Raw genomic sequence first — 72,089 nt, 5'->3', positions numbered from 1 at the left:
TCAACATTTTCATCCCTCTATCAATCAAGGTCAAGTTTCAAAGTCATGATCCTAGCCTTAAAGACCTCTTATTCAACTTCATGACTGTCTTATGCAGCTTCTAGTTCAGATTTTTTTTTTAAATAAGTCTTAGCCCTCCTTATTGAAACGGTTAGAGCAACATGATTCATCTGTTCAAGAACATCTCTTTTTTTATAAGTCAAACCTGATTTATGACTGAGAAGCCCAAAAAAAATTACCATTTAGGAACTAAAAGGGAAAGCATGGCCCTTTTCATTCTTCAGAAACATATGCTGCATGTGATTGATGATCAAGCTTGGCAAATCCATGGTACACAACTGATATTTTGGTTGAGAAAGAAGAAGAAATTTCTAGTATAGGATTAACACATTTTTGCACACCCATTTGGAGAGAATCAAAGAAAGTTTGGTCAACAATTCATTAGCTTTATTAGACAATGAGAAGATAAAGTGTGTGGAATTGAACAGGTGTGCTCAACTGTTTCAACTTAGACAGCCTATGCTTATGTCAGTGTAGAACATACCTGATAAGAAGAACTTTATGGCCACAATTTCTTGCTTGTACCTATTTTTCTGCATAATTTAATACAAAATTAGGTTAAAAAGGTCAAAAATCTAGAATTGGGACACACAACTAAATGTGCAAGAATGAATAGAATAACTTTTTAGCTAATAAGATTAAAAAGAAAAATGATTATTCTAGTCAATCATTGAGGGGATTTCATGCAATTTTAATCATCCCCAAGTCTAACCTATTCCTTTCAAAATGCTCTCTACTTAGTGCATTTGGTGTTTCTCCAGTCAATTAAGTAACCCACATAGTCAACATTTTTATAGCCCTCAAGAGTGAAATTACTTTCATTTGAATACCATAGTCTCAAGCCATTGATTCCCATGAGATATCTCAAGATTCTTGTGACAACACCAATTCTTATGAATTACCAACAAAATTATCATCAGCTTGTGTTGGTGTTATTGATGCATCAATTTCTTGATTTGTTGTTCCCCCTGTCAATATGCCCTCAGTCTGTACAACAGTTGAACCAGGTGGTATAATATGTTCCCCTGTCAATATGCCTTCAGTTTGTACAACAGTTAAACTAGGTGGTACAACATGTTCCTGTGCATGCACATCAGTTTCACAGTCATCCTATTTTTTTCATTTTTTTAAACCTCCCTTGCTTTCCCCTTACATGAGCACTACAAATCTGGCCATCTTTCAAATGATCCATTCCCCCTTTAAATGTGGTGAGTGAAAGAAACTTTATTTTCTTCTAGTCTTATACCTTGAGCAACCCTTATCCATGTATAAATTTTGCTTGCCTCCTTTCACTCTCACCTGCAAAACAAATTAGGGGTTAAATTTAGGCACCCAGACAATCTTAGGTCCTTTTTTATGAGTAAATGGATGAATCAGATTTCTTCTAGCCCATGCAGGCAACAGGTTACATGACTTGTTTCTCTGACCAAGTTTACTTATCCTTTTCTTGGTCTGAGATAGTTTATTTGCCAGATTTAGACTGCTAGATCTGCTTTTGGAAGCAACTAAACATTCAGTGGTTGGATGTCCAAGGTTACCACAAATATAACATAAATCTTTAGGAAGATCAAAATTTTTGTGGAATCCTAATCCTGCCTTTTCACTGTAATTTCTTTTTCCCAATTTATGAACAATTCTTGAGGAGTTTGTCCACCTATTTGCCCTTTCAAGATCAGTTTTAGTTTAGAAACTTCTTGACTCAACTTATTCATTTTTTCAGTTAGATCATGACATTCTTGTTTGTATCTAACTAGCTCAAGTTCAGCATTTTCTTGATCTTTACTCATGGCCTTTTTTCCCTTTTCAGAGAGTGTCAATTTTAGAACTTCAGACTTAAGATCATTGTTTGAAGAATTAAGTTGCTCAACCTGTTTCTTGAAAGTGCAGTTTTCCTGTTCGACAATGTTCTTGCAAGCTTCTAAATTACTAAAATCAAATTTGATGCTTGCAAGACTGTTGAACAGCTCATTCCTATCAGAAGTTGATTTTTGGAAGTCATCAATTAGTGCACTCTTTAATGAAATAAGTTTTGTTTTAGAAAACAAATGCAACTTTTCTTTAAGTTCAAGTATACTTACCTCAGAAGCATCATCTTCTTTCTCCAAGTCTGAATCTCCAAGAGCCATGAGTGCTGCTTCATCAACTTCATCATCATCTGAGTCAAATCTCCAAGCTGCTACCATTGCATATTCTTCTTTCTTTTTGATTTTTTCTTTTAATTCCTTTTCAGCCCTTTCTTTTCTCCATTCTATTTCCTAGACAGGACAATCCTTAATATGATGATCAGTCTTACCACACTTGTAGCATTCATTTAGATTGTCATTTGACAATTTCTTACTACCTGTTCTCTTCTTCTTTTTGAAGAATTTGCTGAAGTTCTTAGCTATAAAGGCAACTTGTTCTTTATCAAGTTCAATTTCTTCATCACTGTAAGATGCCTTCAGAGCTAAGGTATCCTCTGGGGCTTCTAGCACTTTAGTTCCATCAATTTCCATTTCATAAGTTCTTAAATTCCCCACTAATTCATCTAGGGTCATGCCTACAAGATCCTTATTTACTTTCCTGATCGCAGTCACCTTAACAGTCCACTTTGATTTTGGTAATACCCTCAGTACCTTCTCGACTTGTTCTTCTTCAGATATAGCTTTTCCTAAGGAGGTTAGCTCATTTGTTAAGGGAGTAAGCCTTGTCATCATCTCATGCAAGGTTTCATTCTCTTTCATCTTAAATGCCTCATACTCAGTGAAGAGAAGAGAAATTCTAAATTTTCTTACTTGAGATGTGCCTTCATGAGCATTTACTAGAGCATCCCAAATTTGCTTAGCAGTGGTGCATGTTGATACCCTGTTGTATTCAGCAGGTCCTAATCCACAGACCAAAAATTTTTTGGCCTTAGCATTTTTCTTTAATGCCAATAAGTCATGAGGAGTGAATTCACTTCTTACTTTCTTGACCTGTTTCCTATCTTCTTACTTTATTAGAATAGTAGGACCATCAGTGATCCGATCCCATAACTCGTAGTCTTCCCTTTGAATGAATATTTCCATCCTGAATTTCCACCAAATGAAGTGAGAACGATCAAAGAGTGGAGGTCTAATAGTGGATTGACCTTCACTGTGACCAGTAGGTGGTGCGGAATTCATCATATTGATCTTTGCCTTAGGTGCTTGTCCTTTTTAAGACAACCTCGCTCTGATACCACTTGTTAAGAATTCGTGCCCTACTAATTTTCTTATTTTCGCCTAATTTTTGCTTATCGATGGAACGTATTGCCTGACGTGTTTCAAGGAAGCAGTAAATAGAAAGTAAATAACACAATGATTTTTACGTGGAAAACAACCGGCTCAAAAGGTGTAAAAAAACATGACCTGCACCTCTGCAGGATTTAACCCCAACTTCACTAAAAAAACTCTGAGCCTCAACAACGACTGATTACAAAACTCTTGTAACCAACAAATAGGAATATAAACTCTAATTCCTATAACTCAACAACTAGGAATCATAAACTCTAATCCCTATAACTCAATAACTAGGAATTATAAACTCTAATTCCTAACTACACACACCTCCCAAGGCATGTGTTCCCAAAGTCTTTGAGTTTTCCCAAACTCAAAGATTAGCTCCTAATTCAGTTTATAACACACTGAAACTAATATTACATGAATAGCTCAAACACAATGAACAACTCTAAAAATCAACACTAAAACTCTCAGCTGGATTTTGTACTGAGGATCAGGTTCTTCAACGTGTTTCTTCAGTAATTGAGTAGCACTTCGTGAAGTCAATCTATTGATTGAGCTTTTCTGTTTTTTTAAATGCGTGAATTATTCTGGCTGCTGCATCTTCTATTTAAGCACAACTCTCCAAAGAGTCATTCTTTATTTCAAACTCCTACTTTAATTAGAACTCTCATTGCATAGAGTTCTACTTCAAGTGAGACTCCTTCTTCAATTCCAACTCTTGTTTCCTTAGTGTTGTAGTAAAACTCCAACTCTTTTGAATTCTTCAATTTTTAGAATCTTTCTCCTTCCACACATTGGACTCTTAAGGATATGCTTAGAAGTGAAACTCCTTCTTCACATAGGACTCCTTTTTCAACTCAACTTGTTTTCCCTTATCATCAAGTGTTTGAATCAAATTCAACTTATTTCATTCATATTGTCATTCATTAAAACTTCAAGGTTCCAACAGTAAGGACGAAAAGTTCCTTTTATGCAACGACTGATTAGGTGTTAGTTGGTTATGGTTGTTGCTCCCCTTTGGTATGCTATGTTATAATTTCTTATTATTTTCTGTCCTTTTTACTTTTATATTGTTTTGTTAGCCTCGTTGATGTTTGTTGGTCTGAGTCGAGTGTCTTTCCGAAACAGTCCCTCCACCTCCTCAAAGTAGGATAAGATCCGCGTTTACTCTACCCCAAATCCCGTCTTTGGGACTATAATGAGTTTTTTTTTGTTCATGTCATTACATTTTTTCTCATTTTGTCTTTGCTTATTATGTAATAATATTATTTTAATAAATTCAATAATGCCCCTTCTGGACATTCTGTATTGGATTTTGTCAACAGTGTTTCACCTTCTTTGCTTTCAATTTTTGTCTTAAGAGTTCACCATAGCACAATAATACTTTCAAAGAATGGGAGCCTTGATCTTGGTGGATAGAGTTATCTGGTACCTGGTGACTAATATTCCGTGAAATTAGCTAGTCGAGGTGCGTGCAAGCTGGTCCAGACACCACAGTTATAAACAGAAAAAAGGGAGGCAACCTTGATGTAGCTGATAAAGTTGTTGTTATGTGACCATGAGGTCGCGGGGTCGAGCTGAGCTGCATACAATAGACCCTTGTTATTTGACCCCGTGCATAGCAAAAAGTTTAATGCACCGAACAACAGAAATTTTTGGATTACATGAAGAAATTCTTGATCTCTGATAGAATGTGTGTAATTAGCTTTATGGATTTTACATTGTAGGATGAATTTAGTTTTGAGGCATATGGAGAAATATTGCAACTATGGGAAAATAATTTCACTTTAAATATTTCAATGGACCGTAAGTTAAAAAACTTGATATAAGTATCAACAAATTAACTGAAAATTTGGCTCCAAACATGTGTACCAAACAACAATTTGCAGACATTGATCACTCTCAAAATTAATAACTTGTACATTATGTCAAGTTGTCAATAATTATAAAATATATAAAAAAAAATAACTTATTAAAAAAATAGCAATTAACTTCAAACACCATATAATATGCAGAAACTAACTTGAAAGAGATTTTAAGCCAATAGAAATAATCAGGAGAAGTACTCCTACATCTAAGTTACTATCCGAAAAATAGAATCTAATACTAATATCACACTTTACCTAAAATATAGTATGAATCATTGTGATAACTAACATGATGACCTTCATTAATTACCATCTAAACCTTGTCCACTAAACTCTATGAATTAATTGACATCAAAGAAGAATCTATTTAACCAAATGTATTTTTAATTCTAACATCTTATAAATAAATAAAGACTTAATAGCTATAACTTTCCCATTATTCACTTTTAGTTAATTTTCCTTTGTAACTAAATGAATAAAATTATAAAAGATAAATGGTTACAACAATTAATATAAACAATAACAAACCTCTAATCTTCATGAGTTCTTTCTCCACATAAAATTTTTAAAATAATAGGAGGATTATAACAAATAAGAAAAGATTTTCAAATTGAGTTCTTTCTCCACGTAAAATTTCTAAAATAATAGGAGGATTGTGACACATAAAAATTTATACGCACTCTGTGCATATGCCAAATCAATGTTCCTTACCATAGTTAAATAATGAAACTAAGTAAAATACATGTTAATTAATCATGGTTAAGTAACATGAACTCTAAATTCAAACTCACGACATGCGTATATTGACTTGATGTACGCACCAAATATGTGTAAGTTTTTGTTGTTCTGCATGAAATTGTTTTATTTTTCTTGTATTATTTTCATTTATAAATTTATTATGTTACATAATTTAAATAAGAATGAATTTACATAACAAATATCACAATTATATTTATAAGGACAAAATCAAAACAATGAGTTTAAGCTAAAGGTAAAAAAGGATCGGATAAAAATACTTGTGTTGGTATCATATGCAATAAGAGCATTAATACAAATCAGCATTTTGAAGAAATACATATGTTTAACAAATATATCAACATTCACCAACATGCATACAATTATAAAAGGAATATATGCCTACTAAAAGAGATTCTCACCTCTAAAAAGATTGAGAATTGGGTGTTTTTTTTGTTTCTCATCCGGTGTTCGATACTCGCATTGGAGCCCCGACTAATTTGGATCGTGCGTTGCAGGGCCCATTAAGGTGGCAGCGCTCTCAACAGAGTTTTTTCCATACTCAAGGTCGAACCCTCGACCTCTGATTAAGGATGGAACAGCCCCGTCTACTGCACCACAACCCATGTTGGTGAGAATTGGGTGTTTTGTGTTGCTTTGGCATGACCGCATGAGTACAATGGAACTTTTTATAATAGGCTATGATATTTACATATAGTTTAGAATTTTTAATTTCTTTTCATGTATTTTAAGACTCATATATGTACTTTAGGATTCTTTCCATATATTTTAGGACTCATATATTTTATGTATTTTAGGATTTTTTCAAATATTTAAGGAATCCTTCATTAAATAAAATAATAATTGGAGAAATAAAGTAAAAAGATGATCTTTGTCTATTGTTGAGTCTTTTAATGAATGACAAAAAAGTTAAAATCACTTTTCTAAGGGTCTTCGTATTAGATTATAGATAGATTATAGATAGATATAGAATTATAGATTATAGATTAAAAATCTCCGCTATAGGAAAAATCATTTAATTTTAAATAATCAAACATTACACGTACGAGGCACGTACAATTAAATTAGTATTCTAATAAACACATACAGAAGTTGTACAAAAATTAGCGTTGGACCTACGAGCCCATAATTATTGTCGCAAATATTTTAAAGGTTTAATATACTTGGTCACTTCTATAATTGGAAGCTTGGATTAAAAAATTTATTACTATAACTTTTATTTGATTTATTTGTAAGTTTTCTCTGTTAAAAAAAAAAAGTTTACAATATGACTCCATAACTTATCAATTGAGAAAGTAATCATTTATTATCAATTATAATTTGAGCAAAAGAAAATGACTAACCATTAAAGGATATGGTGCAGCAAATATGGTTACTCCATTCCTAACTAAAATCTCAAGTTCGAGTCTCGCTTACGAAAAAATCCTTAATTAGTAGAGAGCTTGTCCTTCGAATAAATCCTACGAGGCTCGAATTCGAATTATTCAGATTTTAATTTAAATACGGTTCATTGAATGAAAAAAAAAAAATAGAATGACTCATGCCAAATTATAATTATCTAGAAATTTAGAATTTCATATTTTGTCTGCACTTATCCATTGCATAACCTATGAAGTTGCACTATTTGTAAATGTTGGGATCAGATAATAAGGTATCATGTGAAAATTAACTCATTTTTTTAACGAACTAGTTATACTTCGTACTCGTGCAACGCACGAATAATCATTTATATTAAATATATGTTTAAATTAAGAGTTATTATTTTTTTTGTATTGTTTTAATTTTTATTTTATTAAAATATATCATTAGCAATTCAAATTTTGTATTAAATAACTTGGGATAGACGTGAGAAGGGTTACCAGGAGGGAGGGATATAGTTAAAAATGAGATTATCCGGGAGAAGATGAGAGTGGCTTCGGTGGAGGACAAGATACAGAAAGTGAGGTTGCGATGGTCGGACATATGATATGGAGGGGCACGGATGCTCCTGTACAAAAGGTGCGAGAGGCTAGCTAGGGATGGTTTGAGACGGGGTAGAGGTAGGCCTAAGAAGTATTGGAGGGAGGTGATTAGACATGTCATTGAGCAGTTACAGCTTACAGAGTACATGACTCTTGATAGGAAGGTGCGGAGGACGCGGATTAAGATAGAGGGTTAGTGGGTAGGAGTACGTCTGTGGTGTATTGGTGATATCTATGTTTTTCGAATAAATATTTTGTAGTATTACCTTGTGCATTTTTTGTTTCTGTTATTAGCCTTTAGTATTTGTTATTATAGTATTACCTTATGGTTGAATGCTTTTATGTGTTTTGTTTGTTATATTGGTATATGTCCTGAGTCGATGGTTTATCGGAAACAACTTCTCAATGATGTTGTTGTTGATATATCAACAAAAGGTTTCAAAGTGAAATGAAGTACACTAGTTATACAAAGCCAATAGGCAAGGCAGTATAAGGAGGTGAAGTAAGGTTATTACAAAATTTAGGATCACATGAACTATGATTTTTCTTTAATTAAATTGGTGGATGATTTTTATTAACTTGATCATTAAATTGATTCGTTGTTAAAAAAATTATCTTACTCTAGGAACTCAAAATCATGTATGTAATCAAAATAGAAGTATGATAGCAAAATCAAATACCTTGCATTCTGCTCCATGCGAGGAATACGAGTTTAAAAATTGATTTCCTAACGATGAAATAACTATTAATGTGAGGAATACGAGTTTAAAAATTGTCTTCCTGACGATGAAATAACTATCACATAATATAAGGAGCTTTAACTGTTTAATAACAATTACAAATAGACTTAACTTGAGATATCAAATCTAAATCAATTGTCTTCTTTTTGCCACTATCTTTTTTCATACAAAAATTAAACACTATCATTTATAGACATATGAGATTCGATATCGAATCAATCCTTAATTTTATTCGATCACTTCAACAATTGACCCAGATTTAGATGCTTACGTCGAATTTGGAGCATTTCAAGACTTGGAGATCCAACTATAAAAAGATTAATATTCGATATAATATTCTTTTAAATATTTCTTATCACAACCCTTTTCTGTAGTAGAAGTATTTATTGGTTTTCCATGAAAATACGTTGTTCTAGCACAAAGAATCTTTAAACAATCTAATTTTATTGGTCTGATTCTATCTTATTCTTGACTTCTTTCATATTTAGCAACTCTCAAATTTTAACCTTTCGGTGACACTCTAGTATCCGTTTCCTTTATTGAGCCGAAACAAATCTTAACTGATTTCATCTAATTTAATCGAATTACAATACTGATCAATCCGATTTAATAAAGGTATTCAAATTTGGAAGGTAAAAAAAAAAGTGTCATATTCAATAAATTTGGACAAAACTTAAATAGTGCGCCAAAGTATGCTATTTGTTCAAATCTCCCACTCTTTTGGGCCCAACAAGGTTTTAGTGTAAGAAAGCGTATAAAAACGCTGTCGTATACTCTGCTCTGCCGAAATTCAGAGAGAGAGAGATAGAGAGAGAGAGAGATGGATGAAGAAGAGCATGAAGTTTATGGTGGTGAAATCCCCATTGAAGGTGACATGGAACCTCATGGTGCTGACGTGGACATGTCCACAGCTGATGATGATGCTGTTAAGGTTGTCCCCTTGATTCTTTTCTGTATATTTTCTTGTTTTATTAAGTGTTATATAAGCATTTAATCTGAATCTTGAGCTGTTATTGATGATGGGTTTTTTGGTGGGGTGGGGGATTGGAGATCCCCTAACCCAATTCTGGTTTCTGCATATTTTGTATATTTTCTTGTTCTTATTAAGTGTTATATAAGCATTTAATCTGAATCTTGAGTTGTTATTGATGATGGGTTTTTTGGTGTGTGGGGTGGGGGAGGTGTTGGAAATCCCCCAACCCAATTCTTGTTTTTGTATATTTTCTTGTTTTATTGATATATTAAAAGATGTGGGGATACAAGGATTTAATTTGAATCTTGAGATGTTATTGATGATGGGTTTTGGGGGTTGGGGTGATGGGTTTGAAGGAATTGGTTGAGACCCTTTTTGTTTCTGTATTTTTCTTGTTTTAGTGATATGAAGAAAGTGTAAAAATAAAGGCATTTATTTTGAATCTTGCTGTGTTATTGATGATGAGTTTTTTTTTTTTTTTTTTAATTATTTATTTATTTTGGGATTGAAGGAATTGAATGAGATCCTTTTTGTTTCTGTATTTTCTTGTTTTATTGATATGGAACAGTTGCCTCTAACAGAGGACATGTGTGGAGGACTTGGATTATGATAGAAGGTTAGTGGGTAGGAGTTCAGTAGTTATAGTAGGGAGGGTGCTTTGTTTGTCTCTGCACCTGGAGTTTCTTGTTCATGGTGTTTCGGTGATGTTTATGATTTTGGATAGATAGCTTATAGTAGTATCTTGAGGGTGTCTTATTTCCTTTATTATATGTGTTATCCCATCTTGTTATGTGCTTTTGTGTTTTTTGTTTGTTATACTGTTATATGTCCTGAGTCGGGCTGTCTATTGAAAACAGCCTCTGTACTTCATCTGAGGTAGTTGTATGGTGTACACTTTACGCTCCCCGGACCCCACTTTGTGGGAATACATTGGGTATGTTGTTGATTGATATAACAAAAAGTGTAGATATAAGTATTTGATCTATCTTAGTATGTTATTGATGATGGGTTTTTTTGGGTGGGGTGGTGGGGATTGAAGGAATTGGATAAGACCCTTTTTTATTCTCTAATTTCTTGATTTCTTGATATGAAAAAGAAGTGTGGATATAAGTATTTAATTTGAATCTTGGGATGTTATTGATAATGTTTTTTTCTGGGATTGAAGGAATTGGATGAGATGAAGAAGAGATTGAAGGAGATGGAAGATGAAGCTGCAGCTCTACGTGAGATGCAGGCTAAGGTTGAGAAGGAGATGGGTGCTGTCCAAGGTATGTCATTGTTTGTTTTCTATTAGATTAGTATTTGATCATTTGTCTTTTTGGGTTTTTTTCCTCAAGTACTTATGTTCATGTTTGTTATTTGAAAGTGTTGGATTTTGTTTTGCTATCCTTGATAAAAGTTGTGATCTTTGAGATATTAGCATTGTAATTGATCAATTATATCTCCTCTTTGAGGAGTATTTGTGTTTCTAGTATAATAGTATTTGAACTTCTATTGAGTTTTTCATCAATTGTATATTGCTTTCCTCTTTTTGACTTAATTGATCGTAAATCTTTTGTCTTTGTTGGTTTGACTGGAGTACTTGTGTTACTGGTTTATTGAACTTTTATTGGTTTTTTAATAGTTGGATATTCAATACTTTTTTCCTGATTTTGGCAAAGTTGTTATCTTTGGGTTATTTCGATCTTAATTGATCAAAGAACTTTTGTTTTTCTTGTTTTGGAAGGAATAGTCGTTTTCTCTAATCAGAATGTTCATTGGATTCTTAAGCTATGGGTGTTGTTTTGCTCCTGTAGACAGTAGACGGAAGTTTTGACCTTGATACAAGATCAAGTTCACAACACAAGAAACAAGCAACAACAAGATGTCAACAACAATGCTAGTGAATCGAAATAGGCCATACACGGCTTCACTAAACTTCAAGATGAACAACAACAAGAAGATAACAACAATAGTGAATCGAAAGAGCCCCACACGGCTTCACTATGTCAACATACAAACTACAAGATTACAAAATGAGAGATAGTAACTTGACATACAATATTCAAGAATCTAAGAATCCTAACAACATAAAAGGACCCTAAGACTAAAGAATATCAACACCAAGTTCTTACTTGGACCAAGAGGAACTCAATGACCCTCAAGATCCTAGTTTCTAGCCAAGATACAACCCAAGTGTCACTCCACTTGTGAGTTTCGGTTTTGGACCTCTCAATGGAAGAGAGAAGTTCAAAAATATTACAAGTCTTGTTTCTCAAATATCATGAATGAACTAAGTTCCCAAATAACCCTAATATTAGCTCTTTATACTACAACACAAAATGAAAGAGAAATGACCACCCTACCCTTGCCATGGGGCGACCTTGGAGTGTAGGTTTATTACACTTCAAGGCCCCTCTTCACACTTAAAAACATTTAAGCCATTAGATGGTTCAAGTACCAACTCACACACAGCCATTTGCATGAACATGGCTCGGAGTTTTTGCAACTCCCGAGCTTGGCTACATGTGAATGGTCGTGATCTTGTTGGACAGCTTGCTATACCCGTATCAGACCTTTAGAGGACAAACTAATTGATCGATGTTCTTTCGTCTTGTTTCGGGGAGTTCTTTTATTTTTGCTATCTGAAAGTTCATTGAGTTTTCAGAAATTGAATATTGTTTTGCTCTTGTAGACAGTAGATGAGTTTTCAGAAATTGAATATTGTTTTGCTCTTGTAGACAGTAGACGGAAGTTTTGACCTTTAGAGGACATATTAATTGATCAGTGTTCTTTCGTCTTGTTTCGGGGAGTTCTGTTAATTCTGTTATCTAAAAGTTCATTGAGTTTTCAGAAGCTGAATATTGTTGTGCTCTTTTGACCAAAGTTGTGATCTTTTAGGTATTTTTATCTTATTAATTGGGAGCTTTTGTCTTTCTCGGCTTGAGAGGAGAACTTATGTTTCTGCTGTTTGAACATTTATTAGACTTTCAAGAACTTTTGGAAACTTGTGGTCTTAAACATGTCATGACATTTCTATGGTTATAAGTGAGTATGTCATTATGTATAAAGTGAAAAGTTTAAACTTAAAGAACTTCCAAATATAGAAATAGACTAAAAGAGTTAAGTTTCATATACAATGGAGCAGATGGTACTATAAGTGACTATTGTTGTCGCTTATTGATGACACTTGTTCAGTCTAGAGGATCAACTGATCCTTGAATGTCAAGATAGAGTTATGGTCATGGAGTGAGTGTGGTTATATAGGGTGTTAGAAAAAATTCCTATGGGTGCGGTAGCATCTGCCGCTTCTGCCTCAGAAGGTTCTTTATCTATTTTTCATGTTGCTATATGGTTAGATGCACTTCTTTCTTGACCTAATAACTTGTTAAAGCATGAATATTTAACATTTAAGTTCTTAAAATTCAGGTCTCTGTAGGATATTTATCAGTTGTTGATCCAATATATCTTTACGGACTTCTTAAATATTTTGCAGTTAGTAAGAACACTAGTAGTAATATCTTAAAACTTTTCTTCAGACAGGGTTATCTTAGAGCTAGGTTAAGGAGGACATGTGTGATGAGGAGATGGACACCCTCAAAATTGAACACACTACCCACTAATGGACTATGGGGGAGGGCGGAACTCCTAGATCCATGAAGAACATGGGGAACTGTCGCTTTTAGTCTTTTGCTGATAATTATGTCTTGTTTTATTTGACTTCTATCTCAATTTCAGTATTTCATTTGTGTTTTCATGTAAATACAATATATCATTAAATAGACTCTTTCATTTGTAAATTTTTTTGTTTTAACTATTTTTAGGCATGCAATGTAAATTGACCTATTTCATTCTGTATTTTTTTTTGTTTATTGAAACCGGTAACGTTGTATTCTTCAGCATTAAGAGTATGCTGTGGCCACCTCCAAAAATTACAGACTTCCTATTAGATCTATAATTTGATCAGTATCCTCACATAACTGTGTTGTGCTTTTATTACCTTGTGATTTGTTGCCAAGTCTGTTAACAATGTTTTCTTAGTTGTCACTGTTTTTCAGAATAAAAGAAATTGAAAGATCTGTCTAATTCTAATTGGATCGTTTTTGTCAACCATTGCCTTAGCAGATCCTGCAAGTGCATCTGCTTCACAGGAAAACCGGGAGGAAGTTGATTCACGATCAATATTTGTTGGCAATGTAAGAATCAGAATTCCGTAAAGTTCAATTGCTGATTGATTTTCCAGACATTTTATGCTGAACATTTTTCTCTACAACTTGGTCTACGCTTGTTAATTATTCCTTGTTTGATTTTCTAGTGAAGCGAACTCATTATTGCAAGAAATTATAGAAACTTTATCTGAACCTTTTGTGATGCACTTCTTATCTTAGAATAACCTAAGGGGTCGTCTGGTTGGTGAATTTTCATAATTAATCTCAGCATAAAAGTGAAGCATTTGGTCGGCAGCATAATAAGAAAAAGATAATCGACACGTAACTTATGTGGCGTTCGGTTGGCAATACTAGATAATATACCCCCAGTTAGTTATGCAGGAATCTCTATAGTATGTTATGTTGGATATAATGTGGAAATAATACATGTATTGACAATTACAGAATTAAGTTATTTAACGGCAAAAATGCCCTTTTAAAAATACAATTCATGTATATCAATCTCCTTACTTTAATCCTTCGTAACAATTGCTTTTTATTAATCAACCATAAATAATTCCGACACGATAAGCCCTGATAGCTAGTATGCAGACTAAACAACCCCCAAGTTGTTGGGTATCTGCCGGATACAAAAGAAATTTGTCGAGAGTAATACGGTATATTATCTTTTTTTCTGTTTCATTTTTTCTTCATCTTTTTATTTTCTGGGAAGTTCATGCTTTGACTTTTATTCTTTTGAGAGCCAGTTTTGACATTCGCTCGCTATGATCGCAGGGACATTCACTTTTCTGAATTACAGTGGCATTCTTACCAATTTTTTTGATGGTGGACAAGAATAGTTCTGATCTTAGATATGTTTCACTTAGGAAGCATCTGTAGCTACATTTTTGACCTGTGGAAAAGTTTTAATCGAAAAAAGAATGAAAAAAATGAAAGATGAAAAGTCACGATAATATTACAAAAAAAAAAAAAAATAGAAAGAAAAGAAAAAGACAAGTCCCCATTAAAAAAAGATGGAATTTGGAAAAAAATCCTTTGAGGCATAGAAAAAAAAACATGGCAAAAATATATGGGGACGTAATATGAAAAAATTCTGAAAAATCACTTTGTTCATGGAGTATTTGTGCTTTAGATTCTACTCTAGCGAGAAGACTGTATTTTCCTATAAGTCGCAGAGCCTAGTCACTGCCATGCAAATTCTAGTTGCCGAGTCTGATTGCTGCTGGCGGCTGATGGACGTGGTATTCAGGTTTGACTAGCTGATTAAGCCTGTCTTGGTGAGGTGTCACTACTTTGTATTCAGCCTTATTCTATTGATTCTCCTTTGGCGACCCAAATTGATATGATCATTCATATGGGATGTATTTCTTATCCTTTCCTTCTGCGGTGATGTGATAGTGAGTTCTGATTGTCCCTACAGGGGAGCAAGACGGAAAGTAAAAGAGGTTTTATATTAAGAGGTAAAGGTGGGTTGTTAGTATATTGAGCCCCCTTCCAAAGTTAGTGGGAGAAAATGTAAATCTTCCAATTATACCGTACATGAGGGGAGAGGAAGTAAATCAATGAGTACTATTACCCTCCATCCCCTCCTTGAACCATAAACGTGAGATATATGTTATCCTCTAGGCTTGTAGATTGTAGATGTCATAGGTGATGATGTTTTCCTGGTAACTCCCTGGCTAGTTAAACATTGAGGCCTATAGTGCTGAATACATTTAAAATTCATAATTGGGCTTTATCAGGTGTAGATATTGCTATGACAGGAAAAAAATTGTGGATAGTTTCCCAGATTCAGTATGAAAATCATAAGACTTGTTGTAATGGATGGACAATCTCTATGTAAGAACTTAGAAGGTCCTCTAGCTCAAAACTTGTATATTCTTCCTCGAAGGATGTCACTGATCCAATTTTTTGTTCGTTGCTGCTTAAATTAAGAGAATTAATTTTGTAACATTCAAACCTTGCAAAAAGATTTAGCTTTCTGTTGCATAAGTTGTGGTGAAGTCCCCAATGTCAGTTGGAATTATGACTAATGTTTCTCAACCAGCTTGTCCATCCGGTTGATTTGACAGGTTGACTATGCATGTACTCCAGAGGAAGTTCAGCAGCATTTCCAGGCATGTGGCACTGTCAATCGCGTTACCATTCTTACTGATAAGTTTGGCCAACCCAAAGGTTTTGCATATGTGGAATTCATTGAACAAGAAGCTGTCCAGGAGGCACTCCAGCTGAATGAGTCTGAACTGCATGGACGTCAGTTGAAGGTAAAATGCATTTCTTTTACCTGAATAGAATGTCTTCATCTGATCAAAGTGGGAAAAGAAGATAAACCGGAGAAAACGTATAAAAACAGGAAAAGTTCTCAGGAGCAGCGATCTGCTAAAAACTTGAACTGGCCTATCAATTTATAATGTGGAACATTAATCAAGTTAGGAAGATCTTGCTGTTATTTGTTGGTTTGTCTTGCTGATGTTTGCATTCTCGTTCTAAACCCGTGCAAATATTGGGTTCTAACGAATAAGGAAGAGATGATGAATTTAAAAAAAAGGCTATTAGATGAAGCATAGCTTTCTAATTCTGCTGCTCTTACAAATTTACAGGTGATGCCCAAAAGGACTAATGTCCCAGGGATGAAGCAGTTCCGCCCAGGGCGCTACAATCAGTACTTAGGCTACAGGTCTAGAAGGCCGTATCCACCTCCCTATTTCTATAATCCATATGGCTACGGGTGAGAATTTTTATTCAACTCGACACACTCAAACATTTCTCAGCCATGATATACATGAACGACTCTTTTTAACTATTCCGCGTGTTTGCAGAAAAGTTCCAAGGTTCAGGAGGGCTACGCGATTTATGCCTTACTACTAAAAGATGACATAAGATTGATACCGAAGTATGATGAATGCAGACAATAATAAATCTAATGAAAGACCATCCTTTTATCTATTTTGTGTATCATCTAGTTTAGGTTGAGACATTGTTGTAGCCTGTTTGCATTAGTCTTTCGAAAACTTCTAGTAATTAGTCTATGCTACCTATTTTCATTTGAACTTGGTCAAAATCTCTTGTATTTGTAAACTAGAATGATCGATCCCATTGGATGTTGAGAGGTTATTTAGTTTACCATATTAACAACAAAGATTAGTCACAACATTCATTCTGCATATTTTATGGTTCAATGGTTTGTTGGTTGTACAACACTGTACCTAGTGAGAAGTTTGTGAAGGTTATGGTGTACGCAAACCGAAAAATTCTTGGTTCAAGTACATCATAACTTCAAACTCGTGAAACTGATTGCACGAGGCAAATCAACTCGAGAGTTGTTTCCTATCCCTTCGACAATTTCTTTTTTTAGCTCTTCAATTTGTTTTGTAAGAAGGCAAGAGATCTCATTTCCTCGATATTTATATTGCTGTGTTGCAAATGTAATTGAACCGTCAAATATGAATTGAGCAGGCCATCAACAATTAGGGATTGTGAAAGTAAAATCTAATCACAGTAAGACGAGCAAAATTTGACAAAGGCACGCAACCACATCAGACTAAAACAGCAAAACCAATAACTCAAAATAACATTCATACATCAAGAGAAGGAAACAGTCCAAACTAACATAATAAATAGAACACATAGCGGATAAATCGACTTGAGCTCTGAACGAAACCTATTTACTTCATCTGGCAAATTGTGCTGCCTGTGTTTTTTAACAAGAAACATTGGTTCCAAACAGCAGCTCAGATGGCCATAGGCCATATATATATAAGTTTTGAGAGGATGGCTGGTAACCGAGTTTATTGGATACCAAAAGAACAAGACTGCACGCAGACTAAACAAAAACGGGTAGATTAGAGAAGCCTATAGGCGTTGAGTGGCCATTCTTCGCCTTCTTAGTCGCTCAGCTACGATGAAGGCAAGTTCGAGAGATTGGGAAGCATTCAGTCTTGGGTCACAATGAGTGTGGTAGCGAGAGCCCAAATCGTCATAGGTTACTGTTCGTGATCCACCAATGCATTCAGTCACATTTTGCCCCGTCATCTCTAGATGAATACCACCAGGGTGGCTCCCTTCTTGCTCATGCACATCGAAGAAAGCTCGGACCTCAGCCTGCCAGTTTAGCACAACATGATGTTCAGATACACGCCTTAAACTTTCACGTCAAAAAACAGAAACTATTGATATTCAACACACTTTCAACCACATAAAATTATAGTCATTTTCTATTGTGACGTTAAGCCTCAAACAATTTACGTCCAGGCAAGCAAATATATATACACACGTTCTACTAAGAGTCTCCAAACAGATCAATATCTAGCAAAAGCATCTCTCATTTCAGGGGAAGCAGCCACCTCTATTCACTTAACTTCTAAGAATCATAAAAAGGACGCCCAGATGAAACGTACCAGGATTGAATCGAAAGCACGGGTTTTAAGTCCACATGGTGCCTTGATGGTATTCCCGTGCATTGGATCACAAACCCATGTCACAATCTGACCAGCTCCTCGTACTGCCCTGACCAAGTGGGGAAGTTTCACTCTCATGTTCTCAGCACCCATTCTAACAATTACAGTTATTCTTCCAGGCTTATTAGCAGGGTTCAGGATGTCAATGAGTTTAATTAGCTCATTTGGATCCATCTTTTGGCTCACCTGCAATAAAACTTCCATTTTTAGGCAACTAACATAAACAGCATTCGCTAAGAAAACCAGGTAAGATCTCAAAATTAGCACAAATGAGTTGAAAGGAGCTGAAAGTGCATTATCAGCAATGCATATGTTCTAAGATATGTTTTCATCTACTAAGATTTTACTTCATTTTTAGATAATCAAACAGCCTGCTGTAATGTGCAATGAATAAAATTTTACTTCATATCACACTAAACTGCTTTAAGTTATCCATACCTTTATGCCAAGAGGGTTTGCTACTCCTCTCAAAAACTCGACATGAGCACCGTCTAGTTGCCTGGTTCGTTCCCCAACCCAAATCATGTGAGCAGAACAATCATAGAAAAGACCGGAAGTTGAGTCCTCCCTTGTAAGTGCTTGTTCATAAGGAAGAAGCAAGCACTCGTGGGATGTCCAGAAATCAGTTGTTGACATGATCGGGTGGTCAATTGTGAGTCCGGCAGCAGCCATGAATCCTAACGCTTCATCAACCCTGTGAGCTAGTTCTTGATACCTGCAAAGCATTCCACAGTTTAAAACATATTAGACTTAATATTATCTAATCAATCCAATCTACACGGCGGACTATGCAACTGAAAATTGACACTTGGTGTTGTCACAACAAAGCACAGACCAAGCATATGCGTGGAAGTATTCCAATTTTTCAGCTCCAAAAAGACATTTGACAGCCACATAAAACAAGCTTAAATGTTGAAGCAGAGAATATGCTGTAAAACATAATTAAAGATTGTGATTTTCATACCTATCTCCCTGCTCACTGTTCTCAACAAAATCAAGATTCCATTCAGTGACCCTTTGCATTGCAGCATAACCTCCAGTAGCAAAAGCTCTAAGAAGGTTAAGAGTCGCAGCAGATTGCATGTAAGCCCTAATAAGCCTATGAGGATCTGGAATTCTTGACTTCTCATCAAATGTATCACCATTGATGTTATCACCCTTGTAACTTGGAAGCTTCACTCCATTTATCTCCTCAAATGGATCTGATCTTGGTTTTGCAAACTGACCCGCCATTCTTCCAACCTATAATTAACCATGTAACAAGTTGAGCTTAAATTCATGATCTTTTGTCAATGAAGAAGCTCATTATAATTTTATCTATTCAAGATACTTAATTATTCTACAACTCATACGTTTGAGTAAAGAAAATTCATGTATATTCATACATATAATATGTGAATATGTACACATAGAGAAAGAGCTCAAGTATATATAGTATAAAACATTTTCGAAGATCCCAAATAAATTACTCTATGACAGGAACATCATAGGAGCACAATTTTCACACCGGCCCATAAAAGTGAGAATCAACAAACAACAAAAACAATATTCTACCCCATCAAAACACACAATTTGAAATACTAGAGTCATAAAAGTCAAATCTTGATTACCTTAATGACAGTTGTCCACAAACATAAGAACAACACTTACCAGAAGCAAAATCCTATAGCATCACGATAGTAATAGGACATTAACTACAACAAATAATATGACAATAATAGGACATTACCTACGACAAAATAATAAGATAGTCGAAGTACCAAAACCAACAAATAATAACAGAAATCGAAGAACAAGAACTACCCGAGCTTTACTACAACTACTAGTATGGACGGATAACAAGACAACGCATTGCTACCTACTAAACTTCAAACCTAATCCATATCCTCCACAACCTCCACATGATATTACTCTATGACGGGAACATAAGAGCACAATTGTTCACACAGATCCATAAAAATGGCAATCACGTAACAGCAAATACTACATTCTAGCCCATCAAAACACAAAGTTGAAACATGGGAGTCATAAACTAATCTCGATTACGTTAATTCATAAACATGAGAACCAAGAAACAGCAAAATACACATATTAGCTCATAAACACAAACACAAAATTTGAAACATATGAGTCATAAAAATCTAGTATTGATTAGCTTAATGGCAGCAGAACACATATATTAGCTCATCAAAACACAGGAGTCATAAAAATTGAAATCTACGCTTTCCTTAATGCAGCTTCACCAAGCTTCTCTTCCAAACTCCTCGCTTCACCAACAAACACAACGGGTGGATTTGATTCAAGAATTTTAAGCACATATTCAAGCTCTTTCTTATCCACGTAATAAGACAACACATTGCTACCTACTAAACTTCTACCCTAATTCATGTCCACCACAACCTCCAAATGAAATTACTCTATATATAGGAGTACAGTTATCCACACAGATCCATGAAAATCACAATCAAGAAACAACAAAAACAACATTACACACCATCAAAACACATAAAATCATAAAAATTGAATCTTTCTCACCTTAATAACATTGTCCACCAAACACAAGAACAACGCTCATCTGAAGCAAAATCCTAAAAGTATCACGAATATTATTCGCATTAAACTCCTTAAAGCTCTCAGCACAATCACCACCTTGCAGCAAAAACGCTTTCCCTAATGCAGCTTCACCAAGCTTCTCTTCCAAACTCCTTGCCTCACCAGCAAACACAAGTGGTGGATTTGATTCAAGAATTTTAAGCACATATTCAAGCTCTTTCTTATCCACGTAACAAGACAACACATTGCTATTGTTGGTGAAATTACAATAAATTGCAATTATATTACAGTGGATTACAACTAAAAAATTACAAATGAATAAAGAAAAATATATTTCTTCTTCTATGGCTGAGGCGCAAATATCTCGCTCTCTTTAAGGAGATTCAAGCCCACTGCAACAATTGTTTCACCGGTCCAGCAGTAATACTCTTTGACCTGTCCCCTCCAGGATACAACAGCCTAATCCCAATAACTCAACAACTCTGGACTTGAGTTGACTTCAAAGCTCCCAAAAATTAACACCTCCCTCCAACTAATAAACTCTCTTATTGAAAAAATTATATATATTTTTTTTAACTCTATAATAATTTATATTCTTGCTCTCGTATGTCACACAAGAGAATTGAGTTTGTCTCTATTTATAGGCAGAACTCGTACGCAATTGATGAATAAAAAAGTAGCAACACAAGTTGCCACTTTTGAAAATTCAAAAAGTAAGCATGCAGAAAATTGAAAAGTAGGCAACATTAGTTAGCCTTACTTTTTGAAAAAAGTTGCAACTTTTGACAAGCCCACATAATATGAAAAACTTTCAGTCAATCAATAGAAAAAGTGGAATGGGGATGGACCCCAGCAATGCCAATAAATAATAAATATTGTAATTTTCACAAAGTAAGGTCTTAAAGAGGCTATTATAATAATGAATTTGGCATTAATAATAATATTAAAATGCCCTTAATCCATCAATCCCCACTCATTTTAATATTATCAAGAGAGTCTACTAGCTGAAGGAAGACTACTATACATAATGAAGGCGTGCTCCCTTCACTTAGTAAAACAGTAATTTCTACTCCAGAGTCGTAGTGGTCTCAGACTTGAACTATGACTGCTTAAGGGAAATAAAAAATTATTGCTTCTACATAATAGTCAAGGTGCTGAAATGAGCTTTATAGCCAGCACGTTACGGCCTTGTGCTATCCCGATTTTAATGAGTGTCTTTTGAGAATGAGCCTAATTCTCATAGGAAGCGGCCTACCTCCACACTCACATAGGTGAAATCCGTCGAGAGTGCTCCTGTAATTTAGCACCCCACTCATAAGAGCTACAAATATTCATTAAGAGTTTAATAAACTCAACCTCACAATCATTACAAGCAAATGCACTCACATCATAGGGAGGGATTAATAAATAATACATTTTTCACAACAAGTAATCATGTGATTCGTTTTTCCCATTGAACCTGGTTATAGGATCTCTAGTCCCCAGGTTGGGTTTCCTCACATATGACTCAAGATTTAATAGGCTTCAATCCCATCCCCCTCGATGTACTCCAGACCTTTTCTCTTGCTAAGGCCTTAGTCAACGAATCTGCAAGATTATTACAAGATTTGACATAATCAACATTAATGGTACCATTTATCAAATATGATCTCACATTATTGTGTTTTCTCCGTATAGGTCTGGATTTACCGTTGTAGTAACGATTTTGAACTCTACCAATTGCAGCGGTGCTATCACAATAAATTAATATGGGAGGAATTGGTTTTTCAAAATAAGGTATTTGAAATAATAAATTTCTTAACCAATTCGCTTCCTCACTAGCTAAAGCTAAAACAATTAGTTCAGCCTCCATGGTAGAGTTAGCAATTATTGTTTGCTTTTTAGATTCCCAACAAATAACACCACCACCCAAAGTAAATACATAACCAGTAGTTGATAAGGAATCACCTGATAAAGTGTTTCAATCCGCATCACAAAAGCCTTTAAGTACATCGGGATATTTTGTATAGAACAAACCACAATTTTTCGTTCCAATTAAATATCTCATTTTATAGCATGCCAATGTTCATTACCTGGCTTGCTAGTAAACCTGCTAAGTACTCCTACTGCATATGCAATATCAGGCCTAGTGCAATCAGTCACATATCTCAAACTTCCAATTATGGTAGCATATTCCTTTTGATTTATTACATTAGTTTCACTTTCAACAGGAAACAAGTGAACACTTGAATCAAATGGAGTTACAACATGCTTGCAATCAAGGAAATTGTATTTTTTCAATATTTTCTCTACATACTGTGACTGGTCAAGGAAAATTCCATCACATGTTCTAGTAATTTTTATTCCTAGAATGAAATTTGCCTCACCAAGATCTTTTATTTCAAAATGGCTTCTAAGAATATTTTTAGTTTCATCAATAATATTCATGTTAGAGCCAAAGATCAATAAATCATCAACATATAGGCAAATAATAACATGCGAATTATTCCAAGACTTATGATATATACACTTATCACACTCATTTGTTTTAAACCATTATTGATCATGCAGGAATCAAACTTTTCATGTCATTGCTTTGGAGCCTGTTTCAAGCCATATAGGGATTTATTAAGTTTACACACTTTGCTTTCTTGGCCAATCTCTACAAAACACTCGGGTTGTTCCATATAAATCTCTTCATTTAGGTTTCCGTTTAAAAAAGCAGTTTTTACATCTATTTGATGAATTTGTAAATAAAAAATTACCGCAATAGAAACTAAAAGTCTAATGGATGTAATTTTCATTACCGGTGAAAAAGTATCAAAAAATTTTAGGCCTTCTAGTTGTTTAAAACCTTTAGCCACAAGCTTTAGCCACAACCCTAGCTTTATATTTATCAACGGATTCATTCGGTTTTAATTTTTTGCGTAAGACCCATTTACATCCAATTGTTTTACCACCCGGTGATAAATCAACTAGCTTCCAAGTTTTATTGGAAATTAGCGATTCCATTTCATCATTTACAGCCTCTTTCCAGAAAATAGCATCATGTGAAGACAAAGCTTCTTTTAAATTGAGTGGGTTATCTCCAACGTTAAAAATGTAATAATCAGGACCAAAATCTTTTTCTACTCTAGCTCGTTTACTTCTTAACTCAAAATCATCATTTTCATTATTATTTAAAGTAAAAGTAGAAGAACTAGGTAGTGACAAAATATTTTTTTTAGTCCCATGACCCCACTATTTTTAGAATCAAAAGGGAATTTATCTTCATGAAAAATAGCATCACCTGATTCTATTATCGCGCTATCTTTAAGATTAAAAAATCTATAGGTTGTACTATTCGAAGCATAATCAAGAAAAGCACAAGTGGTAACTTTTTTACCCAACTTAGAAATTTTAGGATCCATTAACCTTACATAGGCTAAGCATCTCCAAACTCTTAGATATCCCAAATTTGGCTTATGACCTTTCCACAATTCAAAAGGCGTTAATTTGGTCCTTTTATGAGGCACACGATTCAACACATAACAAGCAGTCAAAAGAGTTTCACCCCAAAAACTTAAAGGTGCACAAGACTCAATTAACATGGCATTAGTCAACTCAACCAAAGTTCTATTCTTCCTTTTCGCTACACCGTTAGATGCAGGAGAATAAGGAGGAGGAGTTTCATGAATTATACCCAATGATCTTACAAAAGAATTGAACTCAAGTGACTCATATTCACGGCCTCTATCACTTCTAATTCTTTTTATTTTTCTATTAAATTGATCTTCAACTTCATGGAGGAAACTTTTAAAATTCCCAAAAGCATCACTTTTATTTTTCATTAAGTAAAAGTATGTAAACTTAGAAAAGTCATCAATAAAAGTGATAAAATATCTATTTCCTCCAAAAGTTAAAATTCCGCCAAGTATCAGTATGAATTAATTCTAATAATTCATTTTTTCTTTCAACTTGGAAATGAGGCCTGTTTTGTGATTTTAGCTTTACTACAAGCTTCACATTTTTCAAAATTCTTTTTAATCATTGGAATTAATCCTAAACTACTCATGATTCCCACATAAAGTTCATTTATATGACAAACGAGCATGCCAAAAATTAGTAAAAGAAAGCATGTAAACAGAAGTAATGTTTTATTCATTTCAACATTCAACTAGAACATAACATCACATGCATACCCTTTCCCCACAAAAATATTATTTTTCACAATTACATATTGGCCAGATTCAATAAACTGTTTGAAGCCCGCCTTATTATGAAGAAAACTTGACATCAAATTTTTTTCTCATAGGAGTATAAAGTACATCTTTTAAGATTAATACCCTTCCAGAAGTAAATCTCAATTCGACATCTCCCATTTCAAGTACTTGACTTGTATGTGAATCTCCAAGCATGATGGTTCTGGGCTGCTCAAAATTTGTATATTTTTTAAACCAGTCTTTGTCATAACAGACATGACGGTTTGCACCAGAGTCAATCCATCATCCATCAACATTCACCACCATATTTATGTCTGTTATCACCGCCATAAAAGGTTCTTCGGTAACGTTTGCCTGAGGTGTAGGCCCATGTTTCCTATACCTGCAAAATCGAGCAATATGCCCACTCTTGCCACAGACAAAGCACGGTCCTTTTAGTTGTACATGTTGATTTTTTGCTTGGTTGTTTCCACCATTATTATCATTGGGATGTCTACCATTATTTTTCTTGAATTTTTTCTTCTTAGGCTTCAAAGTAATATTTTTGTTAGGTTCATGGGTAGCATTACTTGAAGTTAACTTTACCTTCGGTGTGATGTTGTTTTCTTCTATTTGCATAAGTGCATCTTGGCCCCTTGCTTCTTCTTCCATGCGAATTCTCATTATCAAAGTCTCAAGAGATGTTTCCTTTTGCTTGTGACGCATAGTTTTTTGAAATTCTTTCCACGAAGGTGGAAGTTTATCAATTATGCCACAAACAATAAGGTTATCTCCAATTTTAATTTCCTCAGACCTGAGCTCGTCAACAATCATTATAAAATCCTGAGCTTGGAATAGAAATTACTGTTTTACTAAGTGAAGGTTCAATGCAGAGCACACCTTCATTATGCATAGTAGTCTTCTTTCAGCTAGTAGACTCTCTTGATAATATTAAAATGAGTGAGAGATTGATAGATTAAGAGCATTTTAATATTCTTATTAATGTCAAATTCATTATTATAATAGCCTCTTTAAGACCTTACTTTGTGAAAGTTACAACATTTATTATTTATTGGTATTGCTGGGGTCCATCCCCATTCCACTTTTTCTATTAATTGACTGAAAGTTTTTCATATTATGTGGGCTCGTCAAAAGTTGCAACTTTGTTACTTTTTGAAAAATCAAAAAGTAAGGCTAACTAATGTTGCCTACTTTTCAATTTTGAGTTGTTGAGTTATTGAGATTAGCTCTTGTATACTGGAGGGGACATGTCAAAGAGTATTACTGCTGGACCGGTGAAACAATTGTTGCAGTGGGTTTGAATCTCCTTAAAGAGAGCGAGATATCCACGCCTCAGCTGTAGAAGAAATATATTTTTCTTTATTCATTTGTAATCTTTCAGTTGTAATAATTATTGTAATTTCACCAACAGCTACCTACTAAACTTCTACCCCAATTCGTGTCCACACAGATCCATAAAAATTACAATCAACAAGCAACAAAAACAACATTATACACCATCAAAACACATAGAATCATAAAAATAGACTCTTGATTACCTTAATAACAGGTACTTGTCCACCAAACATAAGAACAACGCTCATCTGAAGCAAAATCCTAAAAGTATCACGAATATTATTCGCATTAAACTCCTTAAAGCTCTCAGCACAATCACCACCTTGCAACAAAAAAGCTTTCCCTAATGCAGCTTCACCAAGCTTCTCTTCCAAACTCCTTGCTTCACCAGCAAACACAAGTGGTGGATTTGATTCAAGTGTTTTAAGCACAGATTCAAGTTCCTTCTCATCAGGATATTCAGGCAATTGCAATGCCTTCTTACTTTTCCAACTATCAAGATTCCATTTTCCCCCTTGCTTAACTGTACTACTACTTGTCTTGGCTGGCTCCGCCGCATGCACGGCGAATATGGGGTGGCGCCGCCCATTGGGAAAAAGGGTAAAATGGGGTTGGGGTGATGGGTTATGGAGGTGAGATTGAACAAGGGATTTTGATGATGACAATGATAAGGTGTTTGATAAAGCCATAATTTTATTTTTGATTTGATTTGATTCTTGATTCCTCTTTTTCTCTCACTTAAAAATTTAGAGAGAGAAAAGTAAAGAGGATCTATGGAAGAGGAGATGTAAGGGTGGGTGTTTGGTATTATTTATATGTGCCAGTTAGTTTGGTAATAGGTATAACGATAATTTAATTCAGTGTTGGGATTTAATGTTTTCCAAATTTATTATAATATTATTTTATTCTATATTAAGATGAAAGTTTTAAAATAATTAATTTGTGATAAAATTATTTATATATGTTAGATTGATCGGATGATGAGTAGGTGTAGAACTGCTAGTTGAGTTGGTATTTTGGTAAATAAGTTGTAATACAGGGGTAAAGGTTATTGTTCGAGAGAAAAATTAAGGAGAGTTGGTTGGTATTTTTGTGAAACTCAAATATTTTTTAATCAAAAATTTTGAATTTAAGTTGAATATAGAGTCTTCAGAGAGTGTCTTACCTTTATAATGAGACTTTTTTTACCTTTATAATGAGACTTTTTTTTATGTAAATTTAAATTAATTAGACTTCAATATAAATATTAGATATGAAATGAAAATTTAAAAAAATTCTAAAGAATTTCTTTTTAAAATACTACTGCTACTCAAATCTAAGCTAAATGTGGCTGATATGTGCACTTTTTCTTTTCGTCCTTTTTATCTCCTATCTATTTCAATTTTCAAGACAGATTTTTTCCCTATTTTTGGTGGATAAATGTGATTTGTTGGTAACCTAAAAAAACTAATAATATATTGAGCGTTATTCTGTAAGTAAGATCTGAAAAGAATAGTATATAGCCGATCTTATTTCTCTTTTGATAAAATAGAGAGATTGTTTTATTAATAACCTAAATTCACAACTTTTTATTTGATCAATTTGACTACATCCCACTCAAGATGAACGAGTTGAATGGGAGCGATCTTAACTTAAAAAAAGTTAGACATATAACGAATTGAATATACAAAATAAAAATGTGAAGTAATTCAAAATTTATTATGTGTGTGGAATTTTTGATGAATAGGGTTTGATTGAACTTATTTGGCCCTCTAGCTTCAATCATGCTTATTCGTAATAATTATGGTGTGATGGCTATATAGAATCTCTCTCTTAACCATCTCTTTAGTCTGACTCGTGTATATGAAAAAAAATTGATAGTTAGTACTTACTTTTTAATGAATCTTATGCGACATGAATTCGAATTAACTGAAAATCAAATTTAGATATTGAAAATCGAGTGAGAAACCTAAAATTTAACATATTTTCAGCATGAAATGTCGACAGAACGTAAAATTTAAGTAGCATTTGAGCCTAACTTTACTCCAGTAGCTAATTCACGAGGGAAGGATTGGCAAATTTCACATAAACAGATCGTCAATTCATTCCTTAATTATAATATGGAACTTTCTCCATTCTATTAAAGGCCTACCTAGAGAGATTTCTAAATAATTTAATCATTAACCAAACGTCTCAGACTAAACTCACACAAATATTGAATGAAAAAAACAAAATGACATGTTTTTATCATGAAATCCTGCAAGGCCAACAAAGTTTAAATCAAATGTCTAATCATTAATAGTAATGAGAGTATAGCAAAAATAAAATATTGATTTGAAATCAAGAAACGTAGCAAAGGTTGTTATGTGGTTGATAAATGTTTTGGACCTATTGAGTAATGGACCTCACATTGATGGAATGATTCCAAGAATCTATCATCCAACTGCCTCTTTAAATAATTGACCTTTGAATCATTGAAAAGGTCTCAATGTTATTTTACCATATGGTTCATTTGAGGTAGGAACAATTACAAATTCAGGGCATAGCTAAAGGTGTGGGTGTGGGTGTGGGTGGGGTGTGGGGGTGGAGGGGAATTTATTACTCTTAAAACTTGATATATAAATGAATTGATTTAGCTTTCTATTTATAGAAAAATGAAATAATTGTGATGTATTTTTAAAAGTTGTTAATTGTCTGTTTGAGCTATTCGTGAGTTTGTTACTTGGTTGCAAACTTGACAAAGTTGTTGATTGTAAGCTGTCTACTTGATTGCAAGCTTGAGGAAACTATTACAAGGTTTTTCAAGAATCTGTTGCATGGTGTCTGTCTGAGCTACTTGCAACCTATCTGTGTAATTGCAAGCTTGTTCGAAAAGAGCTATAAGTACTCAAATACATCAATAATACAATCTATTTGTAATATATTTCAAATAATATGGAGTAATTTATTTCACATGTTAAGGGTAGAAAATAACATAAGAAATTTATAGATATAGCACATAAACATAAATGAGTAGCAGGGAGATTTTATTGCTCTTAAAATTTGATGTATAAATGCATTGATTTAGCTTTCTATTTATAGAAGAAAATGTAACGATGTATTTCTAAAAGTTGTTAATTGTTTGTTTGAGCTATTTGCGAGTTCATTGCATGGTTGCAAACTTGATAAAGTTGTTGTAAGGCTTTTGATGAAGTTGATTGTAAGTTGTCTACTTGATTGCAAGTTTGAGGAAGCTACTGCAAGACTTTTCAAGAATTTGTTGCAAGTTATCTGTTTGAGCTACTTGCAACCTATTTTATATCAAGCTTCCTCAAAAAGTTATAAAATACTTAAATGGACATCTGTAATACAGTGTGTTTATAATATATTTAAAATTATATGAAGTTTTTTTCACATGTTAAGGGGAGAAATAACATAAGAAATCTATTAATATAGCACATAAACATAGATAAGTCGAATAGTAGGAGGAGGAAGATCAGGATTTAAAAAGTATTTGCTAAAAAGTATAAATTACTATTTTCCTTTCTTATGGAAAAAGCAATGAGATTTTTCATTGTATTTGTAAAATTGAAAATTGAATCAATTTTTAAATAATTGTGCCTTTCAACTCATTTTGTTTTGTTGTTTAGATATGTAAGCTTGTTTGGTACGAGAAATAAGAGATAATTAATTTCGAAATTAATTTTAGAATGAGCTTATTTTATATTTGGTTGATCGTACTTATTCCAAACACAATTAATTTGAAAATTTTGTCCACCTAATAATATAGAAAATATAATAAATTTTGTTAGATAGCGGAATGATATTTTAGTTATTGCTAATCAATATTTTGATTATGTTGATTTTATAAACATTAAGTGTTTCTATTATATGGTAAATTTGAAAAGCAAGAAACTCAATGAGTTTTAATGGAATATTTGTGAACTCTTATGAATATGAAAATAATTTGCTTATTAGCTTTTCTCGTGCGCAAGTATTTGATTATATAAATGATAAAAGTTTTTTTTTTTTTTTAATAATTCGGTATTAAATAGAATTAGCAATGATTTTTATTGTTCAAGGGGAGATGTTTATTCGTCCCTAATTATCAACTAATTTACCTAAAATTAGTCAGGTTAGTGATGTAATTAGGATTTAGGTAGGTAGATATGAGTCCTATCATCACTAACCAATAATGTGACAAGAGATACATGTGGTTGTGGAGATGAACCTGCTTAACTAAGAATCTGATATTTGTATAAATATAAGTAAATATAAGGTATATTTGTTAAGCCATTTCTTGATTTCTTATTAATATTACCATCTGGTTAAATTCAGATTGCGTATTGTAAGGTTTATTTCTGAAGATAACGCTTCTAATTGATTATTTTTCGTTCTTCGGATAGAGAAAACTTAATCAATGGTCTTTTTTGTGCATATGTATGTATATCACGTTCATTAAATCCACTAATATGATAACTTGTGGGATGACAAAATTCTTTCGAGTCAAAGTGGAAAATACAAAGTTGTAATAATTCTACATTTTCTATTTCACAAGTTTCTAAGCAAAAACGATTAGTTAAGTGCATACACAACATCAATCAAAACCACTTATTATTTATTCAGTCCCTTCATAGTCTAAGTTATTTACTTCTAATAACACTACTTAAACTAATGTGTAGTGAGAATAGTGATCAAAATGCTTTTTTCCTATAGATTATACATAGCGTGAATCCGAATTAGTAGAGTGAATCTCGAATACTCAGAAGGCCAGAGGCCTCATACACATAAGTTTTGAATACTCAAAATGCCAAAAGCAAAAGTTTCAAGACAACAGACTAATAGCCTACACGCGTTGAGTGGCTGTTCTTCGCCTTCTTAGTTGTTCAGCTATGATGAAGGAAAGTTCAAGCGACTGAGAAGCATTCAATCTCGGGTCACAATGTGTGTGGTAGCGAGAGCTCAAATCGTCATAGGTCACTATTCGTGATCCACCATTGCATTCAGTCACATTTTGCCCTGTCATTTCTAGATGTATGCCACCAGGATGGCTCCCTTCTTGCTCATGCACATCGAAGAAGGCTCGAACTTCAGCCTGCCAGTTTAGCACAACATGACATTCAGATACACGAAGCTTTACACTTTTAGATCGAAAAACATAAAGAGGAGGCACAGATGTAACACACCAGGATTGTATCGAAAGCACGAGTTTTGAGTCCAGATGGTGCCTTGATGGTGTTCCCGTGCATTGGGTCACAGACCCACGCCACAATCTGACCAGCTCCTCGTACTGCCCTGACCAAGTGCGGAAGTTTCTCTCTCATGTTCTCAGCACCCATTCTCGCGATTACAGTTATTCTTCCAGGCTTATTGGTTGGGTTCAGGATGTCAATGAGCTTAATTAGCTCACTTGGATCCATCTTTTGGCTCACCTGCAATTACACTTCCCATCTTTAGGCAACTACATAAACAGCATTGGCTAAGACTACTCGATAAGATCTCAAAATTAGTACAAGTGAGCTAAAAGGAGCTGAAAATGCATTTGTAATGGTAAATATACGTATATAATAACAGATGGAATTATCGGAGATGCATAAGTTGTACTACTTTCTTGAGCTGAAGGTCCATCGAAAACAACCTCACTACTTCTAAGATAGTAGTAAGGTCTGCGTACACTCTACCCTCCCTAGACCCCACTTTGTGAGAATACACAGAGTATGTGGTTGTTGTTATTGCTGCGTAAGTTGTACTACTTCTTACTTTATTGGTAGATAAGTCAAACCACCTACTGTGCTGAGCAATGAGTAAACATATAAGTAATAATTCAATCAGCATACTGCACTAAAACTGCGTTAATATCCATACCTTTATGCCAAGCGGATTTGCTGCTCCTCTCAAAAACTCGACATGAGCACCATCTAGTTGCCTGGTTCGTTCCCCAACCCAAATCATGTGAGCCGAACAATCATAGAAAAGACCAGAAGTTGAATCCTCTCGTGTAAGTGCTTGTTCATAAGGAAGAAGCAAGCACTCGTGGGATGTCCAGAATTCAATCATTGACATGATTGGGTGGTCGACTGTGAGTCCAGCAGCAGTCATGAATCCTAAGGCCTCATCAACCCTGTGAGCTAGCTCTTGATACCTGCAAAACATTACACAAATACAACGTATTAGACTTAAAATCATCTGATTAGCCCAAGCTGCACCGCAGAATATGCAACTGAACTTGACTCCTGAAGTTGTAACAACAAAAAGTTGACACTTCAGGCCCAAGTTACAACATATTAGTCTGTTTTCGACTTCTTTTTCTTTCAAATATCACACTTGTTATCTCCAAAGCCTACATAGAATCTACGGCAGAACTTCATTAAAGATTGCAGCATACATACCTATCGCCCTGCTCACTGTTCTCCACAAAATCAAGATTCCATTCACTGACCCTCTGCATTGCAGCATAACCTCCAGTAGCAATAGCTCTAAGAAGGTTAAGAGTCGCGGCAGATTGCATGTAGGCCCTAATAAGCCTATAAGGGTCTGGGGTTCTCGACTTCTCATCAAATGTATCACCATTGATATTGTCGCCCTTGTAACTTGGTAACTTCACTCCGTTTATCTCCTCAAACGGATCTGATCTTGGTTTTGCAAACTGACCCGCCATTCTTCCAACCTATGATTAACCAATCATGTAACAATTTAAGCTTAAAGTCATGATCTTTTTTAATCAAGAAGCTCATTATAATGATCTGTATGCTTCCTATTCAAGATTCTAGATATTCTACAACTCATACACTCAAACACCTGAGTAAAGCAAATATATGTATGTACATATAAGAATATGAACATATGCATATAATTCTCACACACAACATATACATAAACACGTACTAACACGCACAACACATATATATACACATAATTCACACACGCAATAACATATATATATACACACACACAACAACAACAACAACAACATACATACATACATGTATACTGCCTGATTCCATTGCATATAAAATACTGGATACAGAGTTTATGTAGGCATTACTCCTATCTTGGAAGTTAAAGAGGTTGTTTCCAATAGATACTCGGCTCAAGTAAAAGGTTTAGAGGGGAAATTCGTATGAACATATTATCACAATTTTCACACAAATCCACACAAAAATGAGAATTAAGAACAGCATAACACACATATTAGCCCATGAAAATACAAAATTAGAATATGGGAGTGATAAAATATTGAATCTTGATTACCTTAGTCCATAAAAACTAGAAATAAAAAACAGCATAATTCACATATTAGCACATTAAAACACAGCTTATGGCAAAAATGCAAGGTAAGACCGCATACAACACCCCTTGTGGTGGGCCCTTCTCCGGACCCTACGCATAGCGGGAGCTTTAGTGCACCGGACTGCCATTTTATTTTTAAATTTGATTATGGGAGTCCTCAAAATCGAATATTGATTACCTTAATTCAAAAAACGAGAACTAATAGACAGCATAACACAGAATTTGAATATGGGAATCACAAAAATCGAATCTTGATTACCTTAGTGACAGGAACTTCACCACCAAACATAAGAACAACACTCATCTGAAGTATAATCCTAAAAGTATCACGAAAATTATTCGCATTAAACTCCTTAAAACTCTCAGCACAATCACCACCTTGCAACAAAAAAGCTTTACCCAATGCAGCTTCACCAATCTTCTTTTCCAAACTCCTTGCATCACCAGCAAACACAAATGGTGGATTCATTTCAAGTGTTTGCAGCACAGATTCTACCTCTTTCTTATCCCGATACTCAGGAAGTTGCAATGCCTTCTTGCTTTTCCAACTATCAAGACTCCACTTCCCTGGCTCCGCCGCGTGCATGGCAAAGCACACGGCGGAGATGGGGCGGCGCTGCCCATGTTGGTGGTGAAGAAATTTTGATGATCACAATGAAAGGGTGTATGGTAAAGCCATTCTTCTGGTTAGCTAATTATGGTTTAAGTGAAATTAAATTTACATGCATGTTTTAAAAATTAAGGAGAAAACTTTTTCCAGTATAATATTTGACTCATTTATTACCAAATTTCACTTTTTCATTATTTCTCATATCTATATCTATAATTAATTTATATTAGAAATTTTTGCCCCTTTTAAAAGTCTTTGCGACAAAACATCTTTTCACTATTTTTTTTTTTATATTTAAGAGTTAAAAATTAATTAAATATATTTATGGTAAAACCTTTCTTTATTAGAAGTCATTAGAATTTCACTCTTTTTTTCTAATTTAAGAGTTGAAAATTAATTAAATATATTTATGGTAAAATCTTTGCTTATTAGAAGTCAAATTAAGAACAATAATACCTTTTCCATTAGTTTAAAAATTCTAAATGAACTAAATTATTATTTGAAAAATTGATAAATAAATATAAAACTGTTAGAACAAGAAAAATTTAAGTGATGATACATCAACCACTTGAAACTTCCAGTGGTATAATATATATGTGTACATGTTTACATTTACATTATTATATTAAAGTGTGAAAAATTTTTGAAAAGTGATTTGAACTTTTACACTTTATTAAAAACCTCTGTAATAGATAAAATTATTTAATTTTAAATAATCAAACGTTACACATGTGAAGCACGTACAGTTAAACTAGTTTTTGAAAAAACATTCCCAACAATTAGCAAAAAAAAATACTTTACCTAAACAAGCAAACTTTGTGCATGAACTTCTAATACTAAACAAATTTCAAATTTTTAGCTATTGTGGACTGTATTTTTTATTTTAAAGAAAAGTCCTAAACATATAACACCTACAATAGACTGCCAAACTTACAAAATATTATATTCTCTTGGTATAACCATACAATTCAAGTTGATAGGTTCTCCTCCTCCACCTTAATAGTTTACATCATATTTGTATAGTTAGTATTAGTATTATGTTTATCTTTAATTATATATGTTGGTTGATAACTTCGTTCACTCTTTATCGATTATTAAGCTGACAATTTATGTATGTATCTAGGAATGCTTGAAAGGTACAAGGGAGATATGTTGATTTAATGACTAAATTGTGAGTTATATTCGTACATTTAATTTTGGAGTTGGAGATCAAGATACATGTTCAATCAAACTTGAAAACTATTTATTTCTAATTATAATTTTGAATCAATTATTTGCTGAATAATGAAAGCTATAAGAAACTGTCCTCTACTCTAATTATAATACATCTTCAAGTACTTAGATTTATATTTACTAACTATTTTTGTTTAGAGAGAACAAGAAAAACATTGCATTTATTACAGAGTTGGTCCTCCTGGCAATGAGGAGAAGCATGCAATCGTGCCCCCCTCTCTCATAAAAAAATATTATAATTTAATTGTATTGTTCGAATATCTATCGTATTGCTTTGATGTAGTTTACAGGTGGTAGATGAAAGGTTAGGTTTGATCTTATTGTTCTCATATCTTGATTATCGATTTGTTTTATTGTAGTTTACATGTGATCGGTGAATGTTGATCGGTTTTTAAGAATTTTTGTGCAAAGGTTTGGTTTAATCTTATTGTTCTTATATCTCGATTATCATATTGTTTCCTTGTAGTTTACACGTGGTAGATGAAAGGTTGGGTTTAGTATTATTATTACATATCTCGATTATTGTATTGTTTTGTTGTAGTATACAGGTGCTAGGTTTTATCTTATTGTTCACATGTTTCGATTATCGTATTGCTTTGTTGTAGTTTACGGGTGGTAGATGAATGTTCGGTTAGATTTCGATAAATTTTTGTATAAAAATTAAGTTTATTCAATCGTATTGTCTTATTATCTCGATTATCATATTGTTTTGTTATAGTGATGAAAGGTAGATGAATGCTTGATCAAATTTTGAGAAATTCATATGTAATAATTAAGTTTATTTAATCGTATTGTGTCCAAATATTTCGATTATCTTTTTATATTATTATAATTTTTGTTCTACTATTATTATTATATGTTGTTTTTGTCATTATATGTTATTTCTTCTACTTTCTTTTACTTCTTTTATCACTTTTTCATGGCAATGATTTTTTTTGTGGGGTTAAAGATTTATCAATTCTACAAAAATCCACAAGATAAGCTCTAACAAAACGTAAATACAAAAGTTTGTTTTTCCTATTGAAGGGTTTGATAAGGCATCTTTTTTTTTTTTTTTGGTGAAAGATAAGGCATCTTTGATCATCAATTTAGTTAAATAAGAACATATATGCAATTATGTTTATCTTTTCAGCCCTTTAGATTACGCTATATTTACTTTGATGACAAATTGATTAAAATGCAAATTTGAAGCAATAAAGATTTTTAAAAAATGGAATATCTTCTTAATAATTTATCATTATTTTTTATCCTTTATTCTTTATTAATTTCAAAAATGGATAACTTCCTATATATTTTTATAGATTAATTTTTTTCTTTTAAAACATAATATTATTCTTTATAACAATTTATGTCACGTAACAAATCTTTTAGGCATTACAGTGCCAATACTTCATTTACAAAATCAATAAAATGTCCCAAAAAACATTAAATTTTCCAACGACTTATACTCTTTTCTTTGATATTTATTTTATTATTTAAATATATTATCTGATATTATTTATATAATTTTTTTAAGCCATCTACTTATTAATAGATATATTTGTAGAATAAATTTGTGTTTTTAATATGTGCAATAACTTTTTTTTTAGTGTTAAACGCACGTGCAACCTGGCAGAGCTACATATGAGGTAGGGGTTTATCCGAATCCTCTTCGACGAAAAATTATACTATATATATATTGTTAAAATTATTTTTTTATATATATATAGGAGATGTCGAACCCCCTTCGGTTAGTTCGTATGTTCACTTGTGAAACCTCTTGGTGTCAATTTTGGCTCCGCCACTTGGAAGTTAACAAATGAGTGGTCAATATGGTGTCAAAATTGGGTGGTAAGAACAAATATATTGATAACAAATAAATCTAACTTTTTTTTTTCGAGATTACATGGATAAATTTGAACCTTTTCATTTAAAATTGATGAATTACAAACACTACTAGAAATTATCCTTATTGCAACGGATATTTTGACAACAATTTCAAAAGTATTGCTATAGAGGGTCTATTGCATCAGTTTCAACCGTTGTAAAAAAAAAAAATTCTAGTAGAACTAAATGGTACTATAACCGTTGTTGTTGTTTGATAACCGTTGCAATAGGCTGCTTATCACAACAGTTTTCTAAATCATTTTCATAAAATTCGCTATGGCAACGCTTTTTTAGAAAAAAAAAAAAAAACTATTACAAGAGTTTATTTATTCCCACCATAAAATTTCACTAAATCCTCCAAAAATAATACATAAAAAAATCCTTTTTAACATATAATTTTCCACCACAAAATTTCAATAAGACCGCCATCGCTACTGCTCCGATTAAAAATTCACCTAAGGTCCTGTTTGGATGGTGGTTTCCCATGGTATAGTATGGTATGGTTACTAAGGGAACTATGTTTGTTTTGATTGTTTTCTAAAAGATATGATATGGTATCTTTTCATGGTTTAGTAACCATGAAATCCCTCAATTTTTAGAATCATTGATTTGATGGTACCCATAGTTTTGTTATTTTTTTTTTCAATTATGCTCTTATATAATACTATCTAATCCTATTTTACTTTTCACCTATATTACTTCTAATATGAATATATTTTTAGTTTTACACTTTTTCTGCTTAATCTGTGCTCTACATTGTTCTCCTGTGGATTCTTCTACACTCGTTCTTCGAAGTTTCCAAATACTGTTCTTCTCAAAAAGGGAATAAAAACCTTTCAACTACTGTATTTCAAATGGTGTAAGTTTTACTAAATAATGGAAACACATTGTTGTTGGAAGCATTTCTTGTGTATAGAGTATTTTCGGTTGATTTATATTAGGTAGGTTGAAAATTTTAACTTGATTTTTTTTCAGGAAGCTGCAAGTTATGCAGATTCAGTCCTGATGAATGCAAAAACAATATTGTCAAAAGACATTGTTGAGTGACGTTCATCAGCTGGAACCATAAAAGTCAGCAAATTTGAATTGGAAATTCAACCTCAACTAGTTCAAAATGCTAAACATGTTTTGAATGAATCAATTGATTACTCAGTGGGGGATGATCGAAGAGAAGTAGATGTTCTTTGCAAGAGAAAAGAAGTATAGGCTGAGGAAACTTGCCATCAATAAGAGAAAGAAAATTATTTTATTAATAATTTTTGATAAATTCAAAATTTATAATAATTTTACGATACAGTACCATACCATCAAACTAAACAATAAAAACAATCAATCCAAGCATTGCATTCAATCCAAGCATAGTACTATATTGTACCATACCATACCATGTAAATGAAGTGTAAGTCTAATCTGCCACCATACTCCGACCATCATAACAGAACTCTTCCTCAACCACCATATTAATCCTTCAAAGGACGTCGTATGAAAAGAACCCATCACCCTCTTCTCCTCTTTGACCACCATGGAATTACTATGCCTATGCCGAGTCCAGAATAATTGGGTCCGGATGAAAACGAGTCAGCCAAATTACCGGTCCAATCCCTTCCCAACTCAGAACATTTCTAGAATTCGAAAAGTGCGACCATCGTACTTCGATTTTGAAGCTGCTCCGACTTCAGCTCCTTCACTGCTCCGACAACCACTTCAATTTCACTTCAACTTCCAAGAAAATTTAGGGTTTTCTTTCAGGGCGTCTCAATAAAATTAGTGACCTAAAGCTAAATTTCAATAGGAGGTGTTACATGTATAAAAATAGATACAAAAATACAACTGTAATAATTTAAAGTTGTCTTATTTATTCTTGCATAATAGTTGTTTCGATGCAGTATTTTTAAAAGTACTTAACCTCTAACTTCACCTATTAATATGATTGTTATTAATTCTTGTTAATAAGATGTTAGTCATTTGTTTGTTATGCATTAACTAATATGATTGTTATTAATTCTTGTTAATAAGATGTTAGTCATTTGTTTGCTATGCATTAACTCGGATGTTGTTCTTAAGACCGTATTTATTAATAGAAAGTTTGAGTTGTTTAGTTCAAAGTTCTAAAATATATCTCGTAAAAATGAGATAACTTTTTTCTCTTTTTTATTATTATTATTTCTTAGATATTTTTTAAAAATGTATTTGACAATCTTCACTATTATTTCAAGTGAAATTGAAATTATAGAGTTTACTATTAAAAATTTTGAGGCCTCAAAATTTTTGGGGCCTACAACGAACGCCTTACTAGCTTTACCCTTGAACCATCCCTGTTTTCTTCTTTAATTTGGTGGTTTAAGATTAGTTAATTCTTCTAATCGATGATTTAACCTAATTTATTGAGTTTCTATTTTGAATTTTCTTCTCCTTCACTTTGATTGCAAGATGAAAATTTGGGGATGAGTTTAATTTGGGTGTTTCAGTTGCTACCTCATTATATTGATATGACTTATGTGATCTTTGACGTATCATCAATATATGATTATGAAAACTTTTGCTTAAAGAAAATAATAAGAATGTGTTTCTTATGGAGGTTAAAAAGAAAATAATGCCAAATCAAGTGATAGATGTTACGGTGGTACGGTGGACCTCCATATTAGATTATCCACACTCCAAATGTTCAGCCTTAGGGTGTGGAGTGGGGTGTTGAAGTGTCCCACTTCGGATGAAAAAGGATACATACGGGATGGTCTCTTTATATGACCTTAGACAATCATTTCCTCATAAGCTAGTTTTGAAGTTACGTTAGGTTTAAAATCCATTTCTTTATACTTTCCACCGTGTATGAAAATTCTTATAAAATGAATGATGAACAAATGTAGCTAGCTAGCATGAATTGTGTATCAGTTTTTAGGGAGAAAATAATATAAAGGTCGAAATAATAGCTAGGTAGGGAGGTGTCGTGGTCACAGTAGATAGATAGATGTTACAACAGAGAATTGAGAAAAACAACAATGGTTGTGGCCTGAAAAAGGGCAACACTCGCAAACAGGTCCACATTATCATCACATGGTGACATGCTTATGACTACAACTCTCTGTCTTTTTGCATTTATGAGAGTTATCTATTATTGTGGACCTTAAATTTCTATATACATGTCCAATTCAGTCCCTTTTCTTTCTTTGATGAGTTTATGAAATTACACATTAAATCCTATGTTATAATGTCCACCTTATTCCGTATTATTACATGTTTTGTCAAGTTAATAGTAGAAAAAATTAGTCTTCAAAGATTTTCTTATGGGGGTAGAAAAAACTAAGGCCACCCATTATAGGAAACATCCCATGCAATTTTCTATAAAGAAAAAGAAAAACGAAAAATAAATAATATTTGAGAAAAAACGAGAAAAGAGAAAAAACTAAATGAAAAATAAAGATGAAAACAAATGAAAAAAATTAAAAAATAAAAATTAAGCAAAATAAAAATAAAAATAAAAGTTGAGAAGTAAATAAACATAGAAAATTCAAAAATATTTGAAGAGTATATAAATGTACTGGTCCAGAAGTTACAGATTTTGGCAGCCCATTGGAACTTTAAAACTTTTGGGAACATCTTCAAAAAAATGAGAATCCTTCTTGCTAGAATTAAAGGGATCCAGAACTCCATCAATTTCCCCACTAGCACTTACCTACAAGCCCTTAAAGAAGATCTTCAACTCCAATATGATGATCTCCTTCAGGTAGAGGAAGAATTCTAGAAAACCAAGTCAAGAATCTCCTGGCTCAGCCAGAGAGACTCAAACACCAGGTCCTCAACCCTCAATAGGATGAGGAGAAATAGGATCAACAGCATCGAAAAAAATGATGGAACCTGGCTAACTGCTCCCACTGAAATCCACGACTACATCACTTCTTTCTTCCTGGGTCTCTATACCACTGACCAGGTCAGCTCCAATTTCCATCATGGGACATGCTGAACCAGCAAGGGCCTACACTCAGCCATAGGGCTATCTCCACTTTGGAAGAGCCCCTTAAGGACTGAAATTCTCCAAGCTCTCAAGTCCTTCAAACCCCATAAAGCCCCTGGTCCTGATGGGATTCACCCTCTCTTTGAACTACTGGGATATTATAGGAGAGAAAACCACTGACTTCTGCAAGAAAATGTTTAGAACCAGCACAACGGACCCTGCGATGAATAAAACTCTCCTTTGCCTAATCCCTAAGACTGTTAATGCTAATACCATAAAGAATTACAGACCCACTGGTCTGTGCAACACTACCTACAAGCTGATCACAAAAATTATTGTGAATAGGCCCAAACCTTTCCTGCATCACATTATAGGACCCAACCAAGCAAGCTTCCTCACCGATAGGAGAGCCTCTGATAATACCATCACTGTTCAGGAATTCATAACCCATTTCTCCAAGAAGAAGGGAAAAATTGGGAATATGGTCTTGAAAATTGACCTAGAAAAGGCTTTTGATAGAATAGAGTGGTCCTTCATTAAGAAAACCCTAACCCCCTTCCACCTCCCTACCAAATTCATTTCTCTGATCATGTCTTGCATCACCACCACAAACATATCTATACTGGTTAATGGGGACAAAACTACCCCCTTCAAACCAACTAGGGCTATTAGGCAAGGAGACCCTTTCTCACCCTACATTTTCATTCTTTGTATGGAGAGGCTCTCCAGAGACATTGATGCTCAAGTCTCAGCCAAAGTATGAACCCTATATCTATCTGTATTAAGGGCCCCAAGATATCCCACATCTTCTTTGCTGATGATTTGACCATCTTCTCCAAAGCCACTGCCGAAGACAGTGAAATTATATCCACGGTCCTCAATAAGTTCTGTCAGGCTTCAGGACAGAAAATCAACACCTATAAGTCCAAATGTGTCTTCTCCAAAAACTGCAACACCCAAGTTGCGTGCTCCACCATCCTCTACATTCAACCCAACACTTTCTTTGGGAAATACCTTTGGGTTTCCCATCCTGAACTCCAAACCCAAGCATGCTGACTTCCAATACATCATTGACAACATACATAATAAGCTTGTAGGATGGAAAACAAAAATTCTCAATATAACTGGTAGGACAATCCTTACCAAAGCTACCCTGGGTAGCATCTCCAACCATTTTATGCAATATATTCAACTCCTAAAAAAGACCAACACCTTGATTGATCAAATCTAAAGAAATTTTATTTGAGGCACCACTTTTGAAAAAAGGAAACTTCGCTTGATCAACTGGGACACCATCACATCTCCTAAGGAGCAAAGGGGGACTTAGCCTCAGGAAAAGCCACCTTAAGAATAAAGCCATTTATGCAAGCTTGGCATGGAGAATGTATCACAATCCTCATGATCTTTGGGCTAGAGTACTTTAGAACAAGTACTGCAGCCTTAGAACCAGAGAATCAAATAAAACTTCTTTTCCTACCTGGAAATGCAACAGAAAGGGATGAGCCACTTGCTCAAAAAATATCAGATGAAATCCCTACAATGGGGTCAGGATCAAATTTTTCCATGATAAGTGGATACCAAACCACCAATCATTAAGAATCTACATCCATGGACCCCTTACCCTTGCTGGCTCAAAGTTGAAGCTGGCTGAGGTATACCATAATGACCAATGGAATCTTCACAACCTGTCAATAACTTTTCCTGACCATATTCAATAGGCCATCAAGTGTACCTTCATACCTCTGCACTCTCCCAACCATGGCAAACTTTACTAGGATAAAACTCCCAGAGGCACTTTCTAACTCTCCTCAGCCTACCACTCCATCCATGAAAGAATCAACCCTCACCCTACAGGCAACTTCACTTGGATTTGGAAGCTACATACACTAAATAAATTAAAAACCTTCCTCTGGCTTCCCACCAACACTTTCATGCAACACATTAGGATCTCCAACAGTCCCATGTGTCACTTCTGCATTACCATTCAGGAGGACTCCACCCACATATTCTTCCACTGCACCAATGCTATTTCCTATTGGGGTAGACTGGTGTCTAGGAATACCTCCATCTACTCCATCGACCCCTCTATACTAACTATCCATAACTATCGCAGCACTTGGGAAAACATCAGAAACAAGCCTTTCAATCAGGGAATGACTTGGAATAATATCATCCCCCTTGCTCTGTGGACTTTATGGCTTAACAGAAATAGCAATCTTTTTTACCATAAGAAAGAACCTGCAAATGAGCATTTGACCATCCAATGGGCCATAGAATTCTACCACTTGGGGGGAAAGAAGAAGGATAGAACTGCCAGCTTTATTACCATCCCATTAAAATGGGAACCTCCACAACAAGGGGTTTTCGAGCTCAACATTGATGGTTCCTCCAATTCATATTACATAGGAGATATAGGTAGGGTATTTCGTAACCACAGAGGAGAATGGGTCAAGGGATACTCCAAACACCTCATCAACAGCTCCCTCATCCAAGCTGAGTTGATTGCGCTATTGGAAGGGTTGAAACTTGCAAAAAACTACTCTTTGGGGCCTCTACTTGTAGAGACAGGTGCACTAAAAAGGATTAATCTATTCAACTCGGATACTAACATACATAGCAACATTGTCAATGAATGCAGGTTGTTGATGACCCATATCCCAGTCATGGCACTGAAGCACACATGGAGGGAACAAAATAGACTAGCAAATAACTTAGCCAAACAAGGGATGACAGATGCTCAGAATGCAAATCTACAACTTTTTCGATGCTTTCCAAGCAGATAGTCTAGGAACTTATTTTATTAGACAATTCAGAATCTGTAATATTAATGGGCACGGTGAAAACTTATTCCACCATGTACCCTTGAACCATTAATCTAAATGCAACTTCTTTGTTTCACCAAAAAAAAAAAAAAAAAGGTACTGGTTCAACAGTTAGTTTTTAAACACTTTAGCCACACTACGGGCCATCCATGTAATTTCCTAGTTTGAAAGAATTTACCCAGCCCACAAGATAAGCCAAAATCGCGAGCCAAATCAATCCAAATCTGAGTCCACAGTTGTAAGTCGTTTCTACTATGGCTGCCGGAAAAGTCCAAACGACCTGAACCCCACTATCCCGTCTCCACAAAAACCCAGCAGAGTTGGAGGGTTTCCCATTTGGATTACTATTCCGGTCTAAGATTTGATGTTCATCTTGGAAGGTCCATTTCTAACCCAATCTTTTGTTCCCTTGTCCTTGTGCCGTTTCAGGTTTAATAAATGATACTTTGTGTATCATGCTTTTTTGTTTGGTGATGCTTCGACTCCTCGACAATCCATCTATGGTGGTCGACTGGGATTTATTTTGGTTAGCGGGTCGGGTTTTATCGGCTAGGCAGATTAATTTCTTTTGATTGGAAAGAAAAAACCATGTACATGAGAAATTTGGGACTTGGAAGTTAACAAATGAGTGGTCAATATGGTCTCAAAAATTGGATGGTAAGAACAAATATATCGATAATAAACAAATTTAACTTTTTTTTTCGAGATTACATGGATAAATTTGCACCTTTTCATTTAAAACTGATGAATTACAAAAAACCCTAGAAATTCTTTGAAATTGGACAGTGAAGTCTCCAGTGATTAACAAATTTGTGATCAGCAACCAGGATACACAAAAAACTTCTAATCATCTCCACCCTGAATTTCTCCTGCAGAACAAGGATAGCTATGAGAGAGCATTCGAGCAGGAAGAAGAAAATAAAACAAGAAGAACCAGCCACTTCGTCGTCTGAATCATCTTCCGAATCTGACTATGCAACAGATAGCTCCTCCGATGATGAAAAAAGGCGGAAGCGTCGGCACAAACGGCGTCGCGTGGAGGAGAAGAGTCGGAGGAGTTCCTCAAGGAGCGACAAGCATAGGGATAGGAGAAAGAGAGAAAGGAAGCGCATAAAGAAGCGAAAGCATAGAGGTGGCAACAACAGCAGTATGAGGAGATCAAAACGCGAGGGGAAGAGGAAGTATTCGGATTCTAATGAGTCTGACTCTGGTTCCGGGTCGGACTGTGATGATTCCCAGCCTGAGCGGTCAAGGGAGAGTCCTGATGACGTGGTCAAAGTCATATTGCAGGAGTTCCCTACTGTAGCTGGTGATTTGGAACAGGTACTATATTTTACTTGTTCTTTTTGTAATTAGCTAATTTATTATAGTTGTTGTTGTTTTTGTTATTGCTATTCATTTTTTCCCATGGTATTTACTGGTGGAGAGAATGATTATCTGACTATTATTTTTTTAGTGATAATGGACGCAAATATAATACTAATTAGTTTAATAAGAAAAATATTATCATCAAAAATTATAGTTAAATAGTTACTCCATACATTTGAATTCTTGAAAGTTGTAAAGAAAAATAATGTCTTGAGCATTTTGGAACATCCTGAGATGAGGAAGTGTCATATACTTGGGGTGGGGGGATGGATTAACAAGTTCCATCCTCGATCGTAGCTCATTTTCATTGTTAAAGGATTATTAACCTAAATTTGTTCTTAACTAGATGTGCATTAATTCACTTTTGAAGCTTTCATCTTTTGAGCAACTTAACCCGTTTTTTGGTCCTAAAGCAGACTTATATTAGTGTACCTTTCAAATAGAAGATTTATATATTTTGAAACTACACAAAAATTACTACTAGTGCATTTGAGATATGATTAAGAGTGAAGTTATACGAGATAAGGTGGGAATGACCTATGTGGTGGACAAGATGAGGGACATGAGGCTGAGATGGTTTATACATGTGAAGAGGTGGTGCGAGGATGTCTAGTGGGGAGGTGTGAGGGGTTGGCTGAAGCAGGAGTTAGGACTTAGGAGACGTCCTTCTTACAAAAAGGAATTAGGTGAGGTAGAGGTAGGCCGAACGCAAGAACCGTGGTAGGTGTTTAGACCAACAAAGCTTCAGCTTACCGAGGACGATGACCTTAGATAGGAATGTATGAAGGTTATGGATTAGGATAGAAAGTTAGTAGTCAGTTGAGTGTTGTATCAATATCTTTTGCTAACTTGTTTTGTACATTGCGATTTTGTTGTCTTTTTCTCTTTCTAACTTTCCAGCGCCAGTTACATTTCCTTGAGCTGATGGTCTATCGGAAACAACCTCTCTACCCTGCAAAGGTAGAGGTAAGGTCCGCGTGCATCTTTCCTTCCCTGTACCCAACTTGTGAGATTACAATGGTTATGTTGTTGTAGTGGTGGACTTTTTCCTTCGACTCTTTGTAAGGGAAATTAGAAGGGGAGCCTTGGAGTAACTGGTAAAGTTGCTGCCATGTGACCAGGAGGTCACGGGTTCAAGCCTTGGAAACAGCCTCTGGCAGAAATGCAAGGTAAGACTGCATACGATACACCCTTGTGGTGGGGCCCTTCCCCGGACACAGCGCATAGCGGTAGCTTTAGTGCGCCGGGCTGTCCTTTTTTCTTTGTAAGGGAAATTAGAAAAGAATTTGAGAAAAGGGAGTAGAAAGCAAGCAAGGGTTCTTGTAAGCAAATAATGGTTTCGCCAGAAATTTTATTTTAATTTATGGAGTTGGATAATATGGTGGATGAAACTCTTTGTTTTAATTTGAGAAGTTAGCTATGTGTTAAAACAGGCACCAAAAAGTTGCAAGGAACAGAAAGTATGAGATCTTAACAAAATGCTTATCAAAATTCATGAAGATGAAACACAGTTAGAACAACTCCATTCAGCTTCCGGGAGTTCCATCTAGGAGCTGGCCTTTTCTTTATGATACGAGCCAAACGGCCATCATAGCTTTTGATGACATCATTGGAGGCCAACACATAAAGGCTCAAGCTTTGGTCACCTCGAGGACATAAGAGCATGCATGGAGAGATCATTTTGGGCACGCAATAGAGTTCCAAGTGACGACGAATAATTGTGAAGGCCAAAATAACACAAGGGATCGCATATGTTGAAGTGTGAAGAAAAGCTCTTTGAACACTCCAGACCGCCCCTCTCATTAAGGGTGTTATGGTCATTTTTATGCCCCTCCCTTACACTCCATAGGCACCCTTCTCATTAAGGGTAGCTTGGTCATTTGTCTTCATTTTGTAATAGACTATAAGTAGAACATTTTAGGGTTATTTCACTTAGTTTTTGGTTGAATATGGATTATTGAAAGAACACATTTTCTTCTCTTGAGAGAGAGTGAAACCGTAACTAGGGTAGCACATAGTGTGGAATCACTTGTGTTGCATTTTGGCTTAGAAACTTGGGTTCTTGTGTGGTGGATTCCCTCTTGGGTTCAAGTAAGAGTTTGGTGTTCGTTATTACGGGATTTAGGGGTCTTGACGTTTGAGACACGTCTTGGTTCTTAGGTTTTGTAATCTCTTTATGTCAAACTATCTATCTTTACATTATTGCTTTGTTTGTTATCGTATCATTGTTGTTGTGTTGTTGCCGTAGCCTAGATTCCATCTTGTTCTCGGCCTAGTGGTTATCTAGGCTCGGTTTGTCTTGTTGTGTTCTTGGCTAGTTTGTGTGTTTCGTATCTGTTCCTGTATCACATTATCTTCATAATAGTAGTTATTTTGCACCCAATGGTGTGGCTTAGTGGTCAATGAATTAGTTGAGGATCATGAGGTCTTGAGGGTCAAACCTCAGTAGAGACAAAAATACAAGGTGATTTCTTCCCATTTGTCCTAGCCTTGGTGGAGGTAGGTATCCGATGGAATTAGTCGAGGTGCGGGCAAGCAGGTCCGGACATCACGGTTATGAAAGAAAATAAAATAACCGTAGTTAATTAATTATCACATTCTAACTCTAGCTCGATAGTATTGTCGAGTTTTGCACCAAATTCAGGGACCTACATTCCTTCATTATTGAGGATTTAGGGTGTGTTTGGTATGATGGAAAATGTTTTCATGGAAAATAAGTTGATTTTCTACATATTTTCTCATGTTTGGTTGGTGGATGGAAAATATTTTTTGGAAAATATTTTATGATGTTTGGTTGGTGAATAGAAAATATTTTTTTAAAAAATGTTTTTAGTTGTTTGATTGGTGAGAGGAAAAAATATTTTTTGAAAAATATTATTAAACAATTAACTAGTATATCAAGCAACTCAACATTTTGTCGGAACTAATTTAAGCATAGCAAATAATACCAATATTGAGTATCAAAATATTACAAGACGCTAAAAATTAAGTAACTATTACTTACATAATTCATGCTTCCTAATCAATTCCTACAAATGCACAAAAGAGAGAAGTTTGGAAGCAAATACACGAGATACATTATCAAAAATGAAAGAAAAGATAGAAGTTTGGAAGCAAATACACGATACATTATCAAAAACAAAAGCGTGCAAATAATTGTTGCTTCCAAATCCTATGAAGCGAAACCAACCAATAGGTGTCACTATTGTTGTTGCTTGAATCGTTCCAACCACACCTTACGAAGATTTTGATTTTTGACCATGAATGCCTTAGCTAAAGTGTCGCTTTGCACCAAATAATCAAAAGCATCACCGAGGAACTCTTCATTATAACCTTCAATTGCCATAACTTCTTCATAATACAACTTTGCCATATCTAGACGACTATCAACCATTCTACTGATTGCCTTGCACCTCAAAAGAACATTTTCTTTTCCGACTTGCCTTGATTTGAGAAGCTTCGGTTACTTGCACATCCTTTTCGATGGATGGTCCTTCAAGGTCATTATCATTATCTTTCTCAGAAAAACTATCAAAATCTATATCTTCAAATGATTTAGCAGAATCTCCCCTATCCCGATCATTTCCCCACACAAGAGACATTTCGTCAAACATTTCAATTTTTTTGTTGATGAATTTATCATGATTGGGATGTGCCTACAATACAAAGATTAGAGAAAAGTTGGGGCCAAATTTATTTGGTTCTAATAGGTTAATGTAACATAAACAGACTGTTACAAGTACAATAACTAATATTCTGTTCTAAGTGTTATTCTGGGAGAAACAATATTACTTCTAATAATGAGGGAGAAACATTTGAAGTAGAAGTATTTTACCTCTTCTATCATACCTGTGATTTCATAAAACACTTTTCCATTATGGTTCAGCAACTTTGATCAAAAGGATTCCACAATCATTTTCAATATGCCCTTTGGTAAATGTGAGCCAAATACCTTGTAACATCTCATCAATTGATGTACCTTTCATCTCTACCTATGATTTTAATAGGCTGGTTCCTTTTTACTTTTTAATTCATTTTGTAGCACACAAACTTTGACTCATCATCATCAAAAATAAAAATATTACTAGTTACAGGTCTCTAGGTAAAAGTTAGGAGTTTAATAAAGTAATTAGTAAACTCCAATGGAAGAGGTCACACCCCACATTTAGATCCCATTTATGTATGTTTTTATATTAGTCAACTAAGCCAGAAATTAAGGAGAATCATGTGGCTAATCGGTTTGCAACTGTAGGTTAATATCTTAAAATATTTTCTAATTCTAAGTTCCTAATATCAACAGGTTTGTAGACTGTTTCTACTAGCGACTCTATTTGTAGCTCAAGTTTTTTATATCATTGTTTGCAGCGGCCAAACGAATCTACTTTGTATATTTCAGTTTCATGGATATCACTAAAGGAGTTCCTAAGAACTTATAAAGCACACTAAAATCCAAGTTTTCAACACAAAGATCAAAGCTTTGCACTAGCATTTTGTCAGCAATCGAACATGATAAACAACACAAACAGAAAAAAAAAACTTGAAGACATACATTAATGAACAAGATGCTGCGAAAAATGCAGAAAAACACTTAAATTGCTTCAGAATCGTCAAATAAATAGTTGAATTAAAAAATTTGCACTAGAATTTCATCAGCAATCGAACACAATCAAAACTTCACGACGACAAACAGAAGCATCACCAGTAAATAACACGCAAAGCTCCCTTCTTCTTTTTTCTTTTTTACCAAATTTTAATAAAAAGAAATCAAAATTAAACACAAATAACCTTATAATGTATTGTTTTTGTTGATATACAGAGGACCTGAAGGAAGTGGTGTGGAACTAACAGTACTCCATAGGGGTCCGAGACAAGGCAGCTACCATTGATGCATGTTCATCTTGTTGAACTCTTCTAAATTTTTCTACAATCTTCATAAACTTGTTATATGTTTTAGAGAAGAAGCTATTAATGCATCTATCTATTATTTAAGCTTTCTATACTTTGTATTGTTGTGAATAAGTTTCACCGTGTGCCCTCTTCCTTAGATTTTCTTCAAGTGAATAAATAATTGTTGTATAGTCTTAGCAAATACTAATAATCTGCTGGCTTCCAGACGGGAGAAAGTTTCTCTGAATCCTGTAAAATCAAGAATTTGCAAGCTACCCACCGGAGGAGCTGATTCTCCTCAGATTGGATACATCAAACTATCATCATTCAACCAAAATGCTTCTGGTAAAAACACTAGGTCACTGTAGAATTAGAAGGTACCCTGTGTGGTTAGTCAAATCACACGTAAGTTAGCCCTAACACCATACAGCATGGTCATATATATTCCACATTCTATACCATATTCCACGTACTTTTTCTTCCACAACCGCACTACTAATACTCAAAGAGATAACAATGTACCCAACAACTTTAAAACCATGTTTATATGAAAGTCAATACTAATGTATTCTAGCTAGTAAGGTAGTTTTCTCCCTAAGGTGGAAAACATATGCACCTACTAAGGTTGCATGCGGCAAGGGATGCTGTTTAACCCATGATATTTGCGAAAATGTGTTTTTTAATATGTATAGATGTTTTCTATGTAAAGATCAGTAGAGATACAAATCATCTACTACTGCATTGTGAAAGTAGCCGGCAGACTTGGATGCTGTAGGCATTATGGCTTCAATAAGACAAACTTTCAAATTCATTCTTAAGCAAAAAATCAATAACTGAACAGAATTTTAGAAAAGAAACCGATACAAACTAAAACAAATGAGAAAACAAGAAAATAAGCCACATTTTACCTGAATATGGACCGCATAGACTTCGGGTCTGGCCGTAATCATCTTCAAGTTGTCATCCCATCCAAGACCACTTTTATTTAGTAGAGTTTGGATTGTACTCCAAGTGTTTTTTATTGTTTTAAGATGATTCTCCACATGCTTAGATGAACAATCCATTCCTAGGTTTGTTAATGGCATTCGAAACACATTAAACGAGCTGGCCTTAAATTGATTCGTCGATTTATTCCCTTGCTTTACTTCATCAGCTAGAATCTCCAACATCAAATATTTTATTGATTTTGACCACCTAAACTGTTTCTCTCCTTTTTCCCCCATGATTTACTGTTACAAGTCAAGAAACAACATGAACAATTCATACTCAACAGAACACAAATGTTAATTAGCAGAAACCTATAAACTCTACATATACCATAGTAAGCGAGCAGTAAAAAGAACATTCAAAGCTAATAGAAAAACAGTAATGAGCCATAAAAGTATTTCTTTCATATAGGATTTGCCCAATTACTACAACAACACGAAGAAATAAGAAAATATCAAAAGTCAAAACAAGCAGCATTAGCTATTTAGCTATCAAAGTTTCTTAATACACTAAAGTCCCTCATTCCTCCGCCTATCATAATTTATAAACATGACATGAGCAATTGCATCTCTTTTTGATGACCATTGTCTAGCTTCTTCACGCCTTTCTCTTTGTGTTTGATAGCTTTGACTTCCTTGAGAATTTTGAGTAATTTGAACATTTGAGGTTGAATTACTGCTTCAACATCTACTTCTTGTATTATCATGTCATTTGGCTCCAAATCAACTATGTGATTATGTAAAATGCACGACGCTAATACCACATTCACTTGTGTCTTAAAGTCCCAAAAAGGTTCATTGTCAATCACACAAAATCGTCTCTTTAGAATAGCAAAGGCACGTTAAACCGAGGATCTCAATGATGCATGACGAAGATTGAATAGTTCTTTTTCATTTTGGGGAGGACAATCACTATACTCTTGCAAGTGATAGCGTATTCCATGATAAGGAGGAATAAACCCTTTACGAAGTCCATATCCCACATCTACAAGATAGTATTTATCTACAAAGTCAAACTAAAGTTAATTAATATACATTGTTCACCTACTTTTCATATAAATTACTTTATATTGAATAAGATACCTTGTGGGATTTGGAGACCATGTGGTACTCCAATGCATCATTTAATATGCGAGAATCATGTGCAGATCCTTCCCAACCAGCAAGCAGATACGTGAACTTCAAATTAAAGTTAATGGCAGCTAACACATTTTGTGTTGTTGTGCCTTTTCGACCATGAAATCTATTTTGTTGTTCAATAGGAACAGATGCAAGCACATGTGTTCCATCTATTGCTGCTTCTACACAATCCTATATACAACTTAAGTTAATAATATGTAGTATTTTTAATGAAATGACTTAAAATATAATTTTAGTATGTCACTTACGGTAAACCAGGGATGATACCGATGGTTGTTCATTATATCCGGTTGGATGGTTCCATCCGGTGATTTTAAAAGAATTGGATAGAGCTTCAAAACTGCTTGAAGCACAGTGTGGAAGCATCGACTCAATTGACCTATAAAAGTGTGATCCAATCTTCCGAAATCGTTCATTAAATCCAATAATCTCTAAAAATATCAACACTTGTTCTTGAACAGACATATTTTTGATTGAACACAAGAAACTATTCCTTCTAAGAGCATTGCATAGTTCATAAAACGCATGCTTACTCATTCTTATCTAACCTACACAATGAACATCACTTCCATTCAAAATACTATTCATGTAAAATTCTCTTTCTTGATCCTTATTAACATATGGTTCTCTAGGAATGCTATTTTCTTGTTCGTAGGCAACAATTATTGCAACTCCGGCAGCTAAAACAGATGTAGCTGCAACTCCAATTATTGCATCATCTTCATCTTGGTTAGTTGAACCCATCTGTTGTATTGACCAATGTAATTTCATTACATTTCGTTTACTATATACAACATCAACATACCCGGTATAATCTCACAAAGTGGAGTATGAGGAGGGTGAGTACGCAGTCCATACCACTACCTCAAATATTAAATAGAGAGGCTGTTTCCGATAGACCCCCGGCTCAAAATAAAGTAATTTAAGTTCAAAATTCAAATCATCAAAAAGCATACAATTTTTATCAGTTAGGACAAAACAAAAATGGATGAATCAAGAATGCATTCAAAATGGCCTTATTGAGCCGAATGATCCTAAAGGGGCAACTGATACAATTCAATAATGTCATTTTGTTTGACATGAAGTTTTATGCACTAAGCTTGCAGGGACCTTTGCAGTAATAGAAACGAGTCATGATTCTCAGTTTCAAGTCGTACAATTAAGTAGAAAACAAGCCATTCCGTCAAACTACCCAAATTTCAATTTTTGAGCAAAATTGAACTCAAATCAGAAATTCAAATTTCAATTTTTGAACAAAATTGGCCTCAAATCAGAAACCCAAACAAGCAAAAGAGAAAAAATTGAAGAAATTAGTTATGGACATACCTTTGAAATTCTTGCAGTGGGGAGAAGAGAGAGAGGGGAGAAAGCCCTAAATTGAAGACGACGATGATCTGCATGTGGGTTACCTATTGATTTTGTTGGGGGTGAAGAAGAGGATATACGCATAGCTCTCAAATTTTTTATCTGGAAAATGACTTCCCTTGACTTATTAGGGAAGTCATTTTCCTTCAAGTGAAGGAAAATAAGTGGCTTTGGAAAATGTTTCTAAATAGTTTTTTATAACCAAAAAAGAGAAAATGGGAAAATGTTTTCTAGAAAATATTTTCCATCATACCAAACACACCCTTGGAGAGTCCATGTTCTGGAAATGTACAGTGTCTATCTCACGATTTGAGAATCCATTAATATATTCTCTTGTTTTCTGACAAAGGTTCCTGCAAATCGCTACCTCTTTACTCTTTGCTGTAGATTTCTTGTGTTAAATTAGGTCATGTAGGAGCATTTGAAGTGAGAATTCTGACTTATAGCGATGAGTTATTTTCCAAATGATCTGCCAAGGAAAGGCTGCATCATGTGCATTATTTTGAGGACCTTACAAAGTGAACTACTCAATGAAGAACTAGAATTTGTACCCTTACAGAATATTATATCTATAGGTTCATCCTCCTGCAATATCCTAGTTTCTGTCAAAAGAATCTCTTGTCTATTTTTTTTTAATGAGTATATACATGAATTATCTGGTTCTGTTGGCATATAGTAATACTTGTGTCCATGAGCATTCCAATGAGCATAGAAGATTGGGTGTCGTGTATAGTGAACATATTATGTTGTAGACCACTTTTTGTATATTGCTTGTATGTATGCAGGAGATTTTACCAATATAAAAAAAATTATTTACCTTATCAAAAACCTTTTGTCCGCTTCTAATAGATCATAAATAGCATTAAAATGTCCTTAAATTTAGGATTTGGTACAGTTGGTCGAGATAGTGTAGTGATTTTATCCCCCTCTCCTACATTTTCTTTTTCCGTAGGTCTTTTGTAAGTGCACACATGGTGTTCTAGGATTTTAAACCATAATAATTCTACCTTCAAGTTTATATTGACATATCCACTATGTGCCAAATTCAGCTAACTTCTTCTGTAAATTCAATTCAATACAGCTTCTACAAATGATTGATGATGGACAAGCTGTAGATATAAGGGGTTTATCTGAAAAATTGTTGGTCAAGCATCTGCGGAAGTTGTTTCTGTCCTTAAACCTTAAGGAAACGGGTGATCATGTCTTTCTATTACCATCAAAAGCAATTCCTACTTTGGAGACGGTAGGACCCTTAATCCGCACCCAAATGCAACTTCAAAGTCAGGAGTTTCATCAGAATGATGAACAGTTCAAGCCATTGGATTCGGGAGTTGGACAGGAAAATTGTAATGCCAATTTGGGTTTGCAAAATGAAGAAGCTACTAGTTATAATGCCAATTTGAGTTTCCCAAGTGATAATACTACCACTTACAATGCTAATTTAAGCTTGCTTGCCGAAGAAGATACTGGCCCTAAAAGGAGGTATGCTGATCTCACCCTCCGCTCAGATTAGCCTCTCAGAGTCATGTTATGGTCGAGCCTAAGCTGTCTTATTTTCGATTTGATCTCCTTTGTGCTTGTGCAGGGTGATTGGCCCTGCAATGCCTTCTGCAGAACTACTTGCTGCCGCAGCTAAGTTGACTGAAGCACAAGCGGAGCTGAGGTAAACGTCTATTTTCCATTGCAAACATGTACTTGTGGATTTGGTTTTCTTACACTAATTGGCTATGTTTCTCGGACTCTTCAAATATGTCATGGGTTGTGTGTCAGATCCTTTAAAAGTAGTGCGTTTTTGAAGGATCCGACACAAGTGCAACAACACTTTGGAGAAAGAGTCCGAGCAACTTAGCTAACTGGCCCTATTGGTATTGCTGAACAGTAAGTAATATTAACTTTATTTTGAGTGTGCTCTTACTTGTCCTAATTAACTAGACCGTTCTTCAACGGTGATGAAAATGCATCACATCGGATGCATTTAAATCTATGTTGCCTGGACGCAGGTGTAGATTTTCGATACTGGTGTAGATCTAGAGGTCGGATGCTTCATCACATAAATTTTAGGATTCAGGGGTATACAAGTGCTCTGGGATACGGTTGATAAATGCATATTACAACATCTAAAGTATATATTTCGATTAATTAAAGTTACCAAGTTAAAACTAATAAAATGCAATTATTTATAACCACCTAATATTTTATTCATAAGATATCTCATGTTATAGCAAAGCATTCTCATGCTTTATATAACTCTCTCTCTTTCTCTCTATGACATAAATCCAAAATCAAACCAAATAGCCAATTAATCTATATTTTCGATTTTCTCAGTCATAGATTTAGTCAAAGCACCAGAGGTAAGTTGACCAAATCTGGTGTAGATCCTGCATCACGCCCACACCCGTTTTGTCTTGACACGGGTGCGGTAATGATTTTGAAGAGTCCGAGCAACTCATATTTAAATTTCTCCCTCCAGAAAATTTTCGGTTCAGAGATGGAAAAACAGATTGGTTTTGACACATCAAGACAGAGAGTACCATGAGTTTCGGATGATCTCGTGGTTTGATCAGCCTTTCTTTGTTGTTTCTACCAGTACTTCTTGCTCTCTGAAGTTTATAGTCATCCCTTCCACACTTGTGAAGCTTCAAACAACAGTTTTAGGATGTCATGTGTGCTATGCCAGACTAAAGTGAGCTGCACTAAGTGTCGGTGACAAATGTTTCCAGGGATGTTGAGCTGGAGGAAGATACTGAAACGTTTATAGGACCTCCACCTCCTGCTTTGGTGACTGAGGTAGAATCAACAAACGAGGCCGAGCGGTTTGAAGAGGTTCTTCCTTCATTCTCTTCTCTTCACTCGCGGTCTATCTGTTGTCTGTTTCTATGTATCTTTGTCCTTAACAATCATACTTGTGTGATCTTTCTTTCTACCTTCAACCTGACATAATTAAACTTGAAATTTGATTTGATAAACACTGTTCGAACAAACTAATCCTGTTGTATTAGTTCTATGATTATTTGACATTGACATTCCTTTTAGTTTAACCAAAACTAACCCTCTAGATTTACATATGCCATGAATCAACCCCCATCTGAGCCATTGAAAAATACGAACAAGAATCCGCTATGTGGTGTTTACATTGTACTGTAATTTGTATTTTCTTTTGAAAAGAGTGGGATTGTACGTCATTCTTTCTTTTCAAAAACACCAATGAGAGAATCTTTCTTTTCTACGTATGTCTTTGTTGACAGCCTCTATTGGGTATAACAAGTACTTTTACTTTGTCAGGTTACAAGAATCATGGGAGCAGACACAGACAACTCATATGATGTTTTAGGTGCGAACAGAAATATGTTGAGTGATAACATGAAGAAAAGGTAAATTGCTTGCTTGTTTGTGGAGAGGTATAGCATTTTTTAAAGATTAAATGAGCGTCTGTAGGTTCGTATTCAATCTCCTAAATTATTGATGTTCGAGTTCACAAGTTGTCTGCGTGCAGCCTTCAATTTCTTGAACTTCGTCTCGTAGATGAGCTAAGTTTCTCCAGACTTCCCTTTTTCCTGTAAATAATATTTATTGAATTTCTATAAACCTGAATAGTCTTGGTGCTCAAATATAGTGAACCCAGTCAGAGGCACATCTCCTATCTCCTAAAGACGTGGCTGAACAGCTGCGAGTCTCTAGTTCCAGGATGGTAGTAATAATGCTCCCTGATGGCATGCCATATGTTGCTTCTTACAAATGCCAAACTTAAAAGTAATGAGTGATGGCAGAGGTGCATCATTCTTTTGGCCTTGCACAACGTTGATCTGAGTATCTACTGATTTGAGCGCTGGGTGATGAAACTGAATCTGAAATTTGAAGTCTATATAGAGATATTCTGTATCACTAGCTAATTTCAATCACATTTTAGGTACTGAATATATTGAGTCACTGAATACCGTTAATATTAAATTAAACTTTTATTAATCTATTAATAGAAAAGCACATTAGGTTGCACTTTTGAATGTCTCACTGAATATTAAATCAAGTTGCATATCTCTGTCCATAATGTGTAATATGCAAAAAACTTCTTTTGCTTTTAAGTTGATTCAAATCATATTAATTGTTTATAATATGTCATTCTAAAGTAAAGTTTTAACTATATCTTGAAAATTGTCACAAGGGCGTGTTGTCCAAATCATCGGTCCGGTACGAGATGTAGCCTGCATGGTTACTGAAATATTCAAACGTGTGTGCTGCATATTCGCTTATAGATTATTTTGAGATATGTTACATTACATCTAATAATATGCAATTTTTATATTCAATGGTGAGTCAAAGTTGCTTTCATTTAAATTTCTTAAGCATTTTGCTTTCACATACTTCTAGTCAGGAAGGAGTTGAATGGGTGTCTCCTTTATTATATGATTTACGGATTATATATCCAGTTGTTCCGTGTGATAACTGTATATTTTGATGACTATATACATGGTTGTGGAACGACACACTTATGTCATCACCATAAAGAGGAACTCTACTTGATTCAATAAAGGGCTACCCGGTGCACTAAAGCTCCCCCTATGCGCAGGATCCGGGGAAGGGCCCCACCACTAGGATGTATTGTACGCAGCCATTTCTGCCAGAGGCTGTTTCCAAGGCTTGAACCGGTGGCCTCCTGGTCACATGGCAGCAACTTGATTCAGTGGAGGGGTTTTTTCTTTCTTCTTTGTCTTGATGGTGTAACTACTATTATGGATTAGTCACCAGGCTACTGTTGATTTGTAGCTGCTGCTGTCAGTCATGCTGCTAAATGCATGTTTAAACTCTGTCCATATTTATTTGTTATTTTGGTGTATGTTTTAGGTACTGGAAGTTGTCTCTTATGGTGCATCCTGATAAGTGCACTCATCCTGAAGCTCACCAAGCATTCATCAAGCTGAACAAAGCCTTCAAAGATTTGCAAGATCCAGATAAAGTGAGTAATTAAGTGATACCATCATTTATTTTCCTCACAAATTTTGTTATGTGAAAAGAAGCTTCTTTAAGGTCTGGCTTAAAACTCTCTGTTGATTATCTAGTAGGCTAAATGCAGATTTCTTTTATTTATCTCTTAATTTTGTTTGTTTGTTGCGATACTGTTAGTTGTCTTGTGCCGGGGGTCTATTGGCACTTCATCTGAGGTAGTGGTATGGACTGCGTACACTTTACCCTCCCAGACCCCACTTTGTGGGAATACACTGGGTATGTTATTGTTGTATTTCTTAATTTTCAGATGTCAAATGGAGATTTTTCCTGTGCCAGCAAGGGTAACTGCTCCCAGTCATTTGGATGTAGATATTAGTCCCATATATTTTTGTTCTAGACGTTGAATATTTCCAAATTTTGTAGTTGGTTTGTGTTGAATCTTTTTGGGTAACCTAGTTAATTTTGAGGATGGACCATCATTTCATAATGGTTCTTATCAGATTTGCCTGAGTGTTCTTTAGGATAGCTAACTTGGATTTGCTATATGCTGTGTGAATCAACTAATATGTGTGCTTTCACTAATATTAGCAATTATTCTTTAAGTGCATCATCTTAATTTGTGTCAAGAATTTTTCGTGCAATTAGCACAATTTAGCAATTAACATCAGTGCCACTTTCTATTTACTAGTGTGCGACTTTTCCAGCTTTTTACTTAGGAGTTGGTAGATTCTGAAATTTTAGTTTAAACAATTAAATAGAGAAACTTATTAAGAAAATGAAATAGAGAAAGAAATAGCTAAGTTGCGCGGACTCTTCACTTTCGATGCCGCACTCGTGTCGAATTCTCCAAAAATACACTAGTTTTGGCAAATTTGATACGCACCCGTTGACATTTTTGAAGAGTTTGAGTAACACAGAGAAAAAGAACTAGGAAATACAGAAGTGAAGACTTCTGCCTACTTTAGAAGTTGAAAAAGTCAATTAAGATTTGCTGTCGTTTTAATTTAAAGCAAACCACTGGAAGTTCTGAAGGCTAAATATCATGTACCTTATTTCACGAGTTCAGTATTTAGTTTATAAAACAATGTCAGAAGTCAACAAAGATGAAGTGGTTCCTTTTTGTCATCGTGCAATCTTTATTATTTATTCAAGGTACATGGTGTATGTTTTTCATGTATGTATACCTTCCAATCTTCTACATTTACAAGTGACGCTCAAACATGGATTTATCTTCTATTCTGGTTTTAGAAGGAAATTAAGGACCCTTTTGGCCATGAGTATTTTTCACTTTTTTCCGGAATTGTTCACACTTTATTTGAAAATCATCGTTTGGCAGTGAAAATTCCCAATACAACTTCAAGTTGTATTTGGAATTTGGAGAACACCTAAAACCTTGTTTTCACTTTCACTATATTTTTCTTTTTCAAATTTGCCTAAATTTTTTAGTTTCATAAAAATAACCCATTTATATTATTTTTCATGTTTTCTAGGAAAAGTACATTCAAACAACCAAAAAATATTTCCAAAGCCTATAGCCAAATATACTCCATTCTAAAAAATTTCAAATAAAGTGAAAAAATATTTGTAATAGTATGTTGTAACTTGTAACTCATATATGGGATCTAATCTTATGACCTTGCGACTCTATTTTGAGATATTACGCTTTTAGAGCAAATTTGATCGTATGTTTGAGGTTAATTAGTCGAGTTGGGTGATTTTGTTAATTCTTACAAATTGGGGGTATAAACCATATTGAGAAACAGTGCATTCAAATTTTGAATATTTTTTGCAAAAAAGTGAAACAACTCTCTATCTCACCTGTGAGGTAGTGGTATGGATTGCGTACACTTACCCTCCCCTGATTCCACTTTGTAGGAATATACTGGGTATCTTGTTATTGTTGTTTGCAGCAAAGTATGGCCAAACACCACTTCAACATTGAAAATTCCAAATAAAGTGTTTTTTTTGTTTTCATGGCCAAACGCCCTCCAAGAAAGCTAAAATTTCTTTGGCTTCCTTGTTCGCCAAAAACAAATTAGGCACTGACTTGTGCTTTTCATCTTTTGATAGAAATTAAAATGCTTAGGAAGGCAATCATACTTTTGTAGGAAACTTTGAAAACTGTACTAGAGAACATTCCTCAGTTGGATTGGATCAGATGTAGGGTTTTCTCCCTCATGACAGCAGTTCTAGATGTATCTGTTACTTTATCACTTTCACTTTATTTTGTTGATATCTAAAAGAATTTTCATTGAGAAAAATCAGGAGGATCATATAACCACTCAGAATTAACACGTCGAAGCTTTTACTTGCCATGATTTGATGCTGTAACATCAGGCATTCCTGTTATTGTGGCCTACCATTGCTTCATTCAGTTCCTTAAGCTTACTTTGTAACTTTCATTATTATGGAGAACATTTACAGCATTACAATGCTTTATTTGAGTTGTCCAAATTTTGTTTTCGTTTTACTTATCAAGAAGATGTTTTCTTTTGCAGAGGAAATTTCTGGATGAGAAAATAAAGCGCAAGGAAGAACAAGAAGAAATTAAGGTACTACATTTTTTGTCTCCCATGGGGATATGAAGATAACGTGAAGCGCTCTTGACTACGAATCTGTTAACACAAGTTTTGTTTCTGTAGGCAGATTTACTAGCTATGCGTGAAGCCGCCCAATGGAGGCGTCTACAAGGTTTATCATTCATTTTATTCTAATATCTTGCCCAAATTTTTATTCGATTGCTACCTAATATTTTATTCTACTTCTCTATTACTTAATTGTTTGTGAATTCCATCTTGTGGATCAAACTCTTGCAGCATCCATGTCAATCCGACATGATTTGGGTGTGGTCGTGTGACGAGAGAGTTAAAACAAGGAAATGCAAATGTCAAAATAAAATAAGAAAGGAAGAATTCTGGTAAAGGAAGCAAGTAGTCAACCCAAACAAGTGTACTTGACCCACAATTAGCATTCAATTACTAGAATAACAGAGGAAAAGAAATTGAACTCTTACGTAAATACCTACTAGAAGAATCCGAGAGAGGTTCAGTTAAAGATGACTAAGAAAATTCCTTAAATAGAGGCTCTCTCAAGGGAGCTCTTCATCAACAACCATCAACCAATGAGTTAACCGAAGGAGTCTATTTATACTACTCCCTCTGCCTCAATTTATGCAACACGTTAGTTCCAAAAAGAATGACACCTTTTTAGTAACAATTTGACTTTAGCTTTTCTTTTAACAAGATGATCTATACCCACACAAATATCTATGACTTATTTAGATTACAAATTTGAAATGTCTTTTGTTCATTGTTAAACTTTGTGGCGCAGTCAAACACCTTCACATAAATTGGGACAGAGGGAGTACTAGCTAAATAGGCTTGGTCCCAATTAAAACACCATAAGTTTCTTCAAATCTATTTAATCCAAAAGCACGGGCCAAAATGCTTGCCAATAGATTTTTTTAAAATATAAAATTAAAACCAAAACTTTGGTACTTAATGACAGGAGGATAATGCATTGCAAACCCATTGTAACACTAAATGCTACTCTAGTGCATGCTTGTTCCTCTTCTTGATGCGAAACTTGGCGACCTTGAGATACAACACTCAACCTTGCAAGGGATGGCTTACTCAGATCTTGCCTAATTTAGTTGTCTGCAACCTGTTCGTTAGCCTTCGCCTTGTGGCGGATTCCATCTTCATCAAAGATTTCCTTGGCAAAATTGAAGTCTTGTTCTGTTTCTTGATCTTCGTTGTAGCTATGATCACGGATTGATCTTTGCCTCCAGGCTGGGCAGTTAAGAATTTTCTTGTTTGCTAGCCCAGAGGCGCTTGGAAGAGTGAAGATTGTATAGATTGTTAGGCTCTTTACTAAACCCAACACCAGCGGTACCATTATCGAACTCCTTCACCAAGGAGTCATTCTTCTTCAGGATTTCCCACGCTAGTTGTCCTGGAACATTTACCATTTTCACACCCCAAATGGTTTCCTAGGGTTTTGTGTTGACGGTTTGAAGAGGGAGATGCAGAGAGCTAAAAAGCCATATATTGCTTTTCAGCGTAGAAAACTATTTATGTTTGATGAGTAGTTTTCATACCTTACATGATTTTATAACCCCCAAAGTACTCTTCCCTCACTAAAAGCCTAAGTCCACTCCCTTTCTTTTACTTCTTCCATACCTCGTTGCTTGGACTACACTGTCGCTCTTCTGACCAGACAACAGAAATTCTATTTGCACCGTAAACAATAATGCTTTGTAGGTGTAGGTGTGCGTACACCCAACCCTCCCCGGACCCCACTTTTGGGATCATACTGGGTATGTTGTTGATCTCCCATTGAGATGTGATATTTATAATGGTTAGCTATATAGTAGTCTTTTCAGGATAAACTTCTGTCATTACCGACACAAGCTAGATTTGATCTACAAATTTAGGGTCTACTTTGTAGTTTAGTGGTTGTAATTTTTATAAGAATACTTTTGCACCAAGTATACTTTTATTAACTTACTTTTGTCAAATAAATAATTATTATATGTTATTTAAATAAATCATTTATTTTATTAAAAATGTTTTTTCTAATCAATTTACAACCAATGGAAATGAGAAACAAATTAATTTTTATTTGAATTATTTAAAATTTAAAATGTTGCAACAATAAGCTCATCTTTTGTGTTAACAACTTTTAAGGGAATTTCAACCATCTTTCACAAAATTTATCAATTGTTTATTTTCAGATTCAGTACTTCTATCGAAACTCGTTGCTGCTTATTCATAAATTCATACCCAACACTTAGAAAGTGTCTTTCGGGACTTCGTGCTTAAAAGCTACTTAAATTCAGCTAATCTTAACGGACTCTAGAACTCAATATTAATTGGTGTCTATCTTGAGATTGCTTTGAACATACCAGAGGCGAACCCAGGATTTAAGCTTGACGGGTGCACCTCTATATTTAAATATAGTAATTAATAGTGTCAAAGTTCGACATACATTTCTTTGAAAACTTATTAATTATAGTATTTTATAAGCAAAATTTTAATATTATTGAATATCATTAATTAGATTTAATATGACAAAAGTGTGTTATTCACCGTACTTAAATTCAATGTACTTTTATATTTTGAACAATAATAGAAAGTTTTTGAAAAATATGAAATTCGTGAGATATGTTTGCTAGATAGTTGCAACAGGTAACGTTTGATTTAAGCCTATCTCAAACTTTAAATTGCTAATTTTTTAAATAAAACATAACTCAATAATCAAAAGATTAAAAGAAAATAAATATTATACGGTATAAGCTAGGGAGAATATCTACCTTTTGAAGTTGGAGAGAAGCTTGTATTTTGAAATAAAATAAAAAATAGCTCAATAATATCCACAATACATAAAAGAAAAAATAAAAAGTATGAAATAAATGACTACTAAGTAGGAAGTCTTTTTTAATCAAAAGATAAATATATTCATTTGCACAATAAGTGTAAAGAAATTTGGAAAATGAAAAAAGGAGCAATAAAGAAACATTGTTGTTGGGGTTCGAACCTGAGCAATCATGCAATAGAAAATGATAAAAGGAGCAATAAAACGTTGTTGCTGGGCCTCGAACCTGAGCAATCACACATTAAGAGCAACTTTCAAGTGGCATACCGAACCATCTCATCAGCCAACCCAGCTGTTATTGTGGGTGCACAACATATATTTAATGTATTACTTTGATATATATATATAGATATACAAATCATATATACAGAGTTTTTCTCGAGGCTAGCCTCAATGTAGGTCCGCCTCTGGAACATACTGCATGGGTCAAATTTACTAGTGTTAAAGATTAGTTAAATACAATAATGTTCTTCCTGTCTAATAGCTGTTAAATGAGGTGATACACAAAATTCAATGTAGTAGTGTAGCAAGTTCACCAGCCAGAAAAAAGAAATTCCACATGTTTGGCCCACAAGTAAAGGGCATGTTATAGACAATTTAGTAGTTAAAAATGTCTCCTCTCAAGATTTAACTTCTACATAAAGAGGGTACATAGAGTTAGCATATAGGTCTTGTTTATGCCATAGAAGTATTTGTCTTTGACATAATGGTATATCTCATTCTCAGGCTATCATTCAGATTGCATCAGCCAATATTTACTTTGAAGATAGTTTATAGATCGTGCATTAGTTCAATATTCCTTCAGTTGCGAATAACAGAAGTGTCTCACATTAGTGAAAGAAAGTCGCCTTCTTTTTATAAAAATGTTTCAAGTGTTATAGATGTCAAAAACCAGCACTAAGTGTTCTGTTTACATCCAGAGAGTCAAAGAACAGAGGAGAAGAAAAGGGATAAAGGAGCAAAGAGAAAATCCTGGCTATACTATACAAAATATTCTGAAAGAAAGTTGTCCTGTAACTTGTGTTAATATCTCAAAGGAGGTATAGACCAGAGAGAAGCTGGTATTACGGTTCTGAAATGTTACTGTGGCAGTAGTTTTTGAGAAATTTTCTTTTCTCATATTGTAACCCTACAAATGTTAGTTAATTTTTTGGTGAATGGCTTTGTGATTTCTGTTCCATGAAGGAAAGTCCACCTTACATTTACACAGATCCCAGTTGTGATTTTATCCCACATAGTATATAGATTGATAAGCTAAAAAGTGTTTATGTTAGTACTTTCTGCTCCAGTAATGTTATTGTAGAACTGAAGTACCTAAGTGTTCTCCTCTTTCCTATGGTATTACATTCCGGGTTTGTGATTGTTGCCTTTGTCATGCTCCACACCTTTGAATGAGATATGGTTCCATCTATAGCTCATTTCTGGTCCGAGATAGTCCATTACTGGTGAATAAAGCATAAGAAGACTGTAGGTTCAGTTACTTTATCAATCCATTTCACGAATCCTGATTATTTATGTACCCACTACAACCATGTTTCTTGTTAAGATATGCAGTCAACTTTAGAGGAGACTGACTCAATTGAATATAGATAGCGCAGGCACATGCAGATAAGAAGAGGTAGAGATCATAGTGTCAATGCAATTAATGTTGAATTTAGTAATGCATCGTGTAGCTTTATTTTCATGCTTGGCCTTTCACCTTTTGGTTGTTTATCTATTTATTTTTCTTTACTTGAGAGATCAAGTCCTCCGCCTTATATATTTCGTCTTACTAGCTTATATCCGTTGGGAGATCTGTCTGAACTTCCATTCCCAGTAAATCTGCCATCATACTTTTGGTGGAGTCAGTTCTTGTTACACAGTTCTAGATTATTGTCTTCTTCCTTTATGGAGCACTTTTCTGTCCTTTTTTGGGGAAGGAGGGAGTCTGGAGAGACTGCTGCAGCTGCTACATGTACCACTAGATTTACATGGTTAGGGTTCATTGTGTTATAACTAATAAGAAACTCACTATTAGTTGAGCTGTCTCTTGAGGAATCTCATGTTGCATGGATTGCCAAGCAATATAGTGATGAAGTGCTTCAAGATCCAAGATCTATTTATTGCATCATATTTTTGGTGGCTTATTCAGTTATTCCACATCTATAAAGAATGACTATGGTATAAAACTAGTAAATGATCGGTCCTTTGCAAACTGATCTATTGGTAAGAAAAAATTGATAGAGAGTACTGTCTGTCTTTTCAAATTAAATTATGTATTTCCTCCTTGTGCCAAATTATCTTTCACAGAGTAGTGACCTTGGGGCTTAGCATACTAGTCATCAGTTTATGTATACCCTTCAACAACTTGATAACATAAACACCCTTATCACCTTATACATGGATACTTCTTATATGATTCAATTTCAAACTCCAACTAAGTAGTCCTCTGTATCAATTTATGTGAACCAATTTGATTGGGCACGGAGTTTAAGAAAGATATGTAGACGGTTGAAATTTGATAGTCTTAGACATGTCCTAATACTTCTATGGTTATAAGGCTTTTGAATCTTGTGGTCATAAACATGCCATAAGATTTGGGTGGTTATAACAGCTTGTCATGCCAGGTAAAATGGGAATGGTTATAAGGCTTTTGAATCTTGTGGTCATAAACATTCCATAACCTTTGGGAGGTTATAACAGGTTGTCATGCAGGGTAAAATGGGAAGTTTAAGTTATAATCTTTCCAAATTTAGAAAGAGGTTGTTTTGAAATAGATCTAAAAGGAAATGTCACACAAACTACAACGGAAATAATTTATTATTTGCTCAATGTGTTCTTCTTTGGGGGATCAAGTTGTGGTCCAGTGTGTTTATAACATTCGATTTGATGAGAGAGAATTTCTTTTCAATAGGGATTACTATTGGCTTCAGGTATCTCCATGGAAGGTGATGATCTGCTGTTAGCAGAGACGGAGGTCAAAGTTGCACCAAAAAGGGATGAATGGATGACAACACTGCCCCCTGAAAGAAAAGTAAGGTCTTTTTTCCTCCACTCAATTTTGATAGATGCCCTTTTCTTTAAGATTTGACAGATAAAACTTGGTTCTATTTTTTTATGTTCGGGCCAAGATTCATGTTGCTCATTTAATTGATGTTCTACTAGTCCTGCTGGCACAATCGATACATTTGGCATATTACAAGTAGTATTAAATATAGGTTATTGGAAACCCAACAAGGACTGATATCATAATAATTTTTTTCAAGCTGAAAGAAGGATCAAAGTACGAGATAAATGGTTAAATACATTCGGATAAAAGAAAGGAGAACGGAGGATTTTAAGCTGGTTTAGTGGAATGTAGTGGACAGAATATTGGGGATTTATTGATAGTATATATATGAATACACAAGTATTTTGATATTGAGTGGTTAGTTAGCTAATCCGTACCTTAACTAGGTTAGGATTGAGGTGTAGTTGGTTGATCCAATATTGGTTTGCTATTTCTGATTTAATTACTAATTGCCAAATGCCTAAGCTTGAAGTAAACCTGATGTGACTGGCTTCTCCCTATATACCTGTTCTTAATTCTTGTCCCTCCCTATTGCTCGCCACCCCTTCCATACATTTTAATATGTCTTGGACATATTAGTTTATCCAGGCACTTCAGGTTAACCATAATTTCAAACTCCTTTTGACCTACAAGTTCCTCTGTCATCATCACCTATTGGACTCCTAAATGGCATGTATTATTATTGAGCACCATATCTTAGTCTAAAGCTGAACCAATTAGTGATGTGAAATTTAAACTGCCATCATTATGCTCAGCTTCTTCATGAGACTACGGGTTTGTGCTGGTTGTCAAAGTTACCAGGAATTGTATCTGTTACTTCAAAGCTTCCTTCCTCCAAACAACCACATACAAGTCAAGCATTGGTATATTTGCGCCTAAATTTCTTTAGCCATCTCTTCCTTCATTAAGCTTTTCACTCGTCTTCCTCCCATTGCTGCCTTGGTAACCTGGAAAAATTTTGCATCCGTCATAAACATGCTTCTCATCCGTATGGGTTGAATGACCATGGCATAACCCAAAACCATATCTTAATTGCTGAAAAGGAATTAATATTGAACAAGAATCTAATAGGAGAAAAACAATTTCAATGGCAGCACCAGCTTGTTTTCCGTACGAATTCCAATATTTTGTTCACTACCCCGAAGTAATGAGACATAGTAATTTAGAAGAATATGAATATATGTGAACATACATCTATAAATTCTTGAATATGTTTAATGCATGCACTATATAGTGGTGGCCCAAAAAATAGAAACAACAACAACATACCCAGTGTATTCCCATCAAGTGGGGTCTAGGGAGGGTAAAGTGTACGCACTTCATCCCACTACCTCAGATGAAGTAGAGAGGCTGTTTCTGATAGACCCTCGACTCAGGACTGATACCAATATAATAAACAAAACACATAAAAGCATGCAACCACAAGGTAATACTATAATAACAATATAAAAGGACAATAACAGAAACAAGACATGCACAAGGTAATACTAAAAAAAGCTATTCGAAAAACATAGATATCACCAATGCACCACAGACGTACTCCTATCCACTAACACTTTACCCTAATCCGTGTCCTCCACACCTTCCTATCAAAGGTCATGTCCTCTATAAGCTGTAACTGCTCCATGTCATATCTAATCACCTTCCTCCAATACTTTTAGGCTTACCTCTACCCCGTCTAAAACCATTCATAGTCAGCCTCTCGCACCTCCGTACAGGAGCACCCGTGCCCCTCCTTATCACATGCCCGAACCATCGCAACCTCACTTTCCGTATCTTGTCCTCCACCGAAGCCACTCTTACCTTTTCCCAGATAATCGCATTTCTAACCCTATCCCTCCTGGTAAGTCCACACATCCATCGCAACATTCTCATCTCCGTCACCTTCAACTTCTATATGTGGGAGTTCTTAACTGACCAACACTCTGCCCCATACAACATGGCCGGTCGAACTACCACTCTGTAGAACTTACCTTTGAGTTTGGAGGCACCTTCTTATCACACAAAACTCCCGAAGCAAGCCTCCATTTCAACCACCTTGCACAATATGGTGCGTGACACCCTCATCAATCTCCCCATTCTCTTGAATCATAGACCCAAGGTACTTGAAACACTCCCTCTGCTGGACGACCTGGGAATCAAGCTTCACTACCACGTTCGCCTCGTGCGACAAATCACTAAACTTACACTCCAAGTACTTCGTTTAAGTGCTGCTCAACCTAAATCCTTTAGACTCAAGGGTCTGTCTCCAAAGCTCCAACTTATCATTAACTCCTCCCCGAATTTCGTCAATCAGTATAACATCATCAGCAAATAACATACACCAAGGCTTCCTTGATGAGATGTTTTTCCTTTCTTTTTAACTTTGAAACTGATGTATTCCATGACCGATTGTGTGCTCAGGCTGGCGTCGTGAACATGCACTCAACGACGAGCTTTAGCAAGAGCTCAAAAGAAGGCCGTGGTGATACTAGTGTCTGGACAGACGCCCCATCAGACCGAGCTCAAAAAGCCAAAATGAAGTACGTTCATCCTCTCTTATTTAGATCTTTTGGATATGATTTTAGATATCTATCTCGGTTTAATTATTGTGCATTTTCAGTTATTTGGAAGCCTTTAATGAGGCTTCAGCACTTGCTTCAAAAGAACAAGAAAAAAGTAGAGCAAGTGTTGATGCTGAGCTGGTGGAACAGTATAATAGAGCGAGACGATCAAAATCTATGGTAGAAAAGCACCAAGAGACAGCTCGGGCCAAGTCAAAGAAAAAATGTAAGCAGGAATCCGCGAAAGAAGAATGGGAAGGAAATCATCCATGGAAACCTTGGGATCGTGAGAAAGATTTGACAGCCGGAAGGCAAAATGTTAAGCTTGATGCCGCGGACATGTCTCAGGGTCTCACTTCCAGGTTTTCTTCTGGATCCTTCCAAAGGAACTTCCTCTAGCAGAGTTGTGGTGGTCGTCTTCGATATATGAATTTGTATTGGCCCTTAATATATTTTAGCTTGAAAGAGATTTCCTGAACGTGCATCCTCAAGTAGATCCAGACCATCGAGCTGTGGCTTATAAGTTGCAGCATGAAATTGTTGTTATTGCTTTTTAATGCATAGATTGGAGAATAACGAATCGTATCTTCAGGCATACCAGTTCAAAAAGCCTCATACACTTCATCGTATCTATTTAGTCTATTTTTATAAATTGAGATGGTCCGAAATAATGACAACCAAAGTTTAGATACTCGAAATAGTTCCTAGTCATTGTATTTATTTTCTAATGCTAAAAACACTTTGTTTTTAACGGAGAGTTATTTTTATTCTCAGGATTCGACATTTTTATTAGAATTGAGAACATTTTAGATAGTAGGTACTCGAAATAGAATCTAGTCATTATTCCACTCTATTTCTAATTGAGAGTTATTTTTATTCTCAAAATTCTATATTTTTATCAAAATTGAGGGCATTTTAGATAATTACATATCTTAACCATGTTAGGGGCCGTTTGGTTAGTGAATAAGAATAGAATTATTCATGTATCTTAAAATACTATTTTCCCTAGATTAAGTTCTTTCAGTTATATTAATGAAAATTATTATTCTAATTTTTAAGAATCATGAATACATTTGTATGATGTTTTAATTTCAAATATTTTTTTTGTTTCTCTTCCTAACTTAAGTGAACAAAACTTCATCATTGATATCGTAAGGCAACTCATAGTTATATTATTTAAAACAACTAACTAATAGTTACTTTGTTAACTAATTAACATAAAATAAAATGGACAAATAAACTATCAATGAACTAAACCCTACAAAAAATAACTAAATCTAGAATTAAGTTTTTGAATGTTATATAGCGCATTAATTTAAATGGCTCCATTGAACATAAAGGAACCCAACATGTCAAGCGATCTGTCGGATATCATATATCAATCCTCAATGCAAATATAATATTCAAACAATATTCACAACGTAAAACGACTCATGAAATTTAAATTTAAGATAGAGTGTTAATGTTGGGTCCAATAATTTTAGTTTATTTTAGCTTGGAGAGTGCACTCAATTCCACACCAGTGTGCGGCATCTGAACATCCTTGTTGAGACAGCCGAACCATCACATCTATCAACTCTGCCTCATTTGCCTCCTCTACTATTATGTTGAGCTTTTTTAGAAAAATAAATCTATTAATAGATATTGAGTCGCCAATTTGTTTTGCAAATGCAATGCACGTAAAAGGTATGAACAAATAACTTAAGAATATAAATATTCCGGTTAAGCTTTTTTCTATATTACAATTAATTTCAACTCCTGTTTAGCTAACTATTTGCACATATGTCTGTTTTTCACAAAGCTCTGCTACGTAAAAAGTCTCAATTTGCAAACACACTTATCTCTCCTTCATTATAAGCTATTGTCAGAGGCTCTCTTAGACAAGCTTTTGGTGTGATGAGAAAGTCATAGAGTGGCTAATAAGATTGAATATAAAAGAAAACAAATCTTAGTTTTTAAAGAAAACCTAGAGTGGTTCGGAGTTTGAATTTAAAAGAAAGCCTTAATTTTTTTAAAGAAAATCTTGATTTTACCATATAATTTTTCTTATCATATATTTTAGAAGTCTTTAGTTTTATAAAATATATTTTTCTCTTACCATACATATAATTTAGGACTACTTAATTACTAATTCCCTGTTATCATATAGTTTAAAACTTCCTTTTTTGACTTTCAATGGGTGTCCGACCATGGTTGCGGGGGTGGACCCAGGTCTCGGATATGGGGCAAAAATTGATTAGTGGCCCCCCGATGGGCTGTGGAGTGGACTTGGGTATTTCGACAGATTCGTTGGGGTCATTTTGTTGGTCAAACGGGCGAAACAACATGAACGAGCCATTTTTTGCAATTTTTATGGGTGGTCCTGGGCCCGGGCTTTATTTAGGGCAAAAATTGATCTAAGTCCCCCTGGCGGGCTGTGGAGTGGACCT

General features: G+C 34.7%; 4 protein-coding genes across 6 annotated transcripts; 2 read left to right on the top strand and 2 right to left on the bottom strand.

Annotated features, from left to right (window-relative positions):
• Positions 1-8,970: 8,970 nt before the first annotated feature.
• LOC107850309 (polyadenylate-binding protein 3) lies at positions 8,971-16,899 on the top strand. 2 transcript variants are annotated; one of them, XM_016694732.2, is made up of 6 exons: positions 8,971-9,558; positions 10,766-10,868; positions 13,705-13,775; positions 15,821-16,012; positions 16,349-16,476; positions 16,568-16,899. In XM_016694732.2, exons 1-6 carry the CDS (start codon positions 9,448-9,450, stop codon positions 16,614-16,616), a joined length of 654 nt encoding a protein of 217 aa, XP_016550218.1. In that variant the 5' UTR covers positions 8,971-9,447; the 3' UTR covers positions 16,617-16,899. The 2 variants fall into 2 exon arrangements, with proteins under 2 accessions (XP_016550218.1, XP_016550217.1); XM_016694731.2 differs by having other exon boundaries at positions 9,361-9,558; positions 13,702-13,775.
• A 385-nt stretch (positions 16,900-17,284) lies between these two features.
• On the bottom strand, positions 17,285-27,234 carry LOC107850308 (phospho-2-dehydro-3-deoxyheptonate aldolase 2, chloroplastic). Its single transcript, XM_016694730.2, has 5 exons — positions 26,478-27,234; positions 19,170-19,447; positions 18,644-18,920; positions 18,146-18,391; positions 17,285-17,849 (listed from the first exon to the last, which is right to left on the bottom strand). The coding sequence occupies exons 1-5, from the start codon at positions 26,961-26,963 to the stop codon at positions 17,601-17,603; spliced, it is 1,536 nt and encodes a 511-aa protein (XP_016550216.1). The 5' UTR covers positions 26,964-27,234; the 3' UTR covers positions 17,285-17,600.
• Positions 27,235-30,753: 3,519 nt separating this feature from the next.
• LOC107849503 (phospho-2-dehydro-3-deoxyheptonate aldolase 2, chloroplastic-like) lies at positions 30,754-34,268 on the bottom strand. The gene is made up of 5 exons (XM_016694065.2): positions 33,782-34,268; positions 32,622-32,899; positions 32,098-32,374; positions 31,419-31,664; positions 30,754-31,327 (listed from the first exon to the last, which is right to left on the bottom strand). The coding sequence occupies exons 1-5, from the start codon at positions 34,106-34,108 to the stop codon at positions 31,079-31,081; spliced, it is 1,377 nt and encodes a 458-aa protein (XP_016549551.2). The 5' UTR covers positions 34,109-34,268; the 3' UTR covers positions 30,754-31,078.
• Positions 34,269-44,057: 9,789 nt separating this feature from the next.
• Positions 44,058-70,433, top strand: LOC107850393. 2 transcript variants are annotated; one of them, XM_016694879.2, is made up of 12 exons: positions 44,058-44,385; positions 44,881-45,328; positions 54,833-55,233; positions 55,337-55,414; positions 56,472-56,574; positions 57,034-57,122; positions 58,591-58,702; positions 61,191-61,244; positions 61,335-61,383; positions 66,981-67,081; positions 69,521-69,639; positions 69,720-70,433. In XM_016694879.2, exons 2-12 carry the CDS (start codon positions 44,894-44,896, stop codon positions 70,057-70,059), a joined length of 1,881 nt encoding a protein of 626 aa, XP_016550365.1. In that variant the 5' UTR covers positions 44,058-44,385; positions 44,881-44,893; the 3' UTR covers positions 70,060-70,433. The 2 variants fall into 2 exon arrangements, with proteins under 2 accessions (XP_016550365.1, XP_016550366.1); XM_016694880.2 differs by having other exon boundaries at positions 44,061-44,662.
• Positions 70,434-72,089: the final 1,656 nt, after the last annotated feature.

The sequence above is a fragment of the Capsicum annuum genome, chromosome 12, assembly GCF_002878395.1.
Source record: "Capsicum annuum cultivar UCD-10X-F1 chromosome 12, UCD10Xv1.1, whole genome shotgun sequence".
NCBI classification, from domain to species: Eukaryota; Viridiplantae; Streptophyta; class Magnoliopsida; order Solanales; family Solanaceae; genus Capsicum; species Capsicum annuum.
Note: the sequence above shows the minus strand (reverse complement) of the source record. Positions and strands in the feature narration are given on the sequence as shown.

Coding starts and splice junctions, on each gene's coding strand:
- LOC107849503 (XM_016694065.2), bottom strand. CDS start 34,108: ATGCACGCGGCGGAGCCAGGGAAGTGGAGTCTTGATAGTTGGAAAAGC. Junction 32,900..33,781: donor GTGAAGTTCCTGTCACTAAG/GTAATCAAGATT, acceptor GGTTAATCATAG/GTTGGAAGAATGGCGGGTCA. Junction 32,375..32,621: donor AACAGTGAGCAGGGCGATAG/GTATGTATGCTG, acceptor AATGTTTTGCAG/GTATCAAGAGCTAGCTCACA.
- LOC107850309 (XM_016694731.2), top strand. CDS start 9,448: ATGGATGAAGAAGAGCATGAAGTTTATGGTGGTGAAATCCCCATTGAA. Junction 9,559..10,765: donor CTGATGATGATGCTGTTAAG/GTTGTCCCCTTG, acceptor CTGGGATTGAAG/GAATTGGATGAGATGAAGAA. Junction 16,013..16,348: donor TGCATGGACGTCAGTTGAAG/GTAAAATGCATT, acceptor ACAAATTTACAG/GTGATGCCCAAAAGGACTAA.
- LOC107850308 (XM_016694730.2), bottom strand. CDS start 26,963: ATGGCTTTATCAAACACCTTATCATTGTCATCATCAAAATCCCTTGTT. Junction 19,448..26,477: donor GACAAGTACCTGTTATTAAG/GTAATCAAGAGT, acceptor GGTTAATTATAG/GTTGGAAGAATGGCGGGTCA. Junction 17,850..18,145: donor GTGCTTTCGATTCAATCCTG/GTACGTTTCATC, acceptor CTAAACTGGCAG/GCTGAGGTCCGAGCTTTCTT.
- LOC107850393 (XM_016694879.2), top strand. CDS start 44,894: ATGAGAGAGCATTCGAGCAGGAAGAAGAAAATAAAACAAGAAGAACCA. Junction 55,415..56,471: donor GAAGCACAAGCGGAGCTGAG/GTAAACGTCTAT, acceptor AAATGTTTCCAG/GGATGTTGAGCTGGAGGAAG. Junction 58,703..61,190: donor ATTTGCAAGATCCAGATAAA/GTGAGTAATTAA, acceptor TTTCTTTTGCAG/AGGAAATTTCTGGATGAGAA.